Source organism: Euphorbia lathyris, chromosome 7, assembly GCF_963576675.1.
Source record: "Euphorbia lathyris chromosome 7, ddEupLath1.1, whole genome shotgun sequence".
Classification (NCBI taxonomy): domain Eukaryota; kingdom Viridiplantae; phylum Streptophyta; class Magnoliopsida; order Malpighiales; family Euphorbiaceae; genus Euphorbia; species Euphorbia lathyris.
The window spans coordinates 36,015,062-36,087,150 of NC_088916.1; the positions used below are offsets into that span (position 1 = coordinate 36,015,062).

At 37.8% G+C, this 72,089-nt stretch overlaps 2 protein-coding genes and 1 non-coding gene across 3 annotated transcripts; 2 read left to right on the forward strand and 1 right to left on the reverse strand.

The window, feature by feature from the left end:
• Positions 1-6,443: 6,443 nt before the first annotated feature.
• LOC136235346 (glucose-6-phosphate isomerase 1, chloroplastic) lies at positions 6,444-16,611 on the forward strand. Its single transcript, XM_066024976.1, has 14 exons — positions 6,444-7,098; positions 7,391-7,513; positions 8,135-8,233; positions 8,365-8,448; positions 9,027-9,170; positions 9,255-9,320; positions 14,089-14,157; positions 14,252-14,359; positions 15,020-15,072; positions 15,154-15,292; positions 15,393-15,549; positions 15,710-15,788; positions 16,104-16,170; positions 16,250-16,611. The coding sequence occupies exons 1-14, from the start codon at positions 6,568-6,570 to the stop codon at positions 16,382-16,384; spliced, it is 1,854 nt and encodes a 617-aa protein (XP_065881048.1). The 5' UTR covers positions 6,444-6,567; the 3' UTR covers positions 16,385-16,611.
• Positions 16,612-18,261: 1,650 nt separating this feature from the next.
• On the forward strand, positions 18,262-29,575 carry LOC136235232 (uncharacterized). Its single transcript, XM_066024823.1, has 22 exons — positions 18,262-18,503; positions 18,628-19,194; positions 19,512-19,741; positions 19,878-19,949; positions 20,053-20,187; positions 20,309-20,427; positions 20,506-20,817; positions 21,184-21,271; positions 21,352-21,457; positions 21,537-21,647; positions 22,067-22,230; positions 23,502-23,622; positions 23,827-24,051; positions 24,179-24,369; positions 24,850-25,017; positions 25,100-25,205; positions 25,570-25,707; positions 26,504-26,665; positions 26,753-26,953; positions 28,381-28,575; positions 28,665-28,736; positions 29,273-29,575. The coding sequence occupies exons 1-22, from the start codon at positions 18,456-18,458 to the stop codon at positions 29,426-29,428; spliced, it is 3,687 nt and encodes a 1,228-aa protein (XP_065880895.1). The 5' UTR covers positions 18,262-18,455; the 3' UTR covers positions 29,429-29,575.
• Positions 29,576-33,853: 4,278 nt separating this feature from the next.
• On the reverse strand, positions 33,854-33,960 carry LOC136201784 (small nucleolar RNA R71). Its single transcript, XR_010674123.1, has one exon. It is a non-coding gene; the product is annotated as a small nucleolar RNA R71 (small nucleolar RNA).
• Positions 33,961-72,089: the final 38,129 nt, after the last annotated feature.

A 72,089-nucleotide genomic window follows, 5' to 3' on the forward strand; every position in this document is an offset into this window, starting at 1 on the left:
CTCCCAGTTAGATATGGTTTTCTAGTGGGAGATGATGATGAGGTTCCCGTGTTAGACGACTAACCCGAAAACTACGAAGAGGCTCTCACTAGTCCAGATTCCAAAGCATGACTTGAGGCTATGGATTCTGAAATGGATTCCATGTATACCAACCAAGCGTGGACTTTGGTTGATCCACCCGAAGGGATAAAACCCATTGGGTGCAGGTGGATCTTCAAGAAGAAGACCGATATGGATGGAAAGGTTAGCACCTACAAAGCTAGGTTAGTAGCGAAAGGATACCGTCAGAAGGAATGAGTTGATTATGACGAAACTTTCTCTCCAGTAGCCATGTCCAAATCAATCAGAATTATGCTCGCTATTGTCGCTCACTACGATTACGAGATTTGGCAAATGGATGTGAAAACATCTTTCCTAAATGGAAACCTGCTTGAGGATGTATATATGATGCAACCTGAAGGTTTCATATCGAAGGATGCAACCAAGGTTTGCAAACTTCATAGATCCATTTATGGACTCAAGCAAGCATCAAGGAGTTGGAACAAGCGTTTTGATGAAACCATAAAACAATTTGGTTTCGAACAAAACTGCGAAGAAGCTTGTATTTACAAGAAAGTTAGTGGGAGCTCAGTAGCATGTCTCATACTATATATGGACGATATATTACTGATGGGAAATGACATAGCTCTGCTACAGTCAGTGAAAGTATGGTTATCAGGTAACTTCTCCATGAAAGACCTATGTGAAGCAACTTATATACTAGGGATAAAGATCTATAAAGATAGATCAAGAAGACTGCTTGGTCTTTCACAAGCTAGATACATTGAAAAGGTGCTAAAGCGGTTTACCATGCTTGAATCGAAAAGAGGTAACTTACCCATGAGACATGTGATAAAGTTAAATAATCATTAGTGTCCTAAAACGGAAGATGATAAGAAACGCATGGCTGTAGTTTCGTACGCTAGTGCGATTGGTTCGATTATGTATGCTATACTTTGCACTAGACCTGATATAACGTTCACGTTTAGCATAACGAGTCGCTATCAAGGAAATCTAGGTGATGTGCACTAGAATGCTGTCAAGAACATTCTTAAGTACTTGAGAAGGACTAAAGACATGTTCCTAGTGTACAGAGAAGGGGAACTAAAAATAGAGGGATTTTCAGATGCTAGTTATCTCACGAATGAGAACGATTTTAGATCCCAATCAGGATACCTGTTTATCTTGAATGGGGGCGCGGTCAGTTGTAAGAGTTCCAAGCAGGGAAGCGTGGCTTTCTCTACGATCGAGTCAGAGTACATCGCAGCTGCGGAGGCAGCAAAGGAAGCGGTTTGGATTAAGAAGTTCATCACTAAACTTAGTGGTGCCTCACATTGTGAATCCCATTACTTTGTACTGTGATAACAATGGAGCCATTGCACAAGAAAAGGAACCATGACCTCATAATGCATCCAAGCATTACCTTAAGCGATACCACCTTGTAAGAGAGATTGTTGCAAGAGGAGATGTGAGAATAGAAAGAGTACCTATAGAGGACAACGTAGCAGATCCGTTGACAAAGCCCTTAACCCAGAAAGTACATGATCGTCATCTGAGTTCTACTAGGATAAGTTGTAGAAACAATTGGCTTTAGTCCAAGTGGGAGTATGTTGGGGTTTAGTGTCCTATAGTCAATTGTTCTAGGATATAAACCAGCTGTAAATGAATTGTTCTTTATGTCATTTGTTTTAATAAGATATGGTTTTCAAACTGTATAAAGGCAATTACTTTTAAGAACTAAATAAGTCTAATAAAAGGAAATCCTCAAGTTTATTTAAAGTGATTATAAAGTGTTCATACAAGCATGAAGTGAGACAAAACATTATAATAAACTAATAAACTTAAAACCACCCCAAGTCAAGTAATATGTTTTGAATAGGGATTGACATAATACTGTAGAGACTTGCATGTAACAATGTTTTCTGTCGAGACAGAGAGCTGATCTCACAAGCTTCATATATGCAGATATCTAGACAGTTACATGGATCCAGTGAAGGAGTACATTAGGATCGGGGACCCGACTTGAGATAACAGAATGGATGGATTTATCCTTGTCACCTGTTCATCACATTGGTATTAATACGTATAAGTAATCCTCAAACTCAAATGAATGTTAATTAGTGATTCTGGATTATGAAATGTGATGTTTTGACTCTGTTCAAACACGATCCATAACAGAGATGACTCTGGGGTGTGTGCGGGCAGGCGTTGGGTATCACAAAAAGTAATTGCAGGATAGTTAACATTGGATTGAGCATTTATCACTCCTGATAAATGGGAGATACGTCCAAGGATCACTTGTGGAAGACTTGACTCTAAATCCTTACAAGGTGATAGCTTAAGACTTGAAATAGAGATTTCAATTAACCTATCTATTCGGAGTTAACTCGGCCTGTACAAGTAAAACGAACGTCTCGCTATATGTGACTTGATATGATCCATAGTCATAAGATTCTGTTCAAGGATGTAGTTGATAAAGGATCGAATTATACTGCAACTAATACGAAAAGGTCAACGACGGAATCAACTTGTCTTCTTATAACTCTAGGGGGATGTTTACGGTTCTGCCTATCATAGTCCTCACACTCATTCCATTGTACAAAGATTAAATGTAATTTTGGGAAATTAATTTAATGGTTGTATACGACTAGTAGTAATAAGAACCTAATGGGTCACACATAAGACTTGGAACCAAAAGGAGGAATGGATGTTAATTAATTAATGGAAGCCCAACTAAGTCCACTAAGGCCCAAATACAAAAGGGGGCGAAATTCATGTGTATTGGACACATGTGGGATTAATTTAATTTTGACAATTTTAATAAGATTATAATTGTGGATTAAATTAATTATAGGATAATTTAATTAGAAGGTTTATTGTGATTATATTACTTCTAATTATTATCCTATTAAATAAGTTAATATTATTTTATAATTAATATTTGGATATTATTATAGATAATAATAAATAAGAGTTTTTATTCCGGATACAACTCTTAATTAATAACCTAATTCTATCTAACTAGGGTTTAGATACAAGAGGTTATAAATACCCCTCCCCCTTGCATATTTCGACCAACCCAAACCATCCCGAGGAGAGAGAAATTCGACCCCCACCGTAGATGATCGATTTTCTACCGCTTGCTTCCATTCAATTGATTTTTCATCTCTTTCTCTTTATCCTTGATCTTGTGTTGATTTATTAGAGGCAATCTATTGTGGTTGTTGTTCATCGATTGTGATTCTAACGTGTTTGATCTTGTCTTTTGGTTTGTGCTCGTGAATTCGGAACTAGAGTTGAGGGCACTTCGCTAGCAACAGTAGATAGTTATTCTAAAAGGTATTTCCTTCTATCATTCTTTGTATGAAATAACGATTAACGGATCTTGGGAAAAAGAAATAGGTTAAAAAAATGATATTTCCGCTGCCAAACGTTTGCCTATTTCCCTTTAGTTGTAAACCAGATCTTTGTAGGAGCGTGTCCCATTACTCTGGCGCTAGTTAAGACTCTCATATGCTTGGAAGGTCGAAGTAATGGATTACAGACTTACTAGACGGGTTGTCCTTCACTACTGTATGTAATTAATCGTATCTGATTGGCTTTGTTATTATTTTTGCTATACATTTTGGCTAGATCGCCCTTTGCGGGTTTTCAGTCTAACAAGCTAGCTTGACTTTTGCCTAAATCGCCCTTTGTGGGTTTTCAACTTATCGAGCTTTTGTCTTTTGATCATCTTTCAGATTTTGGCTCCAAGAGAAGTTTGGTGTTATTGAGCCACCACTGATTCCCTAGAAGAGGTACAACTCGTGGAACTTTCCGTCTCGAGGCTTGGCACTAAACACCTTCAGAGAGTTGACACTTGATGATTTCCATTCCTGGTTTAGCACTGTCACTAATGAGCATATCCTATGGACATGTACCTAATGGAGGATCAATCATGTGGCGATGAAGATGCATGCTGATTGTATCCAGCTTTACAAATTGTACCTGATATGCTTCTATTCTTCGACTCGGCTATGTAGACTATTTGGACTGCCACAGGATATACCATCGTACGTGACAAGATTCAGTTGTGGACGGATACTTGTGAGATACACTGCACATCTAATTGTGAAATGGAATGCCCTAAAGCCTGTTGAGGTAAAAACCGAGGATATTGGTTGTGCTCCTATGACTGGGAGATACAAGGACTGGATCTTGATGCTAAAGACAAAGCCGAGCATAGAGATTCGCCAGAGGGCATCAAAGTTGGAAAACCAAGGTCATATGGTGAGGTAATGATCCAAGACTATCTAGGGTCCCTCATATTTGACAAAATTGTGATCCTCAATAGAATCAAATTTAACTAGGAAGTAATCATTCTCCAAGGCGAGGACGTCCATTTTAGCTTTGGGCTTCCACAGTTCCTTACTACTTTTTTTCAAGTATTTACATCTAACCTGTTTTCTAAGAAGTTTTATTATTAGGGAATTTGTCCATGGTTTTATAAGTCTAGCTTTCTCGTCTTTCTCAACATAGATTGCTGGACATTCATCATCATCATCCATATCATCATCTGAGTAAATCTTCTCGATATGTTCATTCATCTCAGACTGAGTTGCTTTAGTTCCCACCAAGGTCTCTCTGAAGGAGAGTTTTTCATCAAGATATTTCTGTGACTAATCGATGAGATCAAGAAAGGTATCTCAAAAACAGTAACCATTCAGTTATCAACTGAATTATCCTGGTTCACGATTTTCATAGGAGATTCTTCGCTACTTGGTTTTGCTTTCTTGATGTTCTGGTTGAGGATATCAGTCTTCTCAGGTGGTCTGCTTATGTTCTCTTTAGAGGAGCATAATTTTTATGGTAAAATTCTAATAATGCTAGATCTAACAACATGATGAAGTGAATTTTTTTTAGTAGCAGGACATAAATTCATCAATAAATCAATAATAATGATAATAAAAAAGTAAAAGAAGATGTAAGAGCATCTCCAACAACCTCTTAAATTGGCTCTTAAGTTAAAATTTGAGGAGGGAGAATAAAAAATCAGCTCCAACAGCCTCTTAGTGGCTCCTCAAATCACTAAGAGCTTCTTCATCCTCTCTATTAATAGAGAGTCTCTCTTCACATCTTAGTGCATCCTTACTTCTTTTTTTATTAATAATTTACTATTAATGAGTCTCTCTCCTCACACTATTGGTAATATAATAATCTTAATAATAAAATAATAAATAAGGAGTGAATATAAGGAGCATTGTTGGAGATGATATATCTTAGCCACTCTTAAATCACTAAGAGTCAATTATTTATATTATTTTTAGAGAGGTCACTAAGAGTCTCTTGGAGATGCTATAAGGAGAGTGTAATAGTGAAAATTAAGCTTTTGTTTGCGAGTTTAGAGGTTAACGGAGGTGAGAGTTAAAGGAGGTAATGGAAAGGAAAGTGAAGTGATGGAAAGGAAAGTTAAAAATTAACATTGTTTGGGAGTTTATAGGATGTAAATGAAGTTAAATGTTTAACTTCGTTTGCGAGTTTAAATATGGAGGGGAATGAAAGTAAAATTTACTCTACAGAGATAAGAAATTTTAAAAAAGTTTACGTTACTCCCATTAACCCCCAATTTGGAGGTTAGAGTTTGGAGGTTAGAGGAAGTAAACATTTAACTCCATTAACCTCCATTTACTTCAAAAAATAACTCCCAAACAAGGATAACTTAATATTTAATATTCCATTACTTCCATTAACCTCCTCCAAAACAAGGGCTAAAGATGTAATTTGATAAAAGTTGGATGAAATATGAGCGTTTGATAAAGGCCTAATACATAAATAACCCCCTGAACTTGTTCAAATGTTGAAACTACCTCCTCCAACTTTCAATTGTAACAACTTACCCCTCAAACTTGTCCAATTGTAAACCATAACCCCTCAAACTTGTCCAATTGTAAAACATAACCCCAAATTGCTGACATGGACTATAATTGAAGAAACACGTGAAATACAAAATCTGCAACGCTCGTGGAGTGTGATAATCAGATCTTTGGCGTGATATGAATCCGAGGAAACATTTTTACGGTTGCTTCAAGTATGGGTAAAAAAATTCACAGTTTAGGGCTATGTTTTACAATTGGATAAGTTTAAGGGGTAAGTTATAACAATTGAAAATTAAGGGGGTAGTTGCAACATTTAAACAAGTTCAAGGGTTATTTGTGTATCAGGCTTTTGATAAAATGATAAAACACGGAGTAAGTGATGGTTTGATGTTTCAGAAAAGCCGGCTAAAATCTGGAGGCAACGGACATTCATTATTTTCAGAGAAAGTCAAACCCCGGGAATATGCTAGGTTAGTATCGTAATTACGGTGTATTGTCAACCAATGCCAACCAGCTAATCAACAATCTCAGCCTGAAACCCCCCCCCCCCCCCCGCCCCACCCCCCCACCCACCCCACAGACAAAACAAGAAATAGATACCATCGAACCCAGTAATGGACTAATTCATTGTTTTCTTCACTCCTGTTGATCGTTGCTTTCAAGCTGATTCCTTATGGCTTCCCTTTCCGGGCTCTGCTCATCATCTCCTTCCCTCAAATCTAAAACCCCATTTCTTAAACCCACTATCACTCCCCTTCGACTAAACAACTCGCTTCCATCTACAACGCGACCTCGATTCCTTTCTATTCAGGCTGTCGCGCGTGACATCTCCACCGATTTGTCCAATACAAATGATAAGTTTCCAAGCAAGGCGAAGCTAGGATTGGAGAAAGATTCCCGCGCTCTATGGAGGCGATATGTGGACTGGCTCTATCAGCACAAGGACCTAGGGCTATATTTGGATGTTAGCCGGATTGGTTTCACTGATCAATTCCTCACAGAGATGGAGCCTCGATTTCAGAAGGCGTTTAAACATATGGAGGATCTGGAGAAGGGAGCTATTGCTAATCCTGATGAAGGGAGAATGGTTGGCCATTATTGGTTAAGGAATTCGGAACTCGCGCCTAACTCTTTTTTGAAAACGCAGATCGAACGGACTCTTGATGCCGTTTGCAATTTTGCCGATCAAGTCGTCAGTGGCAAGGTCAGTCTTGTGACCCCAATTTTTCCATTTCTCCGCTTGTTTGGTTCCTTATGTCGGATCGTATATTTTGATTGGTCGAGATGAAAGGTAAATTGAGAATCATGGTGCGATGGACTCGTTCTAATTATTGTGTAGCAAGCTGTATTAAAGCCACTATTTGTCTGATTTCTTCTACTTTTGAGATGTGAAACCTCATTAGTCATTATGATTCTGTGATCGAGCTATTCTTTTTATTGAGAACTTTATGCCACATTGTTGTAAATTGTACTTGATTGTTTGCACATTGATGCAGATTAAACCCCCATCTTCACCTGAAGGCCGTTTTACACAAATACTTTCAGTTGGGATTGGAGGTTCAGCTCTTGGACCACAATTCGTTGCAGAGGCTCTGGCGCCTGATAATCCCCCTCTCAAGGTATCTTAGAAGGTTGAAATTATTTCCTCATTGCTGAAATCTGTTATTCACTATGTCAAGCATTACTCCTGCAGACTTATATAAAAAAAAAAGATTTGTAGTTTTTTCATTATGAAAGTACATTTCATGTCATACATGTCTTCCATGATCTTGTTTCGTGCTTGAGAGATCTCTCTCGCCAGTAACATGTGTCCTAGCCTCCATCTATCTCTTTGTTAATAATGTAATATATGTATGATCGGAGGCTTCGAGAAAAGTTTAACAGTTAAGTAAGAGTGCCCAAAACAGTACATATTATCTGTTTGATGAGGGGTATGTATTATTATGGTTGGACCTTATTTGGATGTTCTTACGCATTGCAGAAGGCATAGTATCTGTTAGAGGTTGAATTTGTTTTCCAATAAGCGCTTTCTATGTTGTTACAAGAATTAGAAATTGAAATTGTTGTTTAAGTTGTTTGTTATGTTGTACATACAACCAATACGTGATAATGAGGTTTTATGTTCCCTGTTCGTTACAGTAACTAAAAAATCTGTTGTTAGTTTTTTATGCTTTAAATAAATGCTTCAATTATCTTTTATTTGAATGACATTTTAACAAATTATAGCTGCTTCTTGACAGATAAGATTCGTTGATAACACAGATCCAGCTGGAATCGATCATCAGATTGCTCAACTTGGCCCTGAGCTGGCTTCCACTCTTGTAATTGTGATTTCAAAGGTATCTGGACATCAAACTCCTTACTAGGAAAATACACTGACATGGCATGCTTAAACTGACATGTGTATGCATTAATTTTGTTGAAACTGTACTAGATGGTTGACATGATGCCAATGTTCAATTCCTTGCAGAGTGGAGGTACCCCTGAAACTAGGAATGGCTTGCTGGAGGTACAAAAGGCCTTTCGTGAAACTGGCCTGGAGTTTGCAAAACAGGTCTTATTCTCAGGTTCTTGTTTCTGCTTTTGTTTATTTTCTCATGCTTTGAACTTTAAATTTCTTACGAGACAAAGAACTGAGGTTTAAATGAACTTTGTGATGTGTAATAAACAAGTGACCTGATGCAGATTGACTTGCATGTATTATGTCGAAGCACTCAATCGGCTATCTATTTTGCACTGTGAAATTTTATGCTTGCATCTGGTATTTGCTTGTTTCCAATTTTATGATATGGACAGTACATGTTAAGTGGGCTTTTTCGTTTTTTTTTGTTTCTTCTCTGAATTATCTGTTTCATGATCAACATAGTGATTGTTTATTAGTATTTGGCAGTTATTTCTGTGCATGAACTACTTGTATTGGATTTTTTTTAAGACCTGGTTTTTAAAGTATGCAATTATTTAGTAATGGGATTGGAGAAGTACTTAATTTAATTCTATTGTAAATTTGGTATATAACCTAACTGATTGTTTTTGTGTTTTCAAGTCATATATCTAGATTCCCTGAAGTTTGGTTCCGCAGTTCACTTCCATCTTTTGGATTTGAAACTAATATGTATATATAATTTAATCCAGGGTGTTGCAATAACGCAAGAAAATTCATTACTAGACAACACTGCAAGAATTGAGGGTTGGCTAGCCAGATTCCCAATGTTCGATTGGGTGGGTGGAAGGACATCTGAAATGTCTGCAGTTGGCCTCCTTCCAGCAGCACTCCAGGTAAATGACCATTGGGATTTAAAAGATGAAGTTCATATTTGCCAATTTTCAGGTGTAATTCATGACAAATTACCTTTACTTCAGGGAATTGACATTAGAGGGATGCTTACTGGTGCGTCATTGATGGACGAGGCCAATAGGACCACAGTGGTAAATGTTGATTTCAATTTGTGTGACAAATTTTTTATTTTTTTTTATATTTTTTTGAATTCCCATTCATGTTTTCAGGATTCATTTTTCCTTCCTAGTACCGCAGAGTCTAGCTATGGAATTCAGCTGTTTAAATTCTGTTAGCTAATTGAAGGCCTTTGTATTGTATTATTGAGAGGCTTTAGCTTTTAGAATGCAAATGCATATGCATATGCATTGCTTAGTGAGTTGCATGAAAAGTTATTGATATGGAGAAAATAAAAGTATATATCTCATTTAGATACATAGAACTTACATCTATATCTATTGATACACATCCAAGGAAACCCATCTACTAATAAGGAGACCCCCTTCTAATACTCCCATATACACCTTACACAAGGTGACCCCCTTCTAACACTCCCATATACACCTTACACAAAGTGACCCCCCTTCTAACACTCCTATACAACCTTACACACACACACTAACACTCCCCCTCAAGCTGGAGTAACCAACTTGTTACAGATATATGTAACAGCTTGCAGGTCTTCTCCCATACAGTTCCTCTCCCGCAACAGCGGCCTTTTTCGTTGGAACTGAACAGTGGAGGCAGAAACTCAAAACATATCATCTATGGTGAAACATAGCTCACAAAACAATATCACTCAAAGAAACTTCAAGGTTCTTTAGGTTATTAAATTATAGTATGGGAAGCACAACCCAAAAGAACTATCAGACAGGCAGATAGGGGACGAAGACACGACAGCGGAACAACAATCCTTATAGGAAAAGGAGAAGCAAAACCCAGTTGAAGCAACACGGAAGAGGCTGCCAGCAACACCAACACACAAAGGGAGATTCACCAGAAAAGTAAGGACAGAGAGAGGAAGAAGAGGTGACACCGGCGAACCAAACCTCACCGGAAACCGACATTCCGTGGATGTTATGTGAAGGCGACACACGAAGATTCGGGCGATTGGACTGTGCAGGGCTGCCGTTCGGCGGTAGGAGAAGTCTGTGTAGTTTGCGGTGAGACAATCTAAGATGAAGAAAACACTCACCCAAGAACCAGCTTCTACAGACAGAGATAAACCCCTGGGAAACTCAACCCATGAACTAAAAACCAAAACTAGGCTCTGATACCATGTTATGGTGTTAGATCTAGAATTCTAACTAGAGAATAATCAGAAATGAGATAGAAGAATGAGATAAGAAAGAGAGAGAAGAGAGAGAAAGAATAGAATTAGAGAGTGATTTCATTAATCATTTGGATGAATAGCTAGTACATAAATATTCTCTTTGTATAGAGAATAAGACAAAAGAAATGGTTACACACCTGTACCATGAGAGTACCATAAGACAGCTGGCTAATAACAATTCCTAACAAACTATATAACTCCTAGAGCTATTTTAGGGAATTCAAAACAGAAAGCAATAGAATGCAAATAAAATATTAATTAACTAATGCAATTCAACAACTAACATAATTGGTAAATAGCTGAACTAGTCCTTCTTTCTTCGGACATATGTGACAATACCTATGAAGCACGGACTCTTCCCCGGGGTCGCCGTGGCCGAGCCGGACTCGGGGACTCGGCGGGGACACGGCCGGACACGGCGGTGACACGGCGGGGACACGGATGGGGACACGGCGGGACACGGATGGGGACACGGCGGGACACGGCTGGGGTAAAAAAAAGTTAAAAATTAGGGTTTTTTTTTAAATTTTTTTATAAAATTTAAGGATCAATTATGCAATTTATCAAAAATCCTAAATTATAATCTGATTTGTGATTTAGCATGTTTTTTATATATTTTTATATCTAATATATATATAATTAATTATATAAAATTTGCGGTGTCCCCGCCGCACCCGTGTCTCATATTTTCTAAAAATGCCGTTTTCCGTGTCCGCACCCGTGTCCGCACCCGCGTCCGCACCCGTGTCCGTGCTTCATAGGACAATACCCCCTCCATGAGCACATTCTTGTCCCCAAGAATGCGTGAATTCCGGAAATTGAGCCTTAAGCATAGTTTCAGATTCTCAGGTGGCATCAATACTGGGCATGCCAACCCATTGCACCAATGACTGAGGAACAGATTCACTATCTATATAAGCATGCCTTGAATTCAATATCTTGGCAGGTTCGATGTAGAACTCATCATCCTTGATGGGTGCTAAAGTAGTAATAGGGGAGGTGGAAGAGTTCACCTTTCGCTTAAGTAGGGAAACATGAAACACGTTATGAATCCAACAAGTCAGGGGTAATTGCAACTTATAGGCAACCTTACCAACTTTCTCTATTATCTGAAACGGCCCATAGTATTTAGCAGAGAATTTCATAGAGCTGCGAAGGGCTAGAGAAGTTTGCCTATAAGGTTGGAGTTTCAAGAATACCCGATCACCTTTGTTGAACTCCCTGTCAGTGCGTTTAAGGTATGCATTTTGCTTCATTCTGTTCTAAGCAGCAGAGAGGCAATCCTGCAGATAAGAAGTTAACTTGGCACGCTCATGGAGGAAGGAATCAACAACTGCAACAGTAGGGGAGTGCTGGGAAGAATTGGCAACTTAGGAACAGTACCATACAAGGCTTGGAAGGGACTCATCTTGATGGCACTATGATAGGAGTTGTACCAATATTCTGCAAGGCTGAGCCAATAACTCCATTTCTTAGGGTACAAAAAACGCATGGCATTGATTCCACCGTTCAGATTGACCATCTCATTGAGGGTGATAAGCACTTGTAAAATTCAGCTGAGTAGCTTCATTAACTCTTTCCAGAAAATTCCAGTAAATATCCTATCCCTATCAGAAACAATAGTTTTAGGCATTCCATGTAGGCGAAAAATGTTGTCAAGTAAAACTTTGGCAACTGTGGTAGCAGTAAAGGGGGTGTGATAAGGCAATAAAATGCCCACCCTTAGAGAATCTATCCACCACTACCAATATGGTGTCAAACCCCTTAGAAGTAGGCAACTTCTCAATGAAATCCATGGCTATATCTTGCCAAGCTCCTTCTAGAATGGGCAGAGGTTGTAGCAGACCAGGGTAAGCAGAATGGTCAACTTTGCATCTCTGACAAGTGCCACAGGAATTCACCCAAGTAGTGACAAGTGCCACTGAATAAGCTGGGGCCAATGAAAGTGAAGTTGCAGTCTGGTGAGTGTTCCCTTGATGCCCGAATGAACCTCCAATTGGGGAGTTATGACAAGCTTCACTGCCTTAGATTGGTATTAGCACCCACATAGAGTCTACCTTTATACCTCAAAAGACCATTAGAATAGGAATAAGGTAATTGTGTGTTAGGCTTGACTAAGAGCTGTTGTATGAGGCTTTGGGCTGCAGCATCGCCCACATGGGCTGCAGCATCGCCCACATAAGAGTGTTGTATGTCCTGCATCCAGGATGGAATACCATTGATAAAGCATAAATTTGACTAGAAGGCTTAAGGACCTCTTGTTGTTGTCTGGAGAGGGGAATCTGCAACCTTATTATCCACCCCCTTCTTATATTGAATGGTATAGTCTAAGCCAAACAGCTTGGAGACTCCCTTATGTTGCAAGTATGTATGCAGTTTTTGTTCCAGGAGGTGCTTAATACTTTCTTGGTCTGTCTTGATGATGAAAGTGCTGTTTTCCAAATAATGGCGCCAGGTAGTACAAGCTTGTAATTAGCCAGACAACCTTTGGTTTCTAGGACTGAGAGCCTTTGACATGTAACAAATGGGTCTGCCCTGCTGTATCAGCACTGCTTCTACTCCAACTCCACTTGCATCACACTCCAATACAAAAGGTTGATGGAAATCGGGGAGAGCCAAGACCGGAGCTGTGGTCATGATGGTTTTGAGTTGGAGAAAAGCATCTTTAGCCTTATCACTCCAACAGAATTGATCCTTCTTAAGAAGATCAGTTAAGGGTCTGCTTGTTTCACCATACCCTTTAATAAACCTTCTGTAGTACCCAGTCAAACCCAAGCTCTTAGAACTTTGAGAGAAGTTGGTGTTGGCCAATTAGACATGGCAGAGACCTTAGCAGGATCATTAGATACGCCTTAATATGACCCAAATAGGCTATGTGGGAAAAGTATATTTCTCATTTAGATATATAACTTGCATCTATTTATGCACATCTAAGGAAACCCATCTACTAATAAGGAGACCACCTTCTAACACTCCCGTACAACCTTACACACTCTTAACATTCAACCAGTACGCTTTCATTACCCCCTTTGCGATGTGATTGCATTTTTTGTTCTTTGGTAACTTGTTTCTTTATTTCTTTTCTGGATACGTTGAACACTTTGTTGGAAGTTAATGAACTTTTCATATTACAATCTGAAACACAGGAATACACTTATATACAAGATATGCTTATAATTACTCCTAAAATAAAGGAAACGTAGCAGCCACACTAGCCACCTATTACTCCTTAAATTAAGGTGACAAATGACTGGTTCCTACAATCAAGGGAGCTAATTAGGTTGACAGCTATTACATGAGAAATTTTAGAATACTCATGGAGTACATACTCCCCTAGTCGTAACAATTATATATTTTTCATTACTAGCTAAATAACCCTAGCAGAACCCTTTTACCCAGGTGTTTTTAAGGAGCACCATACTCCAGGAATATTCTAATTATGTTCCTATTAGGTTGATTTATTTTGTAACACCCTATTAGAATAGTTGCATATATAGTGTAACTGCCTTTTTCTACTATCTTTGCTTCTTACTCTAGCAATTATGTTTTCTTTTTGGGTTTCTCCTGATGGATTTCTTATTCTCCAGCTTAGGAATAACCCTGCTGCTTTGCTTGCTTTATGCTGGTACTGGGCATCTGATGGGATAGGATCCAAGGTACTTACTGTCTACACAGCCAGAAGTGTATGCTCTCTGGATTTGTAGTACTTGTGCTGTTTACTTATCTTTATTTTTTTTGGACTTCCTTCAGGATATGGTCGTCCTTCCATATAAGGACAGCTTATTACTGTTCAGTAGGTATCTGCAACAGCTAGTCATGGAATCATTGGGGAAGGAGTTTGATTTGGATGGTAATCGGGTATGTGCAATCGATTAGATGAAATATCTCCTTAATCGTGCTGCGGCTTCTGCTCCTGCAGGGACAAGTTTTTTTCTGAAGATAACCACTTGATAAGTTGCCATTATTAATTTTAAGATTAAAAAGTGCTTTAACATCACAGCTTACGTTGTTTGTTTGATGAGACGCCTACTGAATCAGAGACTTGCCTGTTCCATAAGGCCTCTGCAGCATTAATAGTTTGGCAATTTTTGCATGCTTGGTGAGGGGTCATACTGGCATCGTGATTAGGGATATCATGCCATCAGAAACTAATATGCTTCCTTGTCAGATCTAAATATTTTTGCACGGAGCTTACCACGTTACTGAATCCAGTCGCTGAATCAACTTTATTGGACAAATAATGTACTTTAATTAATATGAACTAGCAACATCATCTATTTTTAAGCAACTGGTTTTGGCACAATGAGATTAACGATTTTATCATACTTCATGTCATGTCAACATGAAATGAACTTGTGTTTTAATTTAGAGGATTATCAATGCTTTTACTAGCAGGTTAATCACGCTGAGGATTATCAACGCTTTCAAGTTATGATAAAAGCATTTACTCCGCAAAGTCTTTCAGGCTGAGTATGTTCTTCGTTTTTGTGAATAATGTGAATTTTTCTTATTTTACAGGTTAACCAAGGACTCGCTGTTTATGGAAATAAAGGGAGCACGGATCAGCATGCGTAAGTGCTATTTATTGTTTGAATCTATGGTTGATGCTGTTGATGTGGATACCTGAAGTACCAGCCTATCCATTTTTTCAGGTACATTCAACAGCTGAGGGATGGCGTGCATAATTTCTTTGTGACCTTCATTGAAGTTCTACGTGATAGACCCCCTGGTCATGATTGGGAGCTTGAACCAGGTGTGACATGTGGTGACTACTTGTTTGGAATGCTACAGGTACCGTATGGCATTGGCTTTTTAATACAAAAAAGAACATTTACCTTAATTAATTTATTTCTGACATATGATGCTACCCTGACGAAACTGATTATTTCAGGGAACTAGATCAGCTCTTTATGCTAATAACAGGGAGTCCATAACAGTTACAGTGCAAGAAGTGACACCTAGGACAGTGGGGGCTCTTGTTGCACTTTATGAACGAGCAGTTGGGATATATGCCTCACTTGTGAACATAAATGCTTATCATCAACCTGGTATTTACCTATTGTAGTAATTGCCTCTGAATTACATTTTGATTGAATTAAATTCTACCATTGCAACAGCTGAAGTTATGTGCTGTTTGGTACAAGTAATACATATGAAATGAATGCATAGTGTAATTGGCATTAATATCGGTGAATAATTTCATTTCAGGTGTGGAAGCTGGGAAAAAGGCAGCAGGAGAAGTATTGGCTCTTCAGAAACGGATTTTGGCAGTTTTAAATGAGGCAAGGTAAATGTCACATCTTTGCAATCTCGGTTTTATTTCCTCGCTGCTCATGCAGTGTTTTCATAAGCTGTGGAAGTAGCCCAATCTCTTCATAAACATTAGTTCTTATGAAGATGGTTAGAATGTTTAAATATTAAGTAATTCAATGAGTTTATGAAGATGGAAGAATGTTTAAACTGTCTTGAAATTGACTCTCAGAGTAGGGAAAATGGTTTTTGAAATGGATATATCCCAAAGCTGTAAAATTCTTAAGTCTGAAAATATGATGAATAATGAAGCTGGTGGTTAGAAACACTGATATTGTGGGTTGTCTCTTAGTTGTAAAGATCCTGTTGAAGCATTGACGATTGAGGAAGTAGCTGAACGTTGCCATGCAGACGAAGATGTATGTACAAATAATATACGTGAAGTTAATTGTGAGATTAATTTAGTTTTCTAACCTTGTAATTTGGTTATTGTTTCAGATTGAAATGATATACAAGATAGTTACACACATGGCTGCCAATGATAGGGCAGTTTTAGCTGAAGGTAGTTGTGGTTCCCCACGCAGCATCAAAGTTTTCCTTGGGGAGTGTAATGTTGACGAGTTATATGGTTGAGTCGAAGATGTGTTTTTGTAACAGAAGCAGCTCCAATAAGATTATTGATTTTGACCCTACCTGAAGTGGGATTTTCCCCTTGGGGCACTGGAAATAATCCCCAATTTCCTTGTTTGTCATTTGAATGTTCTTCAAGTAAACTAGCTGCTAATCAAAATTCACAACTGATGTATAAATTTATTTGGAATGAGGAGATAATGGAATAGCTAATTGGTATTGGTTTGTTATTGCCTTGCTATTCAAGTGTTGAATGTTGTTGAGCAGATCTTGCTACAGCTATTGGTTGGTCATTAGTGGGGGCTGTGGCTGTGGCAAATCCACCGATGTTTAATAATCATTTTCATTTTTTGCTTACGAAATGCTTATGTGGCCCCGGTTCCGGTTGCTAATGCCAATACGATTTGAATTTTCAAATTAAAGCTTAGATCTATCACGTGGAACTATGCCCTCAACTACCCTAAAATTTGAAAATTTGTTTGCTCACATTGACCCACCACTTCTATTTTTTTTGTACCCAATTTCTCCAACACTATTTTTTCTTTTAACCAAAAATATATATCTATTCCACCTACCATTTCTATTAATATTATAATAATTAATTTTATCTCAAATTTGTTTTTATACAAAAAAAAAAAAAACTAAATCTCAATCAAATTTGTTTTTTCTTTTCAATTTTATTTCTCAGTCTGTATACATCAATTTAATTTCAATCCAACCACATCATTTCCTTTCAATTTTATTTTGTTTGTTCTTAATCATTTCTGTAAGGTCGGTATTATTTTGATAATCAAATCCTTTGAAATTTTAGGTCTCTTTATTCCTTACAGTCGTTTGATATCTAGAAGTTAGAAAACACTCAATTCAATTTCATAGTTCGAGAATACTATAATTCTTTAGCACGTCCGCATTTCTCACGAAAGAGACAAACAACATGTTTTAAAGAGAAGGGTTACTATATCATTTGCTCCATCTACAAGTTTAAAAAGTTTGATTGACACCCTAAACTTTTAAATGGTTGAAATAGCTACACCAACTTGCTTAAATTGTAGCCAATCAATTACTCGGTTGTAAAAGAGTAAGTTGAATGTGTAAGATATGTGCACGCGCTTTGAAATATTATTACATAATTCATATAATAGATTAAAACATATTAAAAAGGAAGTTTTTACTTGCTCAATTTGAAAATATTTCTTTTGTGATATTAGAATCTCATACATCAACCTTTGTCGTTTTACTTTTTCAAAGTGTGTGTAACCCACCTTTCAAGTGCAATTTACTTTTTTTTTTTTTTTTTTTTTGCCAACGGGTGATAATTGACTATATTTTAAACAAGTTGAAAGGTTATTAAGACACTTTAAAAGTTCAGAGAACAAATCAAACATTTTAATCGAATATTAAGCCTTAAAAAATTAGGCTTAATACAACATTTGCTTCCTGAACTTATTGAAAAAACTTGATTGTCTCTCTAAATTTATATAATCTCACATTAATCCCTAAACTTTCTTAAAGTATTATGATTAAATCCCAAAAGATCTAAACGGTAGAAAGTTAATTAGAATCGTTTTAGTTTTTTTTTTAAAATAAATTTAGGGAGGCACTTTATTTGAGGGTCTCTTGATGATGTATTAAGACAAATTGAGGGTCTCTTGATGTATTACGGGAAAAAAGAAAAAAAGAAAAAGGGAATAATAGTATGTGATGATGTGCTTCAGCGGGAAATAAAATTGTGAATTAGAGCAAAAAGTGTCCCCACTTGCAACGTTCGACTGTTTAATGTTTTTAAATAAAAAACGGTGTTACTTTTTCTACGTTGCAGAATTGATCCATACCTTTGAAACGGTGTCGTTACCACCAGTGTTAAAATGAAAAAATAAGATCCGACAAAACCTAAGATATAATAAGAATCTTGCACAGCGGTGGAGGAGCTAAACCAGCAAAAAAGCTTTTCAAGTTGCATGCTTTATCAATTTCAGAAATTCAACTTCTTTTAATTGATTTTCTCTCTCTCTACTACTCTTGTTCGGCTCCTGTACATGTGGATGAAATCCTTAACTTCGATTCTTATGTGAAAATGTTCACTGAAGGACTCGACTCCAATGCACTTCGCTGGGTTCGAGAGGTACGTTGCTTGGTTTCACTCTATTTTTATGAGCTCATTTTCTAATTTCAGTCGCTCATCAGATTCAAGATTCAATTCTATCTTTAATTTCGCCTTACATTGCTTTCTCGGCTGCTATTTTTAGAATCAGAAGGGGCCTCCTCTCTCCCAATCCACTTTAAGCCCCAGAATTGATTCCATAGCCAATGCTCGAAACGCCCGCGGATTTTGTTTGCCTCCACCTTCCAAATTTCGAAGCGGACACCTCCCGCCCACCGCAATCCCTGTTTCCCGAACCATACCGGCCGACACTGACAATGACAGCAGGACCGTTTCTGACAATGATGTAACCACCGAGTCCGATCAAGATGATGTTTATGGGAGTCGGTATTCTCTCGATTCCTCCCCTCAGGATGAAAGGATCCCTAATCTTGCTGCTAGGCGGGCTACGCGTTATGCCAGCGATGTGTTTTCTGATGTTAGTTCGTCAATGGAGACGGTGCCCGGGAGAGGGGGAAGCTTCGTAAGAGGGATTCCAAGGAGTTACACGGAGGATGATGAGGAGGAATCAGATTCTTTTGTTAGCTCTGAGTTTTCTACTACTCAGGCTGGGAGTGTCAGCAGCGTTTTGCCTCGGAGTAGACTCAGAGTTTCCGAGGGATATGCTTCTAGTGTGCCTTCTCAGGCCCATGTTGAAAGTATTCCTCTAAAGGTGTGTTTAACTAACTTCAACTTTGAATTTTTTCTGACCTGACTATGAATTCCTCTGGTTCTAAACTCCTTGTTCTCTATTGTGTGGCGAGCTGTTTGAGCTACATAAGAAGTTGGGCATAATTTTTTATAGTATCATTTCATCCACAATCAATATATGGTCCTCTATCTTTTTACTTTTGAAATGTTCGAGCGGTGCATTGTTCCTTGTAATCTTGATGTCTTACTTCATAAAGCAAAAATTGCATGGCTTTCTCATTCTTGAGTTCGAAGTTAGAGAAACTTGATAGGATTTGAATTTAAACGATCATTTTACAGGATCTGAATTCCAGAAACTTGCAGAATGAGAACCATGATGATGATGTTCCTAGTGCACCTCCATTTTGTGGTTCTGCTCATGAAATCAGAGAAAGAGCTGAACTACCATCTGGAGAGCACAATGGTACAGGCTCTGCATCAATCAATACTGACCCAAATAAAATCAAACTTACCTCAGGAGTTCAGTCACATGATAATACTGGAAACAAGAACCCTGATCAGTTTCTCAGGTTTGCATAACTCCTCTACTGGCTCTTATCCCCTCAATGAGAGAAAAAAAAAGAGCTATTTGTATGTGTGGATACTCTAGTGTTTCTATTAATTAGTATCTCCTCATATTTTTCCTTTTTATTTTTCTTTTCTTAGAACGACTACTGGTGCAGAAGCTGCTCTGCCTTCTGGGTCAAATCCAGCCCGACTACCAACATTTCATGCAAGGTATGCCTTGACTGTAGATTGAGTTTAATACAATAACGTCAGTCTTCTTATCACTGTTGTTCAATACTGACATCTTTTCTTCTATTTTATTGCCCTTAAATAGCACATTCGGACCATGGCATGCTGTGATTGCATATGATGGATGTGTACGGCTCTGTCTTCATGCTTGGGCCAAAGGATGCATGGAAGCTCCTGTGTTCTTGGAAAATGAATGTGCTTTGTTACGGGAAGCATTTGGGTGCGATTGTTTTCTCTATCCCTGGCATTAGTCATATTCTGGACAAACATTATTAGGAGTGTAAAATAGAATCCTGTTGATTTGTGACCAACTCTGGTTTCCATTTTTTTTTAAACCGCAGGGTGCAGAATGTCCTATTGCAATCAGAGGAGGAACTACTAGCAAAGCGCTCTTCTGAGCTTGTTGGTGATGGCGCGGCTCCGAAACCTAAGAAAATAGTCGGGAAGATGAAGGTGCAAGGTGATGTTTATCTCAGATTTAACACTGCTTATTCACGTGCTTGCAAGGGGATATCCTAATTTTTCATTCACTTTGCAGTACGTAAAGTCAAAACAGTTCTTGACCCTCCTACTGGCTGTAGTATGTCATCTCTGACTCTCAGGGCACCAAAGCTAAAAATTGATTCGGTCCAGTATCATTTATCCAAGATGCAGTCAAAACTTTGCACTGCTTGGCAAGCTTTTCAGAAAATTCGCGTTGCACCTCGTATACCTGCAAATGGTTCTTTTTCCCGACAAAGCTTGGCATATGTGCATGCCAGCACTCGGTATATAAAACAAGTGTCTGGACTTCTCAAAACTGGTGTAACAAGTCTACGTAACAGCTCAGCTTCTTATGAAGTTGTGCAAGGTATGAAAATTTGCTACTCCATTCTTTATGATGAAAACTTTACATATCGTTCTTATCTATCTACTAAAGTTAAGCCATCCAATTTAACTTGCTAGTTTAACTTTGGCTGGCTATTTATGGGCAGAGTAGGTATAATAGCAAGAATGCTATTTATTGTAATTGCAAAGAAGTGTTTGGATTTCCATGATCGTCTATTATGATATTCGAGTATGACAAATAATCTCCATGTCTTCTTACTTAAGTCTTGATGAGCATTTCTTGTAGCTTCAGTCATTTGTTGGCATAAATGTCTGAGCCTGTTGATAGCTTATCCTCATCTTGCAAATTATCTTTTTTAATCACTTCTCATCTCCCAAATGTCAACAGAAACATACTCTTGTTTGTTAAGATTAAAAAGTTCGGCAGAAGAAGATGCCATCAGAATGCAGCCTGGATCTGGTGAAAGCCACATGTTGTAAGCACTATTATTTAATGATGTGGATTTACTAAGTTATTTTCAACATCTGATTCACAAAAGTATTAATGACTGTACAGCTTTCCAGATAGCCTTGGAGATGATCTCATTGTTGAAGTCCAAGACTCCAAGGGGAAGAATTATGGCCGTCTCCTTGCTCAAGTTGCAACAATTGCTGAAGATCCAGTAATATTTGTAGAGCCTTGACAAAATCATTTGATCGCTAGTGTTTTGGCTTTGACTCTGTATGAAAAATTGGATGCAGGTTGATAAGCTGCGTTGGTGGTCAATATATCGAGAGCCAGAACATGAGCTTGTGGGCAAACTACAACTGTACATAAATTATTCTACAAGTTCAGATGATAGTAATTTGAAGGTTAGCTGCTCTAGAAGTTTGTTTTCCAACTAAAGATAAAGAGTCATCATTGAAAAATGTTAGCCTTTGTGATGTTAGGTACTAGCAAAACTGGGAATTCTTTTTTATTTGCGAAACATGTCTTAATAATTTTTTATAAATGTGCTGTTTAAAACAAGGGACTAATCTGTAAGTTGAAAGTCACTTTACTTTACATATGCTTTACATCCAGAATAGCAAATGCAAGTTGACTAGTATTTGCGCATCAGAGTCGGAATCTTTTTTATTTGCAAAACATGTCTTGATAATTTTTTATAAATGTGCTGTTTAAAACAAGGGACTAATCTGTAAGTTGAAAGTCACTTTACTTTACATATGCTTTACTTTGATGGCTTTGCTTGTGAAAAAGTCTTATGAAGTTAATTATTGTTTTTATCCAGTGTGGTTCTGTGGCTGAAACAGTTGCATATGACCTTGTGCTAGAAGTTGGTATGAAGAGTCAACGTTTTCAGCAGAGGAATTTATTACTTTATGGGTCGTGGAAATGGCTTCTTACTGAATTTGCCTCATATTATGGGGTTTCTGATGTCTATACCAAGCTGAGGTTATGGGGCTTATTCTGCATCAGCCATTTATGTTTATCTTTATTAATTTCAGTTCAAATCAACATGGGGAAATCTTCATTCCATTGCACACACACACAAAAAAAAAAAAGGACAAAAGTAGGATTAAATAAGGAAATATTTAGTTGTCATCCTTTTTTTTTTTTTTTTTTTCTTTCTTTCGCTAAATGTGTAAATAAACCCTTGAACTTTCTGTTTAAGGATTGAACCCTTAATCATTTATTTTTCCCTTTTAAGCCCCTGAACTTTCATTACTTTAAACCGTGATCTTAATTTTCACACACATTGAGCCTCTGATCAACGGCTCCGTTAGCTAAGCTGTTAGTGAAGGACTCAATGTCCGTAAAAGTTAAAGGTCAGGGCTTAAATATGATTTTTGTCTGTAGTAATAAAACTTGAGCATGAATTGGCGAGACTCAATTTATTATATGTTAGCTAATGTAAAATGCTTGTATATGACGCCAGTTAATATAATCAATTTACTGATATATATTTTTTTATCGGTCCTTTTTATGCATTAATTTGGAAGTGAAATTCTAAATTCCATTAATTCAAATGGTATTGTTTAAAGTTAGGAATACAAAGTCATCTTCATGCATATTTTATTTTCATTTCAATTTCATCAGTTATTGGACATATATGTATTCAAAATTTAGAGAAACACTGAGAAAATTAATTATTATCATTTAAAAGTAATAAGTAAACAAATGTCAAAACACATGATTAAGTCCCTTAACTTTTAAGGTTGTAAGGATTAAGTCCGTGATCTTTAATTTTCGAACACATTGAACCGTTCACTAAGGGCTTAGCTGATGGAGCTGTTAGTGAGGGGCTTAATGTGTTGAAAAATTAAATATTTGGGCTTAATCCTTACAAATGTGAAAGTTCAGAGGCTTACATATTGTTTGATAAAACTGAAAATTAAGTGACGAAAAAATAAGTACTGAACCTTAAGTGTTGAATATTAAGTGCTGAAATTATTTAATGATGTAACTGTTTGATAAATATTAAAACTAAGTACTGAATATAAAAATATTAGTTGTTAATGTTTAACGTAAAAATATTTTGACTTATCAAAATAGTAAGTGATTTTTAACTTAGTTGAATAATTTAAGTGGTTGAAAAATAACAGTTATAAATCACACTTAAATTAAATAAGTGTTTAATACTTAAGTGATTGAATAAGTTATCATACAGGGCCTTGTTTTTTCATATTCTTGTTGCAGTGGTTATAATTGCGATATGTTGACAGGTATCTTTCCTATATAATGGATGTGGCGACACCCACAGCGGATTGCCTGACTTTGGTGTATGATTTGTTAATGCCTGTAATTATGAAGAGCCATAGCAAGAGCATGTTGAGTCATCAAGAGGTAAACAATAGAATTTTCAGATTTATGCATGCTATGATTGACATTTGCATTGTCAATCTTCATTACTTCTCTACTGCTCCTATGATAGTTCAGTTGCTTATTAGACAGGCAGGCTTTAATCACTTTTTAGTCATTTGAATGTCTTTTTCCTTCATTCTATTTTCCTTTAATGCAAATATGCATGATTTCTTTCTTTTTCACCAGAACCGGCTCTTGGGAGAAATCAAGGATCAAATTGAGCAGATCCTTGCTCTAGCATTTGAGAACTACAAGTCTCTTGATGAGTCGATGTTATCTGGTATTATGGATGTCTTCAAACCAGCAACTGGTGTTGCAGCCCTGGCACTGGAACCTGCTGTGAAGCTATATACTATTCTTCACGACATATTGTCTCCCGAGGCACAAACTAACCTAACCCATTATTTCCAGGTAGAACATGTTCAGTTTTTCATGTTATATAGACTTGTTTTATCTTTCGGGACTAAGGCTTTGTTGTTGTTGTTGTTATAGATTTGTTTTAAATTTCCTTATCAATTTGAAAGATCGTCTCCTCCAGGCTGCTGCCAGGAAAAGATCAAGAAGGCACTTGGCTGAGACTGATGAATTTGTTACCAACAGCAATGAAGCTACTTTGACGGATTCTTTCGCAACGTCAACAGCTTACCAGAAGATGGCTTCCATTTGTTTTAACATCAAAAACGAAATTTATACTGACATTGAAATCCACAATCAAAACATTCTTCCCAGGCAATGACTACTTTCCTTCAACGTCAAAATAACATATTGAGAACATGCCTAGATGCTGGATCTCTTAATGTTTCATGCTTGGTATTCTTTTGGGAGACATTGCCATATCTTTAACATTAGGTGCTTTATTTTGAAGCTATATTGATGCTGTATTTTCAAGTGATACATTGCATATGACCTATAGTTTGCGTTGACACACCTGTTCTGTAATTGCATATTTGTTTTATATGATCAGTAAAAACCCTTGTTTCAATTGTGTCTCTAATAGATTTTTGGTACCATAAATCAATTGAATGATGTTTTTTGCTTTAAACTAGATTAAGTGCTGATACTCTGACTATTTTATGCCTGTTCGCAGCTGATGTGTTTCTTACCATTTATAATGGAAATAATGTTATTTGCTTGATTTTTTTGCCTTGTGGATTCTCTAATCTGGTGCTAAACCTAAGGATGCTGATATTCAATTATCTTGAGGTGCAGTTTCATAGACCTTCCAAATTTATCTTCATCGATATACAGTACAGAGCTTTGCAATAGATTGCGGGCTTTCCTGCTTGCATGCCCTCCATCCGGTCCTTCACCTCCTGTAGCAGAACTTGTTGTTGCAACAGCTGATTTTCAGAGAGATCTTGTCGGCTGGAACATTAGGTAGCAGTGAGTTGTTTGAGATCTGTTTCTTTACATTATTTCACCAGCTTTTGTGAATTATCTATTTCTTTCATTTTCTCAGTCCTGTGAAGGGAGGAGTTGATGCAAAAGAGTTATTCCATTTGTATATCATGCTGTGGATTCAAGATAAGCGACTTTCATTGCTGGAATCATGTAAACTGGACAAGGTACAATAGCTTAGCAATGAAATACCTTCTTTTTATTCTTTAGTCCTCACTTGTCTATTGTTAGCTTTTATGAAAGTTTGGAGTTTCATATTGGTGTATTTTATCACCTCAAACTGATTTCCATGTTTTTGTCTTCCTTTCTTTCTTTTTTTCCCTTTTAGTTTTCTTAAAACTGGCCGTTTATGCTTTAAGAATTCCATAGTTGGATTCAGTTGCTTTCTTTTCTTTGGTCCTCATTGGACGACATTCCACTGCTACCACAATTCTTCACAAGTATCTTTCAGTAATATTTGAAGCACCATTTTGGAATGGGATATTATATTTGTGGTTTTATTCGAGGAATATTTACCATTGGAAACTGCAGGTAAAATGGTCAGGAGTTCGAACTCAACATTCTACAACTCCATTTGTTGACGAGATGTATGAACGTCTTAGAGAGACTCTGGACAGCTATGAAGTTGTCATTTGCCGCTGGCCAGAGTACATTTTTGTGCTAGAAAATGTATGCCAGATGAGTTCTTTTTCTCTTGAATTTATATTCTGATTTGAGGGTCTCTTATATATATTTAGTGATATCAATTATTTGAGCTCAGTAAATTAGAAATATATAGGTGTCCAAATTTATCAGGATTAATGAGTTATATATTTATTAACTTATTGTCTATCCACTTCTCTTTTCTTTTTCTGAATTGGGTTTGTTCAACTGCTAATCTTCTTGCAACCCCTCACCCTTCCTTTTTTTTTTTTTTTTTTTTTTCGTCTTTCTTTCTTATGTGTGTGTGTGTATTTTGTGACATGTGAATAATTGACCTTGGGTTTTTCAAACACAATCCCAAATATTGCGTTGCTGTCATTCTTTGTTTATTAAATACTCATTTGCAGATTATGTTATTTGTTTTCTTCAAGTTCAATAGGTTTTCTTTTATTCCAGTATCTAGTCTTGTATGACATCAAAATTTATAGTCTAGAGTGGGGTTGCTCTATACTTTTTAATGGATAAGCTACGTAGAATTTGTTTACATAATAACTGCAATAGTAGATACCAAACTTGAAGTTTTCCCTAGTGATTAAAATTACACGAGTGCTTCCCTATTATTTGAAGAAGATTTAAAGGCTTTTTGTGAAAGAAAGTAAATAATGTTGGTCAGGGCATATATCAGACGTCAGTCCACTATGACGGCTTGATTTTTGCTAACCACAACTTTATACTGCATCTCTTCTGTTATCTTTTCCTCTTTAAAGAGAAATTAAATGATAGAAATTGTACTTGTATTTGCTGGCTGTGTTTCATCAAAAAGGCTATTGCTGATGTTGAGAAGGCCATAGTGGAAGCTTTGGACAAACAATATGCCGATGTCCTAGTACCACTGAAGGAGAATTTGGCACCAAAGAAATTTGGCTTCAAGTATGTTAAGAAACTTACCCAGCGATCTGTATGTTCATACACAGTACCTGATGATGTGAGTTGTAATTTCTTGCTGATAAGTGTTAAGTTCTTTTATTAAAAAGGCCATATTCTTATGGTCTCACATTTTGATGCTGTGCAGCTTGGGATTCTGTTGAATTCAATGAAGAGGATGCTTGATGTGCTGCGCCCCAAGATAGAGACTCAGTTCAAGTCATGGGGGTCCTGCATGCCGGCTGGTGGAAACACAGTTCCTGGGGAGCGTCTTAGTGAGGTGACTGTGATGCTGAGAACCAAGTTTAGAGGTTATGTGCAAGCTGTTGTTGAAAAACTAGCAGAGAATGTGAGTATCATTTAAAAAAAAAAAGAGATAGTGCCTCTTTGATTTTTGTTACAGTTTAGTTGCTGAATACATCTTTAATCAACACTCAATAAATCAAGAAAAAATATGCTAAAACCAGAACATTTACGAACTTGCTGTGGATGGCACTGAAAATGATAATTCTCAATAGATTTCATACAGGTAAAACATAAAGATTGATGCCAGTGGAAAGAGTCGAGCTGCGATCATTTTTTAAAGGGATAAGGTACCAAAATAGGCCTATGATTTTTGGGGAAGTATCGATTTAGGCTCCACATACGAAATAACACTAATATAGGCTTAACGTATAAAAAAGGTACCAATATAGGCCTCGATAACGGAACGAGACACATCATTGATATAACTCCGTTGAATCAGAATTTAACGGAGTTATATCAATTACGTGTCTCGTTCCGTTATTGAGGCCTAAATTGGTACCTTCTTTATACGTTAAGCCTATATTAATGCTATTTCGTACGTGGAGCCTAAATTGATACTTCCCAAAAAACCATAGGCCTATTTTGGTACCTTATCTCTTTTTTAAATGTATGTGTTCTAGGATTAAAAAAGATTTTGCAAGCAAAGATCATTAATCTAGCTATTTTCTTTCCTGTTGAAGCTCAATTAAATGTGAGAATGGATACATGCATCATCTTTTTATGTATAAGATTGCGCGTGTGCATTCTTACATTTGGGAGTGGAAATATACTGTTTGGACTACTAGAGTGCCAGGGAGATAGAATTACCACTGGTTTTAAAAGTGGAGCACACTGGCTGGTCGAACTGGTTAATCAAGAACCATCCAACAGTCTGCTGCAGTTTGATTTTAAATGTTGACTTCTTAAAAGCTGGTCAAACCTGAAAAAATTGAGTGACTTGATTGACTCGCAGAGAACAGGCCAGCAAGGGCTCTACTATATGGATATAGGCTATAAACATTCTAAAGAGATCATCATATATTAGTTCAATTATTAATTTATTATGGTGAAAAAAGCGGTTTGTTAGTAAATTATAAGTTTTTATCCTTTGATAATTATCTGGTGTATGATATTCAGAAGTTGCTGTTTGTGATTATGACCATGAAAAATGCCTCAGAGGAACTTCGTATACTTTCAGTTTGTTATGTCTTTTAGAATTTCATATGATCTGATTTTTTTGAACATAGCATGGACATGATGTTACAAACTGGTTGGATTGGACTGTTTAAACATGATTTGGTCATTTAACAGTTCAACCTCTTGGATACTATTACAAGTGTAGTGTCATTTTTGAAATTGATTTCCCCCTTTGAGCTCATGTATGTCTACTTCTTCTAGTAAAAAAATTTGACAGACCGAAATGAATACAGTTCAAAAAGTTCGCATTTTTTTTGATGTACTCATCGGTTTGCTTCTTCTCAAATCATGTAGACCAAGTTACAGAATGCCACAAAATTAAAAAGGATTCTCCAAGAAGCTAAAGAAGCTTTAGTAGAGTCGGATATAAGAGCTAGAATGCAGCCACTGAAAGACCAGCTGACTAATACAATCAATCACCTTCAATCAGTATTTGGAAATCATGTCTTTGTTGCAATCTGTCGAGGCTACTGGGATCGAATGGGGCAGGTATGAGTGATGAGATTGACAGTTAACAATTTGTATTCAATCTTGGCTTTACTTGTGAAACTAAAACACCTCTTTTCCTATATTAAAAGGATGTTCTGAGTTTCTTGGAAAACAGAAAGGAGAACAGGTCTTGGTACAAAGGATCACGAATTGCTGTTTCTGTAAGTATTTTATTTTTTGGCAACTTTACTAGTTCAAGTTATCTAGTCCTAATATTTATCCATCTGAAGAAACAAACAAGCATTGAGGGCCATCATACTCAACTTTTATGCCATAAAAGTTATGTTTCTTGATTATATTATTCAAATATCTAAGTTAGTTAACCTTAAATGGCGGATATTGACTCAAGGTGGGGCAATAGTTCAATCATGACACACAATCTTGTGGTTGGATCCAAGTTTTATCAATGATTCTTTGTAGATTAAACATCGATTAGCCTTGTGAACATATATGCAAAATCCAATTTAGAATATTAATTAGGATAAACGTCAAATTGATCCCAAATATATTTTCCTTGTTCAATTTAGAAGGCTGTGTGGAACATGTTTATTTGGGCAAGTGGCATATTGATTTCAGCAAATAGAAGTTAATTTTAAGAGCATATGATAGCTGGTCTAAGCTAAGCTCTAGGACATAATTAAGCATCTCTGTTTGTTCTAGGATGAAATGTTTTGTTTTCTGAAATTATTTTATGCAGGTCCTGGACGATGCATTTGCCTCACAGATGCAGCAGCTGCTGGGCAATGCAGTTCAAGAGAAAGATCTGGAGGCACCTAGATCGGTAATGGAAGTCCGTTCAATGCTCTGTAAGGATGCTCCTAATCACAAGGACAGCAGCAGCTACTATTATTGAAAATGGTTCTGTTCTGCTTGTAGATACCAGTGGCTCATTCAAAACAAATTATACAAACTGCAGCCAATTTTGTGAACTCAGTTGCTCTTCTTGGGCCATCACTTTTCCATTTATAGATATATATAAATATATAGCTTCACTTTCACACTTGAACTTCCTTTTCACCTTTCTATGCTTATATTATCACAGTGCCACCTAAATAATTCGGTGAGTTGTGTATAATTCATGATTTGTACACCCTCGAACCTTAAAACCCACTGAGAATTTGAATGCCTATTTCACCCAAATACTACACTATGAAATAATGCAAAATAACTTTTAAAATGTTTTCCATCATATTGGACACTATATAAATGCAACAATCTCATATTCAACTTTTCATTAAAAAAAAAAAAATCACTTTATAATCCGACAATCAAAACCAAGTTAAAAAAAAAACAAACCCTTTTAACGTCTAAAAATTGTGCATTTTAGAGTTTGCAGCCAAAAGTAAGTTTATCCTTAACGTTAGTAAATTGGGTCAATTTCAGAAAGTATTATAAAACATATGTAGTTTGTTTCTTATTCTAAATTGATTAAAAAAAAATTTCATATTTTTTGTGATTTAATAATAGAATTGGAGATTAATATTTTTTAATAATATGTTTGTGATCTGTTATTAATGAGTAATAAAATGACGCACATGTGAAGTGTAGATGAGAAGATTCATGGTCGAGAAGACAATTCGATGAATAATTTAAGGGTAAAATTGCTCTTGGTTGTCAACGTTAAGAGTAAAATTTCACTGTTTTAGACGTTAGAGGTAAAATTGCTCATAAGTGTAAACTTTAGGGGTATTATTACACCTTATCCTTAAAATAAGATTAATCCAATTTACCAATAAAATCTCAAACAACTTCAAAATGTTCATAAATTCAAGGGACAATTACTAAACTAGCCACTTTTAAGAGATTAGTTTACATTTCTAGCCTCTTTCAAATTTTTTTACAAAACTAATATATTTCAATAGACAACTTCCAATTTTGCCCTCATCTTCGTCCTAAACAGAACTTCGTGTCTTTCACTCTCTTTCTCTCGCGCGCTCTCTCTCTCTAAAGAATAGAACAATCTACAGAATGACTACGAACCCAATGCATATTGTTTCTCTTCATTTTTCATGTTTTTTCTGGTCGTGCGAACCCCAAAAATAGTGGCATTGTTATCTGAAAATGCATTTTGGTTGGAATATCAGTTTCAGATTTTTCCCCGAAAGTGTCGATATTTGTCGAAAGCTTTGAAAGCTGTTTCCAAGAAAATATAGCCTTCAGCCATGATCCATAGTTCTCCCCCTTCCTCTCTAGAGAAAGTCGTAAAAATTCGTAAAGTGAATCTAAGGGTTCCTACTCAACCTTCTGCCCTAACTCCCGAGCATCTTAGACTAATTGAGAACAACATGCTTGGCTTCGGAGAAAGACAATCACCCTTCCTCAGCAGAATGAAAGAGCCAACCTACCCCCTCTCCAGAATTGGGTATGTTTTCCTAGTATTTGAATTGGGAAATGAGGTTTCCTCTTCCAGACGGTGTAGTGGAAGTATTGAATGAATTTTCCTTGTGTCCTTGTCAAATTTCTCTAAATGCTTGGCTAGAGCTTCTTAGTTTTAACAAGGTTTGTGAGGACTTGAGCGTTTATCTGATGGGACTAGCCATTCTCACCGACGATCTTTCTTGAAAAAGAAAGTACAAAGCTTAAAGAACTTCAAGCCAAAATGGTTCTGGATAGAACCAAATGGAGCTGACCTGAACAATCTATATGTTCGGGGCTTTCCCTTTGCCATCAAGTGGAATGAAAGTCCCACTCTTTTATAATCTTGGAAGCCACTTCGACCCTTAGAACCCGCAGAAGAGGAAGGGGCTGAAAGAATCGAATATCACAAATTGCAATGGGAATATCAAGATATGATAGAGCTTATCCGAACTGACGGATATTCATGCTCCTTCATCAAGAAAAGAGGAATTGCATATCCCAGACCTAAGAGACTCACCTCGGTAGAAAGTGATTTTTCTTTCTCAATTTTGATTTGTGTTTTCTTTGTTTGATGCAGGTAATTCTGACTTAATGTCTCTTCATGACCAAATCATATCCCGTCTGAAGAAATTAAATGCTGAACAGGCATCAGCAAATTCTTCTGCTGCTCAGGTTGTTACCAAAGGAACGAAGACTGTGCCTCAAGTTAACCCAAAGGACACAAATCTTGAAGCTAGAACTTCCTCCCATGTTGCCAATGAAAACGATTACCATGAAATGCTTATTTCACCACCCTTCCTTCAGACACTATGGAAGCTGCTAAAAACCTTCCTTCCACTCCACCAACTCATATGAATGATGCAGTTAACTTGAATGTAGAAACCCTGCCTTCATTTGGTGAGTTTGGTGACACTCCTATTTTGCAAGAGGAAGAAGTTGTGAAAAGTCCACATATAATCTCATTAATCTCTTCTCCCGAAGCTGCTCAAACTGTTCAAACTTCACTCGAAGGTCGAGGTGAAAGCTTAAAAGAAGCTTTGCAAATCGAGAATCAAGCTACGTGCTCCAAAGGGCCTTAAAAGAAGGATTAATTAGTGTTTTATGAAGATTTGAATTGTTAAAGTCAAAAAGGCTGTTATACAGCCTGTTTTGCAACAACCAAGAGGAGAAGAGCACACTTTGATCCAGCGGATAACGCTGTGTACTGATGAAGGACAGCGACGTTACAAGCGGGCAGGAATGAGCAGAAATGGGCGGCGAAGAGCAACATGATGACAAGACAAATCGACTCTTGAGTGTTCAAGAGTCAAAACATATTACCACCACTTTTAGCAATCTCATATCTTTTGAACAATCTTTCTGTTTTTGTAATATTTTAGTCTATTTTGTGTACTCTCTATCTTTTTCCCTCCTATTTATATCGGTAGTGGAGGGAAAGAAAGATATACTTTTGGAGGGAGATAATTTTGGGACTGAACAATTTTAGAGAGAGAAGCTCTCTATGAAAGATATTATGGAGTTCTGTAGATACAACTTATGCTGTTCACTCTTTAGCATGAGTGAGTAGTCGTTTTGAACTGGTTAGGCCAGCAAGGTCTGGTTATGTAAGTCTTCTATTTTCCTTTTTTTATGAATGCATGATGATATATTATGTTATGTTTGATAAAGCTTTTATTCCCATGTTATATGCATGTATCTTAGTGTATGATGAATGATAGGGAACTGCTTTCTTCTGCATGGAACTTTTTTATCAAACATCCAAGACCCGAAATAGGAATGTTGGGGGATTGTATCAAGGGTTTTCTAAACTGAAATGCCGTTTCGCTCGTAATGCAAGAAAGAATCAACTTTAAGGACGCTTAAGGTTGTAGTACATCTTAGAATCTTAAGAACACACGGAAGTTGACTTAAGTGAGCCTTAAAGTAGATACCTTGACTTCACTTTACGTCATTCATGAATAAATAGGATGTTTAGAGGCTAAATGTAACTTATTCCGCTATGGCTTAACCTGTTCTCTCTTTTTATTGTAACAAAACACATTTTCTGACTGAATCTTTGTCATTAGTATTTCTATTCACTATATCAAATCATTTCTCAACTAAAGAAAATCACACACCATGAACACCCTATTCTGCAAGGTTTTTCTAGTAAAATTTGGTCATCAATCCCTGAGGAGACGATACTCTACTTATCATTTTATTACTTGTATCTAGTGCACTTGCTAGAGTCTATTTTGAGGACAACAAGTTTTTGGCGCCGTTGCCGGGGATTGAAAGCAACAAAGTTTATCTGAAAATTTCTGTGAAACAAGGTGTTTTTAATCTGTTTATTAAATAGTGCAGCCAGAAGCAGTTTTTCTCACTGTCTATGCGTAGAGCTGGACCACCAGTTTTTCCTATCGATCTTGAGTTAGAAAGAACGTGTAGATGAAACCAAGCGGGAGCTCGATGAGCAAGATAAAGAGAAAGACATAGAGAAAGAAGGATGGCTAGAAGAGTACCAGAACAACCTAATCAAGAAGGAGAAGGTGAAAACAACAATCCACCAGTCATGAGAATCAGGGATTACTCCAGACCTACCACGGAAGGACACTCGTCGTGCATTGTGATGCCGAACGAAGGAAATAACATGTTCGAAGTAAAAGCATCAATGATACAAATGTTACAAGCAGCCGTGCAATTCAATGGGTATCCCGCTGAAGATCCCAACGCACGTATCCAGGAATTCGTTACACTGTGTAACACATTCCGGTCGAACAGAGGAGTATCCGATGACGTGATAAGGCTGAAGATGTTTCCTTTTTCTCTCAAGGATAAAGCAAAGAACTAGCTAAAGAACTTACAGCCAGGGTCCATTGCAACCTGGCAGGACATGGCCAGTGCTTTTCTGATGAAATACTTTCCACCAAGACAGGCTATCAAACTCAGAAATGAGGTGTCCCGTTTCGTACAGGAAGAGGATGAATCTTTGGGCGAAGCATGGGAAAGGTACAAGGAGCTGTTAAGGAGGGTACCAAATCATGGCATCCCCATGTGGATGCAAGTGCAGAATTTCTACAATGGAGTCACTAACACGTACAAAATCCAGATTGAATCTATTGCGAATGGTAACCCCGAGGATCTTGAACCGTAAGCCCTGTATGACCTCATTGAAAAGGTTGTAAGCACAAGTTATAATTGACACTCAGCTAGGAGTGAAGGGAAGAGGACGACAGATGGTGATGTAGTTTCCAAGCTAACCACCCAGGTGGAACAGCTTGCCAGGCAGCTCAGCAAAATTAATGTATCATCCATCCATAGTGAACCACCATTTCATGATGTATGTGATTTTTGTGGAGGGCCTCACTTCAACATCAACTGCCCTGGAGTGAAACAAGGAAAAGGTGAGCATGAACAATGTGATTATGTTGGATACAATCAGAGGAACCCACCAAATCCTTACTCCAATACATACAATCCAGCCACAAGAAATCATCCGAATTTCGGATGGACTGGACAACAGAACCAGCAGGAATAACCAAGATACCAGCAGCAACAAGGAGGACATTATCAAAGGCAACCTCAACAACCTTACAAACAGCTTGTTCCACCTAAGGAAGACATCGAACATGACATGAAGACCATGATGATGCAATTTATAAAGCAAACACAAGCTTCCATCAAAAATTTGGAAACACAGGTTCATCAACTGGCGGCTTCATCATCATCAAAAGGAAAAAGGGTTATGCCTAGCAACACCGAACCAAACCCCAAGGGAGATGTCATGGCTATGACACTACGGTTTGGTAAGGAAACCACTTCTCCTTTGATAGCTAATAAAAGTGCTGAGTGTGCAGGTACATCCAAATCTGCTGAGAATGAAAAGGAACAGACTGTTCCTGACCAGGAAAGGCCAACCGAGACAGATCTCACATCTGACCTCAATCAAGAGGAACAAGGGAAGAAGTACTATCCACCTCCTCCCTATGTACCACCTGTACCCTATCCGGCTAGGCTCGTGAACAAGAAGCTTGAAGAGCAAAACTCCAAAGTGCTAGACACATATGCAAAATTCCTTTGTGGAAGCACTTACCCAGATGCCCACATATGCAAAATTCCTGAAGGATACCCTGTCCAATAAGAAGAAATTGGAAAACATCTCGATGATCCAGCTGAACAGAGACTGTTCGTCCATACTCTAGAACAAGCAGCAGCTTCCTAAAAAGCTAAAGGATTCAGGGAGTTTTTCAATCCCATGTTCTATTGGCAAATTAAACATTGAAAATGCATTATGTGTCCTAGGAGCTAGTATAAATCTGATGCCATACTCTGTTTACGTTAAGCTAGGGTTAGGTGAACCACAACCAACTAGGATGTCAATCCAATTGGCTGATAGATCTGTATGCTACCCTAGGGGAGCTGTAGAAGATGTGCTAGTCAAGGTAGGGAAGTTTATACTACCTGTTGATTTCATAATAATGGATATTGATGAGGATTTGCATGTTCCCATAATTCTGGGTAGATCGTTCCTAGCAACGGGTAAAGCATTAATAGATGTGGGAGAAGGGCAATTATTTTTTAGAATTAATGGGGAAGAAATCATTTTCAAAATGAATGAAGCTATGAGATGTGCTAACACCAATGATGACACCTGCTATTTCTTAGATGATTTCCGTAGTTTGTCTGATTCGCAGGAATAGGGACAGGACACATTGGAGGCGCTTTTAGGAGAAGAAGTGAACTTTTGTGAAGGAACATGTTGTTCCATTGAAACAGAAGCCTCACCACTTCCCCCAGATACAAATGAGCCCACTCATAAAGAACCACCAGAAATACCCACTGTGCCCTTGTCTAAACCTGAACTCAAGCCGTTACCATCACACCTCGAGTACGCTTTCCTCGAACCACCAAACGGAAGCCCTGTAATTATATCTTCCAAGCTAACTCCCGATCAGAAAGTTCAGCTCATGGAGGTTCTGAGACGTAACAAGGATGCAATTGCTTGGAAGATGGATGATATCAAGGGAATTAGCCCGGTGGTGTGTGCATCGGATTCTCATGGAAAAGGACCACAAACCGTGTGTCCAGCCACAGCGCAGGCTGAACCCGCACATGAAGGAGGTTGTATGGAAATAAGTAATCAAGCTATTGGATGTAGGCATCATTTATCCTATATGTGACAGTATCTGGACAAGCCATGTGCATGTTGTGCCAAAGAAGGGGGGGGTACCACTGTTGTTTTGAATGAAAAGAACGAATTGGTTCCTACACGAACCATAACCGGACGGAGAGTGTGCGTGGACTACCGAAAGCTCAACGAGGCAACAAGGAAAGACCACTTTCCTTTTCCATTCATAGATCAGATGCTGGAACGCTTGACAGGATATGCGTTTTACTGTTTTCTTGATGGGTATTCAGGGTACAATCAAATTGCCATTCACTCCGAAGATCAGGAGAAAACAACCTTCACCTTCCCCTATAGGACTTATGCTTACAAACGCATGCCGTTTGGGTTATGCAATGCACCTGCAACATTTCAAAGGTGCATGATGTCAATCTTTCATGATATGGTGGAACGAACTGTGGAGATATTCATGGATGACTTCTCCGTGTATGGAAATTCACGGCTAATCAAAATAGACAAAAAGAACAATTAAACGAGTTAGATTCCATTCAACAGAGAATCAAAATGAACCAGTAGCTGAAAATAGAAATACCTGGTGAAAACGGGCAGCAGAGTGAGGAGCGGAGCCGACGGCAGGAGAATCAACAGACGTATTCTCAGACCAGACAAGCAGATCTACAGTAGAAGTGTGTGGTTTCCTCACCGGAGTGGTCCTCTCCATTATTTTCTCTAATCGATTCCTCATCCTTAGTAAAAGCAATACAAAATTAAAGATGAATGAGAACAAAAGCAATTCCCTCCCCCTACTAGAAAAGCACAGTGAGTGAGTAAGCTAGTTAGGTTTTTTTTTTTCAGCCGGAGAAAGAAAGGACCGATCTAGAGAAAACGACGAAGATAGGTTTTAGGTTAGGCCAAGGAGTAGAGTATACTGATCTGGAAGTTTCTGCGTATTAATGGTGGTGATTTGATTTTTGATTTTCGGGATGATTTTGAGAGAAGAAGAAGAAGAAGAAGAAGAAAGAAAAATAAAAAAATAAAAAAGTAATTTTTCTCGGTTTTACCCTTTGCCACGTCAGCCAATTTAACGATGTTAAGCCATTTTCCGTTTTTCGGATAACGACGTATAACACGGTCCTTTTTTTTTGGGTAAAAACAAACCACAAGGTTTTTTTTTTTGTGAAATACATGAAACCACAGGGGTTGTTTTTAGAATTTACCCAATATTCTACTACCAAATGGTAGGTTTACAGCAAAAAGAATCATTTACTACCGAATGGTAGGTTTACAATAATTTTATTGGTAGAATTTTCTTAATGAAGCTGCATTCCATGTTCGTGGAATAGCTCTGCTGGAAAGCTCCCAAAGTCGATAAGTATGTGAGCTAACACATTCATCGATCTGAAATGGGCCTTCCCAGTTGCAGCCATGTTTTCCTTTATCTTCCCTAGATTGAGAAACTTCAACATTTCTTAACACCAAATCTCCCTGAAAAAATTAGCGAGGCCTTACTCGTTTATCATGAGTTGCCTTTATCTTTTGCTTGTAAGCGGCCATTTTAATTAAAGCATGCTCCCTTCTTTCTTCCAAGACACCTTCTTCATTTCCATCGACTGAATAGTAAGTTCCTATAGGACTAGGCACCCCAATTTCAACTAGAACGAAGGCCTCCGATCCATAAGTTAGAGAAAATGGTATCTCTCTAGTAGCTTCATGTTGGGTAGTTCTACATGCCCATAAGACATGTTGAAGTTGATCTACCCATGAGCCCTTTGCTTTACCCAACCTTTTCTTCAATCCATGCACAATTGTTCGGTTTGTTATTTCGGTCATCCCATTGGTTTGTGGATGAGCAACTAAAGTAAAGCGACGCTTGATGTGCAGTTGTCAGAATACGACCGAAATGCCTTACAGTCAAACTAGTTGGCGTTATTAGTAATAATTGTGTGTGGGATACCAAACCTGTTGTAGGTGCCAAGCCTCGCCCGGTGAATCCATGGGGATGACACTGTTGACGACAACGATGTGATTGATGCCGAAAGCAACCAATCTGGGAATCAAGCTACTCGGTAGGACCGGAGCTCGGAGTATGGAAGAGTCGCCACCCACGAATGGAAAATGAACACTGATTCCTTGCGGGAGACAGGTCGGGTTCGAAAAATTGGGTACGAACCGAGAAGGCTAGCTCCTTTCCGGAGAAAGGCTACTAGGCACCTCGACGTCGCCCGGTCTTGAACCATCGGCCTCCTACTTAACACCTCTAGGCGTTATGGTCTAATCGCATATTTCTTTAAGTTTTAAATTCATTTGAAACCTTTTCTTTCTCGTTTTGAAAACCGTTTTGAGCATATTAATGAAAGCTACTTTGTTTAAAGAATCACCCATTTTAGATGAATTAATTATCGTATGTGAGAGGGGGAAGAGAAAAGAAATAAAACAATAAATTACATCGTAATATTCACTTAAGCTATACATTATGTCTAAGCTAAACTCTCTCCAAAAAAATCATTTATTTACATGGTTCGTGCCTTTATCGTCGTTGGAACGATTTAGGCATGTTTCAAAAAACCCCGTTAATTTACATGCTTTTGCTTAAGATGGCCACTTCTTCATCGTCTGATGAGTCACCATCAGTAGAGTCAGCTTTCATGACAAGAGACTTTTGCTTCTTGTCCTCAGCCTTTTCCTTCACCTCGAAGTTCTTCATAATCTCATGGGTCAGCAGAGATCCAATGAGCTCATCGTACTTGTAGGTGGTTAAGTCATGAGCTTCCTCAATGGCAGTCTTCTTTGCTTGCCAGCTTTGGGGAAGACTCCTCAGTATCTTCTTCACTTGTTCTTCCTCAGTGAAGTTCTTGTCGAGTCTCTTGAGCTCGTTGATTATGTTGGTGAACCTTGAGTTCATTTCAGAAATTCCTTCACCATCATTCATCTCGAACAGCTCGTACATCCTCATGTGCTGAGAACACCTTGGATTCCTTGACCTTGCTGGTTCCTTCATAGGTGACCTCCAGCTTCTTCCAAATCTCATGTGCTGACTCGCATCCTGAGATTTTATTGTATTCTGCAGCATCTAGCGCACAGTGAAGCATGTTTATAGCCGAGGCATGGTTTTCCAGTTTCTTGAGGTCATCCTCTGACCATTTAGCCTCTTCCTTGACAAGCTTTTGCCTGTCAACAGTTTCATAGGGAATAAATGGGCCTTGGACTATAGAAAGCCATGCACTCATATTTGTTGCCCGAATGAAATTTTTCATCCTGTTCTTCCAAAAGGTATAGTTAGACCCAAAGAACAAGGGAGACCTAGAGGTAGATAGTCCCTCAGGGAGTCTCTGAGTTGTTTGATTTCCAGGGAGGAAACGAGTGCTGTTCTCAGCCATTACAGGGATCAGCTCAAGATAGTTTTATCTTGTTTAGTGAGCTGTTAAGCTCTGATACCACTTATTGGTCTCGTGTAACGTGACAATATTAGTTCCAAGAGGGGGTTAGGAACTATTTAAAAAAATTCACGTTAAGGCTGACTTAATTTTCTTTTAAGACTTTAACTTAGTCTTTTTGCACAGTGATACTGAGTAAGTTTTTAGATACAAGCTTAGTCAATTGGTGACTAAGACTGTTTCTAATCTTGAGTCAGGAGACATCACTTAAGTCTGTTCCTGAACTCAGCTTCTCAGTTCACTCAACTCAACTTATGCTCTTTTTAGTGTTTTACTAGGCAGTATTTTAGCAAGCAATATATAAAGGAGTTAAGGGTTAGAAAGATATTACTCAGTAGACGTATCCTGGTTTGGCCTCTCCGCCTACGTCCAGTCCCTGGAATTCCTTCCGAGCTTTTCAGAATCCTTTACTGAGCTCTTTAAAGGTAGAGCACAAACCTTTTACAATAGCATCTGAGTATACAAGAGTACCTTCCTCTATTCCTCTACTCAATCCTATTTCTACCGCTGAGTACTATAACCGAGTACTCAGCTTCTCCTTTTTATACTTCTAGAAATGATAAGTGTTTTGTTCTAAACAAAAGCTAAGAATACTTTAGATGAAATAAATCACTCTAGAATTTTACACAAGAATATGAATTGGTGTAAGATTTGCTTTGCTTTTCTAACACAGAACTTCGAATGACAATTTGGTCAGCGTTTCGACTTGATGAAGATCTGCATCGAATGAAGCGTTTGAGAGGCCTATTTATAGTGACACTTGAGCCACCGGTCATTTCGAATTTCGAAATAACCATTGGAGGGAAATGGCTTCCTTTCGCTTTCACTCAGTCAGTGCTCAACGTCTTCGGCCAATGAGATTCTTGTATCTTCTATCTTCGGCAGTGCTCAGATGCTTTTCGTCAGACTGGTCAGAGTCTCTACATTTTTGGCAAAGTCTTCCAGACAGCTTCCTGCGTCTTCTGAACTTTACCCAAAGTAGAAATACTTTGTCTCCAAGTTTGTTCAGGTCAGCCGCTGACCTGAATTCCTTGTCGCACAACTCAGCAGCTTTGTCTTGAAGCTTTTAGAGAAAGGCTTCTCGATCCTTCTCTTTGCTGGGCTTGCGTTTTATTCAGCTTGAGTTGCATTTTGGTCTGCTTGGGTCGTGTGGCTTTCATCCGTTGACTTGGGCTTGACTTTCTTTTGTGGGCTTTTGGGCCTTACACTTTTAATGTCTTTAATCTTATAAATCAATTTACTCAACATTGAACAAACACATTAGTACAAATAAATCAAAGCATTTAAATTTAATGTGTTAGAATATTTTTTATCATGGAGATTTAATTCTTCTTAAATAATTTTGTCAAATCAAAATCATGTAGAAAGGTGTTTCAACACAAGTCAACGGTTGAAAGCCACACGGCCCAAGAAGATCAAAACGCGGCTCAAGCTGAATGAAATGCAAGCCCAGTGAAAGGAAAGATCGAGAAGCCTTTCCCAAAAGCTTCAAGACGAAGCTGCTGAGTTGTGCGACAAGGAAGTCAGGTCAGCAGCTGACCTGAACAAACTTGGAGACAAAGTATTTCTACTTTTGGAAAAGTTCAGAAGACACAGAAAGCTGTCTGGAAGACTTTGCCATAAATGTAGAGACACTCTGACCAGCTGGACGAAAAGCATATAAGCACTGCCAAAGACAGAAGATACAAGATTCTTATTGGCCGAAGACGCTGAGCACTGACTGAGTCAAAGTGACAGGAAGCCGTTTCCCTCCAACGGTTATTTCGAAATTCGAAATGACCGGTGCCTCAAGTGTCACTATAAATAGGCCTCTCAAATGCTTCATTCGATGCAAATCTTCAATAAGTCGAAACGCTGACCAAATCATTACTCGAAGTTCTGTATTAGAAAAGCAAAGCAAATCTTACACCAATTCATATTCTTGTGTAAAAGTCTAGAGTGATTTATTTCATCTAAAGTGTTCTTAGCTTTTGTTTAGAACAAAACACTTATCATTTCTAGAAGAATAGAAAGGAGACGCTGAGTTGCTCGATTATAGCACTCAGCGGTAGAAATAGGATTGAGTAGAGGAAAAGAGGAAGGTACTCTTGTATACTCAGTTGCTATTGTAAAAGGTTTGTGCTCTACCTTTAAAGAGCTCAGTAGAGGATTCTGAAAAGCTCGGAAGGAATTCCAGGGACTGGACGTAGGCGGAGAGGCCAAACTAGGATACGTCTGCTGAGTAATATCTTTCTAACCCTTAACTCCTTTATATATTGCTTGCTAAAATACTGCCTAGAAAAACACTAAAAAGAGCATAAGTTGAGTTGAGTGAACTGAGAAGCTGAGTTCAGGCAAAGACTTAAGTGATGTCTCCTGACTCAAGATGAGAAACAGTTTTAGTCACCAGTTGACTAAGCTTCGTATCTAAAAACTTACTCAGTATCACTGTGCAAAAAGACTAAGTTAAAGTCTTAAAAGAAAATTAAGTTAGCCTTAACGTGATTTTTTTTAAATAGTTCCTAACCCCCTCTTGGAACTAATATTGTCACGTTACACGGGACCAACATGTGTCAATGATGTTATTCAAAGAGAAGAAATAATAGAACCCATAGTGGGAGAAGAATTAGAAGATAAGGCTCCAGAGCCTTTGATTCGAGAAGATGGACCAGTTCCGCCTTCAATTGTAGAACCCCCTAAATTAGAACTTAAAGAGTTACCAAACCATTTGAGGTACGCTTTCCTAGGCGAAGGCGATACTCTACCTATAATTATCTCTAACAAATTAACTGAAGAACAAGAAGAGAAATTGAAAGAGATTGTTAGAAATAGGATAGGGAGTATGGGATGGCAAATTTCAGATTTAAAAGGAATTAATCCTAGTATTGTAATGCACAGAATTCACTTAGAAGAAGGTAAGCCACCTAAAGCGGATAGACAAAGACGCCTAAATCTGAACATGAAGGAAGTAGTCAAAAATGAGATTACTAAACTTTTAGACAATGAAATCATTTATCCGATTTCGGATAGTGAATAGGTTAGTCCAATCCATTGTGTACCTAAAAAGGGAGGCATAACTGTAGTAAGGAATGACGAAGGTGAATTAATACCTACGCGAACCACCATAGGTTGGAGGGTTTGTATAGATTATATGAATCTTAATTTGGCAACTAGGAAAGATCATTTTCCTCTACCTTTCATTGATCAAATGATCGAAAGGATAGCTGGTCATGCATTCTATTGTTTCCTAGACGATTATTTCGGATTCTTTCAAATTTATATTTACCCGGATGACCAAGATAAAACAACCTTCACATGTCCTTATGAAACCTTTGCATATAGGAGAATGCCCTTTAGTATATGTAATGCGCCCGCAACGTTTCAACGTTGTATGACTGCAATATTTAATGATTTCATTGAAGATATCATGGAAGTTTTTATGGATGATTTTTCAGTTTATGGAGATTCTTTTGATGCATGTTTACAAAACTTAGATAAAGTCTTGTCTAGATGTGAAGAAACGAATCTAGTATTAAATTGGGAAAAATGTCATTTCATGGTAGACGAAGGAATAGTTTTAGGTCATAAAATATCTGAAAAAGGATTAGAAGCGGATAGAGCAAAGACTTCAGTGATAGAGAAATTACCCCCACCAACTACTGTTAAGGGAGTAAGGTCATTTTTAGGACATGTAGGTTTTTACAGAAGGTTTATAAAGAAATTTTCTGTAGTTTCCAAACCACTTACTAATTTGCTTATGAAGGATTCAACCTTTGATTTTAATGAGAATTGTTTACAAGCTTTTAATATATTGAAAACCGCCTTAGTCAGTGCACCCATAATTGTTAAACCCGATTGGGATTTACCTTTCGAAATTATGTGCGATGCAAGCGACTTAGCCGTAGGATGTGTATTAGGTCAAAGGAAGGACAAGAAACTTCATGTTATATATTATGCGAGTCACACATTGTCCGGTGCACAGTTAAATTACACCACAACCGAAAAAGAAATGCTAGCAGTAGTTTTTGCATGTGATAAGTTTAGGTCGTACCTGTTAGGATCTAAAGTCATCATTTATACCGATCATGCAGCTTTAAGGTATTTATTTGCTAAGAAAGATGCAAAACCGCGTCTTATTAGATGGGTCTTGTTATGACAAGAATTTGACATAGAAATTAAAGATAAAAAGGGAGTCGAAAACCTTGTCGTCGATCATTGGTGCTCGTAAAGTATATAGCAATAAATAGGACAAGTGTATCCTATTGCAGCAAGTAGTATAGTGCTTAAGCACGAGATCGAACCACAAAGACTATTTGTCACAACTAATCGGTCTTAGGAAAAGAACGTAATTGTTCGGAAGGTTGAATATATTGTGGAGTGATTAAAGAGATAAATTTCTAAAACAAAAGATAAAAGCTATTGAAGGGGTAGGATTCAAATTAATTGATGAAACAATCTAAGATGAGGATGCTCTTAATTGGATTCCATGTATAATTTACTGGGATTCAGTTGTATATCCTAAGGATAATTGACGGTAATCACCTAATTAACCACATGAATATGGCCAATTGCATGTAGTCTATTCACATGCCGTCGGTTGACGGCTTGATTAGGCATATAACCTAGGGCATGCAAAGCATTAGGTTCTGTGCTGATTAAGGCTAAAGCCGTAGCCCAGCCACTAAACCGCACTCCTAGTGGTCTCTAGCGAGGTTAGATTATGCTAATTCGGACTAGATAGTTCCTTGGTCAGGTAACTACCCATCTGCAATCCTGTATTTGTCAGATTCAAGGCATTAGGTTTAGTAATTTCACGCTAGTTGATCATCATCGAATCTCATTCTAGCAACGATCCTATTTCTGATAAATCTAGGACATTAAGCATGCATAATCTATCAATTGGAAATAACTCCATACACTAAATTCCTAATCATCGAATCTCATTAGTTTATAATTAAACTAACCAAATAATCAAAACACAATTCATCAATAAGAATCACCATTAATTGAAACAAGCAAAGAGTAAAAGACAGTTTAAGGAATTAGAAATCTAAAACCCGGATTTGTCTGATTCTGATTACAAAATGGGGAGAGAATTCTCTCCTCTACCAATCTTCAATGAGTTCCAAAAAAAATAATTCAAGCTCAAACAATGGTAAAATCTGCCAAAAGAAAAAGGGAGAAGGAGAAGGAAGAAAAGGAATACTTAGAAAAAGAAGCCAAGCCTAACACAGGAGGCATATTGTTCTATTTACAGTGCTAGGTAAGTGAGGGGGCATTTTGGGCATTTTCCATGCTCAGATTCGCGCCCTGGAGGTGAGAAGACGTTGGGAAATTACTTCCCAACGTCTCATCTCGTCAAGATAGGAACTGTCTCGACGAGACGAAAGTGTGTCTCAACGAGACACTAGGCGTCTCGTCGAGACACCATACGATGGTTCCTTTTGGGAACCATCTGCCCGCCTCGTCTCGCCGAGACAGGCCATGTCTCGACGAGACGAGGGCCTATCTCGGCGAGACAGGCGCTGAAAGTTGCAGTTCTCTCTGAAAGGTATCCGTTTCGGACCTTGGGCTTCCGGAATTTGCTCTAATGGACCCCGAATTGTCCGGACATGCTCCAAAAGGCACGGGCCTTGTTCGGAAATGCTCAACAACCCCTAGAAACACCTGAAAATATAGAAAAAGCCATAAATAATGGAAATTACTAGTTTAAATTAAAAGATAGCAAAATGATACTGAAATTGAAAGGAAATAAGGCAAAAACGAACTAAAAGAATCCTAAAAACCCTATACAAATGGGAGCTATCAATCATCTATCGGTGAAACCATCGGTATACGAGATGATTTCCTCGATGAATATCTCAAACAAGTGAACAGTGTCACATCACCATGGTATGCGGATATGGCTATTATCTCGTAGCTCACGTTGTTCCAGAAGGATTAAACTTCCACCAAAGGAAAAAATTCTTTTCAGAAATTAAAAGATATTTTTGGGAAGATCCTTTTTTGTTCAAAACATGTGGTGATGGTATAATTAGGAGATGCATTAGTGAGAATGAATATGAGTCTATAATGTCAGAATGCCATTCAAGCTCCTATGGAGGGCATAACGACATAAGTAAAACAATAGCTAGGATATTAGAATGTGGATTCTTTTGGCCTACATTGTTTAAAGACGTTCGTTCGTTTGTTATTCGGTGTGACAAATGTCAAAGAACCGGGAATTTAGGAAGAAAAGATGAGATGCCTCTCACGAACATGTTGGAAGTTGAAGTCTTCGATGTGTGGGGAATCGATTTCATGGGTCCTTTTCCCCTTCTTTTGGTAAAACTTTTATTTTAATAGCCGTAGATTATGTTTCAAAGTGGGTTGAAACAATTGCAACCCCGACAAATGATTCTAAGGTAGTTATCAAGTTTCTCGATGCGATATTTTGTCGATTTGGAGTCCCTAGAGTTATGATAAGTGATGGAGGTACCCATTTCATAAACCGAAGTTTTGAAACGCTTATGAAAAATTACGGAGTACACCACCGCGTATCTACGCCATACCATCCTCAATCGAATGGTCAAGCGGAGATATCGAATAGAGAACTCAAATGGATATTAGAGAAAACAGTTTTGTCTTCTAGAAGAGACTAGGAATAGCTAGAAAGTTTATGCTCGTACCGAGATTTTAAAATCTCTACCGAGACGAGCGGAAGACGGTTTTGACGTGTCTTTACCCAGATGGGTAAAGCGTGTCGCGACCGAGATTACAGAATCTCAGTTGCGACACGGTCGTTATTTCGACTTGTCACCTTCGTTTTCTCCATTATTCTTAAATCCTTTGCTGAAATTCGAAAATTCTGTCAGTTTTTCACCCAAGAGGCATCAATTGACACCATTTCATTCCTAACAGGCATATTAATTCATTCTGTTCCACTATATATATTTCAGAAAAGATCAGAATTATTTTACTTACATTTTCATCTCTATCAGAATTCTGATATTCTTCTCAATCTTTTAAAAAGTTATAGAACTTCTCTTCCAAACATGACTACTTCTCTCAAATCTTCAAATAAAAATGCTTCTGCACGCACCAAGCATATTGATATGTCAGAACGCTACGGAGCACCATCCCCAATTTATAACCATGATGAAGGCAGACGTTATTATCGATTCCGATACGCAATGTTCGTCGGAATGATGTATATGGACGAGTTCTTAAATGATGAACTCGGAATAAGAGAGGACATGGATCGCTATTTAAGGAATTTAGGATGGTCTAAATTCGCCTTCATGAAGTTTCTAATTATAGGAGACTGGGTTTTAGAGTTCCTCTGTACTGTTCCCTTTGTGAATAAGCGACGTGTTCGTCTCAGTTATCGTAGAGAAGGCGAGGCATACACATTTCGATACCCAGAACTTCATGCCTGGTTTGGTTTCCCACTAAGGGATACTGCACAATACCATCCTGGCAGAGATATGACGTCTCAGGATATTTGGAGAATGTTAACTGGTTTTTGGCGATTCAATCCGAGTCTCGCCTACAACAAGTCTATCAACTCCAATTTCATGATGTACTTGCACAAATTCCTTTGCCACACTTTGTTCGGACGTACTGGTAGCAGTGTCGTCCAAGACACAGACTTGTATGTGTTGGGAGACATCTTCCAAGGCAACACCGTAAATTCCTCGAAGATATTGATGGAGGGATTAGTTGCCGCATCACGATCAAAGGAACGAAAGGTTGGGTTCGGGAATATTATTTATGGAATTATCCTTGGAACAAAAGGATCAGTTTCAGTTCCCTGGACTGATAAGGAACCATTCCCCGTACTTGACTATGAATTCCTTGAAAGTGAGGGACTTGTCAAGTGAGTGTTTAGAGTCGGCCCCAGATTTCTTTCTCCTGAAGAAAGACAAATCTTTGTGCAAGCCAAGATCGATCGGGCTAGAGCAAGGTGTATCCCAATTCACCGGGATATCCTTTGATTTTATGTTGTTTTGTTTTGTTTAAATTGTAAATATAAATAGGTTTGTTTCAATTTCATGTATATATGTTTTCATTATTATTGTTCATGTACATATGTTTTTCCTTTAATAAAATTTCATGTTTAAATCTATGTTATTAAAATAATATATGATTGAATTCATAAGTTTCTAAAATGTTTCTGTATATATCTGATTATGAATATTAATCCGAGTAACAATATTAAACATTTATGATGCATTTAATTCAATTAGGTCATTAATTGGTTCATTAATCAGTATTTATTAAGGTTAAACCTTTGGTTTTCCCTTCATTCAATATTTTAATTGTGTTTTTAAGTTACATGTATTAATACATACATTAATGGTACATAATTGCAAGAAGAATAAGTTAATGCAGAGTTAAAATTATGCGTTTTTCAGCCACCAGGTCACGAATATCGGTAGGGATTTCAGAATCCCTACACGACCAACGAAAACACAGGATTTCAAGGAAATTTCCTCCCCTGAAAAGCTCCTGTCACGACCGAGATTCGTGAATCTCGGTCGCGACACGTGACCTGTAGGGCGGAATTCAGCACGAAATTTGCACAATTTTCAACCTTTTCGTATTCCTACACTAATTCCTAACCCCTATTTTCATACCTATATATACCTATCTCTTACACAACCTTACCTCACCTCAAATTTTCACCAATTACACACTCCAACCTCTTCTCAATACAAAGATTTTTTATCTTCCCAATATATTCACACCTATTCATCATCTTCCTCCTTCATTCAACCCTAACTCTCATTCCAAAACCTCTCAACTTTCTTTCACCTTTTCATATTCTCTCTAATTTCACATAACTTTTCAAGATCACACACCATGCATAGAACAAAGGTATCCGCCAACAAAACCAAGGCCACCGAAGCAAACCGTCTTCGAGTGCAATATGGGGCCGTTTTCAACATCGAGTCCGAAGCGGAAGGTAAACGTTACCTTCACTTCAACGGAAGCAAGATGGAGTTCATAGACATGCCGTTTCTCCATTTTGACACGGTAAATGACTTATCTTTCTCCGACCGGATTAATGAATTTCTCAATATTCTCGGATGGACTACTTTTGCTAGCATGAAGTTTCCACACAATGATAAGTATATTCTAGAGTTTTTAGTCACCTTGAAGTATGATAAGAGGAAGAAATTTATTTCTTTTAGAAATAATGGGATTACATATAAAATTGATTATGAAGCAATGGGGGAGATGTTTGGTTTTCCTACAAGTAATTTTGTTCAAAAGCCTAAGGAAGTTGATACCCATACCCATTTGGCATGCTTTATCCGGTCAAGATACTTTTTATCCTAAGAATACCTCAAGCAAGTTGATTAGGGATAATTGTGTTTTCTACTTTCACAAGTTTTTATCTTTTTCCTTGTTTGGAGGGTTGAGAGTTCTAAGGTTCAAATTAGGGATTTGTTCGTGCTAGATTGTATTTTTAAGGGTCTTCAAATTGATAGCATTGGCATGCTATTCGACAATTTGCAACGTACCGCCACATCCCACACAAAGCAAGTGCCTATGGGTAATTTAATTACCGGGATTGTTTTGGGCGCACATGGTGAATTGGCGGATTTTCAAAACCTCTCTTACCATGGAAATTTACCTCTTTTGGATATTTCAGCTCTTCTTCGGGCCAATTTCTTGCTTAGAGAAGGTCCCCCCTTATTTGTGTCCTATGAAGAACGTATTAAGCACCTTAATGTTCGCACGGGTGGAGGAGCTTCTAGCTCTCACGGGTTAGGTACCGAAGAGGGTGATGATGATGAAGAAGAAGAGGGTGAGGAGGAGGAGCATGTTGAACCCCAAGCACAAGCACAAGGGCATGTCGAGGAAGAACACAATATTGATGATCAAGTTGATTTGAGGAGAAATTTGAACCAAATGAATGCACACAACCGGCAAATGAATTTGCGGTTAGATGATATTGTGGAGAACAATCAAGAGATGAGTTCAAGAATTAACACGGTGGATGCCAATATCCATACTTTGCGGAGAGAGCACACGTCAACCCGGCGCCAGATGTTATCATTTTTCTGTCGTCAAAACGTTGTGACCACACCGTCTCCACCGGGTTCACCTTCACAAGAATAGGTTTTATCTACTATTTTCCTTCACAATTTCAATTTCTATTATGTTGGATAATTACGTTTCATATTTATCTATTTTCTTTTCGTATGCTTTATTTCGTATAATTTTTCGTGTTTTATCAATTTTTGCACCAATGAGGACATGGTCCAAATTAAGTGTGGGAGGAGATATTACATATATCGTTTTATTTTTAATACGAATGAATACAACGAATAAGAATGAATGACATTTATTTAAATATAAATGCATGTTAATAATTGTAAGTAATATACAAAATGCAACATTTGTTTTATGCAAATGCAACACATTTTGTAACATTTTTCAAAAATGACATTTTTTAATGCAAACATTATTTTTATAAACCATATATTTTCATATGCTTAAAAATATTTTTAACTTATGATTATTTTTAGGTTATCATTATCGATAGAAATAAAATTTCTATACGGGCAATATTTTTTCAAATTTTTTTTATAAATCTCCGAAACGATTTTATCAAAAACGTCTCGAGTGAATGTATTTAAGTCAATAAATTCTTTATTTCAATCTCTATTTTATATCATGCAAATTCATGATACAATAGATCTTATTTTAAATTTTCAATTAGGTTTATAGGCATTAAATTGAACTAACAATTTTTAGCTCAATTTGATTTTCGTCTTACATTAACATCGATTGAAGTTTTTAAGGAAACTTTAGCCATAATACATGTTGAATTTTAAGTCAATATAGGATGAATGTGCTATTTTCTTTTTTCCAATTTATAATTTTAATTTTATAACTCGTGTTAATTAAATCAAGTAGTCATATTCTTAACTTTCGGCCACGATTGAGACCAACCTTATCACAATCGAGGTATGAAAGGGAAGAAATAATAGGTAAACGGTACATTTGGCCACGATTGCGACCACCCTCATCACAATCGAGGTATGGAAGGAACGTTAAAATTAAAGCAAAAATTATATGTGTTTAAAGTTTAAAGTAACGATTGCGTCCACCCATGGCATGGTCGGTACCTCTTAAGTGAACACAAATAAAATGCATATAAAGTTACGATCGAGACCACCCTTATCACGGGCATAACTAAGCAAATAAAGTAAACCTAAGTACTTATTCATTTAATATATTTCATATAATAGTTTAGGTTTGGGAAAGGAAATTTTGTGCTTTGAAATGCCTTGAGACGAAAGACTCAATAACATGCGTGCTTATATCATCCCGAATACTGCAATTTAAAAATTAAAATACAAGACGAATGATATATCGCCTTTACACTAGTTAGTTTGATATTTTGCGTATAAATTTTCCATGCAAAGTTTATCTTTTCGGTTTAACTAATTCAAAAAGGAATACAAAGATATATGTTTTATTTTTATAAAGAGATTAGTTAAAAGATAAATTCAGTGAAATTTTGCTCGGGACTAGCAAAAGATTAAGTGTAGAGATTTGTTAAGCCCAAAATATACCTAAAATATCATTATTCACGTCAGTTTTGTCATGAATTCGTGCTATTTATATCTATTTAGAGTACTTTTACGTCCGAATATGTTTCTTTGATGCAAGGTACCTAAATATTTGGTAAAATCCAAATAGGAGCGAAAACAGATCAAAAACGAAGGAAAGATCCTAAGTTACGAGCCAAAAAGACGAGAAATTCAGTGCACCGATACGAGGAGGCGGGAACGAAGTCAGAACCGGGAGGAAAAACCCGTGTCGCGATCGAGATTCCCAAATCTCGGTCGCGACACGCCTTTTTCAGGCACTTGGCCTGTTCGTTCTGAAGAATAAAAACTGCTCCCCACATCTCGGCAGAGATTCTGAAATCTCGGTAGGATCAGCAGGTTTTTCAGCACCAAATTCACATGTTTTAATTCCAAGAAGCACGTCTGCTCGGGTGGATAGAAACGTCTCTTCGCAGCGGACACGACCCTTCAAACACGAGTCTTCAACATCTATAAATAGAGAGTTGATTTCAGAGGTGAAAAGAGTTAGATTAATTAAGATTAGAGAGCTGAATTTATGTAGAAATTCTGAGTCAGAAACGATTCAGAGTTAGATTTCAATTTTGTAAAAGCAATCTGATGTACACAAATTGTTCTTAGATTTCTTACAAACACAGTAGCAATTTAGTTTAGATTAAGAATTGATTCGAAGATGAGTTTACATTTTGGTAGAAGACAAACAATCTCTATTCCGAAGATTCAACGAGAAGATCAAGCAGCGGAGGCGACACTAGAGTCCGACAAACTCCAACGAGGTTTGATGAAAGGATTGACAACCCGGAACTCAAAATTAGTTAGAATGCTTTCATGTTTTCTTTTCTGTGTTAACTTGTATTGATTCACAAATTCTATAATAAAAGTTTACGCAATTCAATATATCTTTCTGTAGTTACTTTGATAATTTCTTCAAAGTAAGATTTTGGTGTTTTCATTAAAACGTATTTAATTCACATAGTTATAAGGAAACTTTGTTGAACACTTGAGAGAGTTTATATTTACGGATGATATGATCGTTAGGTCGGCTTATCGGAAATAGCCTCGTTCACTACTGAGTGGGGGACATACTGCTATAGAGTTATGCCGTTTGGTTTGAAAAACGCTGGGACAACTTATCAGCGAATGGCTACGGCACTGTTCCACGACATGATACACAAAGAGGTGGGGGTCTATGTGGATGACATGATGGTCAAGTCGGATATGAGAGAGGGGCACTTCACGGCACTTGAGAAGTTTTTGGCCCGAATTGAGGAATTTAAGCTAAGGTTGAACCCGAAGAAGTGCTTCTTTGGCGTTTCATCAGGGAAAATCTTAGGCCATGTGATCAGCAACAAGGGGATTGAGGTGGATCCCGATAAAGTGAAGGCTATACAGGAAATGCCGACACCTAAGAATGAGAAAGAAGTGAGAGGATTCCTGGGGCAGGTTCAGTATATTAGTCGGTTCATAGCACGACTCACCACGATCTGCGAGCCTATCTTTAAATTGTTGCGGAAAGATCAACCGACTGTCTGGAACGACAAATGCCAGCAAGCATTAGAGAGTATCCGAACTTATCTGACTAATCCACCGGTTTTGAGACCCCCCAAACTCGAAAAACCGCTTCTCCTGTATGTAGCGATCGAGGAGCGATCAATTGGGGCAATGTTGGCCCAAGAAGGGGACATAGGGGTAGAGCATGTAGTGTATTATCTGAGTAAAAAGTTCATGGAATACGAGCTCAAGTATAATATGATATAAAAGATATACGTAGCAGTAGTATGGCTGACGAAGAAGCTGCGACATTATTTTCAATCTTACAAAATAATCATGATTTCCCGAATGGACCCCGTGAAATATCTATACCAGACTCCATCTTTGACTGGTAAACTCGCTCGATGGTTGTTACTACTGTCAAAATTCGACATCGATTACGTAACGAAGAAGGTTATCAAGGGGAGAGCGGTAGCAGAATTTCTGGCCAATCAACCCATCGATACGGAAGAAGAGGAGATATACTATGACTTCCCCGATGAACATCTGAATACAATAGAAGTTATACCGTGGAAAATGTTCTTTGACGGAGCGGTTAACTCGAATGGAGTAGGGGTAGGAGTGTTACTTGTCTCACCGGAAGGAGAGAGGATCCCTCTGGCAAATAAGTTGTCGTTCCCTCTCACCAACAATATGGCCGAGTATGAAGCATGCATCTATGGGTTGGAATCGTTAGCAGCACTCGGGGCGTCGTATGTTGAGATATGGGGCGACTCGAAGTTGATCATCGAACAAGCTCAGGGAAATTGTGAAGTAAGAGAAGAAAGGTTGCGCACGTACTTAGACCAACTGGGAGGTTTGGCACAAAGATTCAGTGAATGTCGTTTTTATCATATTCCTCGAGCGCAAAACCAAGCGGCAAATGCGTTGGCCACTTTAGTGTCAGTATGGGATAATCCTCGGAACCTTGCTTCAAAGCCTCTTGTGCTGAGGAGGTCTCACAAACCATGCTACGAAGATGTGATGTGGTTAGGGGTGGATGAAAAGCCTTGGTATTTCGATATCGTGAACTTCATGAAAAACAGGACCTATCCGGCAGAATCAGAACTTAGGAATCAGGCCGTGATCAGAAGGTTAGCCCAACAATTCGTCATCCACAATGACTTGCTCTACAAAAGGCATACCGATGGGTTACAATTGAGATGTTTGGACGAAGGAGAAGCCCGTGAAGCGATGGAGTTAGTGCACTCGGGAATTTGTGGAGCCCACATGGGAGGAGCAGTGTTAGCAAAGAAAATCTTAAGGCAAGGATTCTATTGGATCACCATGGAAAGAGATTACAACGAATATGCGAAGAAATGTCATGATTGTCAAATCCACGGGGATTATAATCACCTGCCAGCTATGGAACTGCACGTGTTGGCACCCATTTGGCCATTTACAGCCTGGGGCATTGATATCATTGGCGAAGTGAGGCCTAATGCGTCAAATGGACACAAATTAATCGTGGTGGCCATTGATTACTTCACCAAGTGGGTAGAAGCGGAATCGTTTGGGAGGCTGGGATCAAAGCAGATGAGGAAGTTTATTGAGAGGCATCTCATGAAGGAAAATAGGCAAACGTTTGGCAGAGGAAATATAAATTTTTTAACCTATTTCCTTTAACCAAGATCCGTTAATCGTTATTTCATATAAAGAGGGATAGAAGGAAATACCTTTTGATGTTCTATCTACTATTGCAATCGAAGTGCCCTCAACTCTTACTCCGAGTTCACGAGCACAAAACAAAAACACAATTCAATCGAAGTTAGAACTCAACCGTATAATAGCAACCAAAGTAGATTGCCTCTTATTAATCAACACAAGATCAATGAGTAAAAGAAAGAGATGAAAATCAATTGATCAGAAGCAAGTGGTGAACGATGATCCACTACAGTAGGGGGTCGAAATTCACTCTCTCTGGGATAGCTAGGGCTGGCCGAAATTTACAATAAGGGGGTATATATAGCCTATTCCATCTAAACCCTAGTCAGATAGAATTAGGTTACTGAATAAGAATTTAATTCGGAATAAAACTCTTATTGTTATTATCTGTAATTATATTTAAATATAAAGATAATAATAACTTATTGATATGATAATAATAGAAGCAATTTAATCTCATTAAACCTCCTAACTTATTTATCCTATAATTAATTTAATTCACAATCATAATCTGATTATAATTGTTTAAAAAATAAATTAATTCCTTTATAACATAAATTCGCCCCCCCTCATGTTACCAGGCCTTAGTGGACTCAGTTGGGCTTCCGTCAATTAATTAACATCTGTTTCTCTTTTGGGTTCCAAGTCTTATGTGTGACCCATTAGGTTCTTATTGCTTCTAGCCGTATACAACTATTAAATTAATTTTCTCAAAATTATATTTAATCTTTGTATAACGGAATGAGTACGCGAACTGTGATTGGCAGATCTGAAACATTCCCCCAGAGCTATAAGAAGACAGGTTGATTCTGTCGTTGACCTTTCCGTATTAGTTACAGTATAATTCGATCCTTCATCAACTACATCCTTGAACAGAATCTTATGACTATGGATAATGTCAAGTCACATATAGCGAGACGTTCATTTTACTTGTACAGGCCGAGTTAACTCCAATTAGATAGGTTAAGTGAAATCTGCATTTCAAGTCTTAAGCTATCACCTTGCAAGGATTTAGAGTTAAGTCTTCCACAAGCGATCCTTGGACGTATCTCCCATTTATCAGGAGTGACAAATGCTCAATCCAATGTATAACTATCCTGCAATTACTTCCTGTGATGCCCAACGTCTATCACACACCCCAGAGTCATCCCTGTTATGGATCGTGTTACAACAGGATGAAAGCATCACATTCCATAATCCAGAATCACTAATTAACATTCCTTTGAGTCTTAGGATTACTTATACCTATTAATACCAATGAGATGAACAGATGACAAGGATAAATCTACCCATCCTGTTATCTCAAGTCGGGTCCCCAATCCTAATGAACTCCTTTCATTGGATCCATGTAACTGTCCAGATATCTGCATATCTGAAGCTTGTGAGATCAGCTCTCTGTCTCGACAGAAAACATTGTTACATGCAAGTCTCAACAGTGTTATGTCAATCCCTATTCAAAACATATCACTTGACTTGGGGTGACTTTAAGTTTATTAGTTTATTATAATATTTCGTCTCACTTCATGCTTGTATGAACACTTTATAATCATTTTAAATAAACTCAGGGATTTCCTTTTATTAGACTTATTTAGTTCTTTAAAAGAGGTTGCCTTTATACAGTTATGAAACCATATCTTATTAAAACAAATGACATAAAGAACAATTGTCTATAGGACACTAAACCCCAACATACTCCCACTTGGACTAAAGCCAATTGTTTCTACAACTTATCCCAGTAGAACTTAAATGACGATCATGTACTTTCTGGGTTAAGGGCTTTGTCAACGGATCTGCAACGTTGTCCTCTGTAGGTACTCTTTCTATTCTCACATCTCCTCTTGCAACAATCTCTCTTACAAGGTGGTATCGCTTAAGGTAATGCTTGGATGCATTATGAGACCGTGGTTCCTTTGCTTGTGCAATGGCTCCATTGTTATCACAGTACAGAGTAATGGGATTCACAATGTCAGACACAACACCAAGTTATGTAATGAACTTCTTAATCCAAACTGCTTCCTTTGCTGCCTCCGTAGCAACGATGTACTCTGACTCGGTCGTAGAGAAACCACGCTTCCCTGCTTGGAACTCTTCCAACTGACCGTGCCCCCATTCAAGATAAACAGGTATCCTGATTGGGATCTAAAATCGTCCTCATCCGTGAGATGACTGGCATCTGAAAATCCTTCTATTTTCAGATCCCCTTCTCCGTACACTAGGAACATATCTTTAGTCCTTTGTTGATCGATTTCCGCAAGTGCACGGTTTCGCTTGTAGTAATAAAAAGATATCGATCCCACATGGAACGTTTTTTTAACGAAAACTTATTTTAATTCAGTTTGATTCACGTTTTAGGTTTATAATATGGAAAATCATTTAATGGAATTGGGTTTTGAGATTGATAGAATAAGAATTAGGCTAGAATATGTAGAATGTTAGAAATCAATTCTGTTTTGAATATGAATTACAAAACAGAAACGTTTAGTGTTTAAAATAAGAGATTTATTGTGTTCGTTTGCATTAAGCAAAGAAAACAACTTTAAACTTTGTATAAACTATAAAAGTGTAATAACGTAAACTCCTTCAATTAAAAGGCTTTGAACTGCAGACAATCTTCCTACGGTCGGGATAGATTGCTAGCTTAACCAAATTAATTCTCGAAGAATGAATTTGCCTAAGTGTTCAACAAAGTTTCCTTGTAAAGATATTGAATTTAACTACGTTTTAATGAAAACACCATAACTCACTTCGGATCCTTCACAGAAGTGCTACATAAAAATATATTGAATTGCATGAACTTTATTAGATGAACTATGAATTGGTACAAGTTTACAGAGAACAAAAAGCATGGAAGCATTCAAAACGACATTGGAGTTCCGCGTCGTAAATCCTTTCCTCCAACCTCGTTAGAGTTTGTCAGGCTCCGGGGTCGAATCTGCTACTTAATCTTCTCGCTGAATCTTCGGAATAGAGATGGTTCTTCTACTACCAAAATGTAAAGTAATTTGAACAGATCTTGATCTAAATCTAATCGCTACTGTGTTTGTAATTAATTAATAAACAATGTGTGTACATCAAATTGCTTTTACAAAATCGAAATCTAATCTCTGACTTATTTCTGAGTCAGAGTTTCTGCATAGATTCTGCACTCTTCTTAATAAATCTAACTCTCAACTATATATTTCAACACTGAATCAACTCTTTATTTATAGATGTTGAAGAGTCGTGTCTAGGGGACGTGTCTGCTACGAAGAGACGTTTCTATCCACTCGAACGAACGCGTTTCTTTGAAATCGAATATGTGTAAGATGTGCTGCCTGAAAATCTGAAGTTACCGAGAATGGAAAATCTCTGCCGAGAATAGGGAAGTGAAATTTCAGCCTTCGGACGAAAGGGAGGAGGTGACTGGCGACGCGTGTCGCGACCGAGAATAAGGAATCTCGGTCGCGACACATGGGGTTTTTTCCGTCTTCGACTCCTTTCCTCATCTTTGTTTCGATGCGTTTGATTTTCGTCGTCTTTGACTCCTTTCGTAGGGTTTTTCCTTCGATTCTGACCTCTTTTCGTTCCTATTTGGATTTTATCAAATATTTAGGTACCTTGCATAAAAGAAACATATTCGGATGTAAAAGTACGCTAAATAGATATAAACAGCACAAATTCGTAGTAAAACTGATGTAAATAATGATGATATTTAAGGTATATTTTGGGCTTAACAAATCTCCACACTTAATCTTTTGCTAGTCCCGAGCAAAATTTCACTGAATTTATTCTTTAACCCACCTCTTTATGAAAATAAAATATATATCTTTGTATTTCGTTTCAAATTAGTTAAGCCAAAAAGATTAACTTCGCATGACAAATTTATACGCAAAATATCAAACTAACTAGTATAAAGGCGATATATCATTCGTCTTGTATTTTCAATTTTAAATTGAAGTATTCGGGACAATATAAGCACGCATGTTATTGAGTCTTTCATCTCAAGGCATTTCAAAGCACAAAATTTCCTTTCCCAAACCTAAACTATTATATGATACATTAAATGAATAAGTACTTGAATTAATTTATTTGCTTAGTTACGCCCAAGATAAGGGTGGTCTTGATCGTAACTTTATATGCTGTTTATTTGTGTTTTCTTAAGAGGTATCGACCATGCCATGGGTGGACGCAATCGTTACTTTAAACTTTAAACACGTTCAATTTTTGCTTTAATTTTAACGTTCCTTCCATACCTCGATTGTGATAAGTGTGGTCACAATCGTGGCCAAAAGTACCGTTTGCTTAATTTTCTTCCATTTCATACCTCGATTGTGATAAGGTTGGTCTCAATCGTGGCCAAAAGTTAAGAATATGACTACTTGATTTAATTAACACGAGTTATAAAATTAAAATTGTAATTTGGGAAAAAGCAAAGTTAGCACATTCATCCTATATTGACTTAAAATTCAACATGTATTATGGCTAAAGTTTCCTTAAAAACTTCAATTGGTGTTAATGTAAGACAAAATCAAACCGAGCTAAAAATTGTTAGTTCAATTTAATATCTATAAACCTAATTGAAAATTTAAAATAAGATTTATTGTATCATGAATTGCATGGTATAAAATAGAGATTAAAAATAAAGAATTTATTTACTTAAATACATTCACTCGAGACGTTTTTACTTAAAATCGTTTCGGAGATTTGTGAATAATTTGAAAAATATTACCCGTATAGAAATTTTATTTCTATCAATAATGATAACCTAAAAATAATCATAAGTTAAATATTTTTTAAACATATGAAAAATGTAAAGTTTATGAAAATAATATCATTTTTGGAAAATAATGTTGCAAAATGCGTTGCATTTGCATAAAACAATTGTTGCATTTTGTATATTACTAAAAATTATTAACATGCATTTATATTTGAATAAATGTCATTCATTCTTATTCGTTGCATTTATTCGTACTAAAAATAAAACGATTTATGTAATATCTCCTCCCACACTTAATTTGGGCCATGTCCTCATTGGTGCAAAAATTGATAAAACACGAAAAATGGTACGAAAATAAATCATACGAATTAAGAAAGAAAAATTATGAATTTAAAGCATCCAACATAAGATATTAAAATTGGAATAGTACCAAACGTAATAATAAAAGCAGTGTACCAAACTTAAGTAAAAACAACACAAAAAGATAAATGAGTTTGAGAAAAGATAAGATAAAACCTATTCTTGTGAAGGTGAACTCGGTAGAGATGGTGTGGTCACGACGCCTTGACGACGTAAAAATGATAACAACCGGCGTCGGGTTGACGTGTGCTCGCTCCTCAAGTATGTATATTTGCATCCACCGCGTTTAATCGTGTACTCATCTATTGATTATTCTCCATAATATCATCTAACCGCAAATTCATTTGCCGGTTGTGTTCATTTATTCGGTGCAAAAATTTGTTGCAAATTCACTTGTTCATCATCATTTTGTTCTTCTCCAACATGCTCTTGTGCTTGTGTTTGTGGCTCAACATGCTCCTCCTCCTCACCTTCTTAATCCTCTGCATCGTCATGCATATCGGCATCCCCATCAAAATTCGCCTGCTCATTACCATCCTCTTCATTACCATGTGAACTTGAAGTACCAACATTAAACTTGCAAAACTAGCCAACATTGGCTAACCACTAAATGAATGTGTAAAATTGCGGCATAATCCAACATCGGAAAAGAATTAGGAGTAAGTGATTGAAAACTACTCCATGATACTCATAGCATCCAAAACAAAACCCGTAATCAAAGTACGCATAGTAACTTGCTTATTGGTTGAAACGGAAGCACGGTTAAAATTGTCAAAAAGTAGTACAATGCGATCTACCACTAAAACCCTTGAAGATGTAATCCAAAATGAACAAAGAAAGTCTGACTTTGAACCCTTTACCTTTTAACATGCCCAAAGAGAAAATAGGATAAAAATTTAGTGAAATAGAAATTACTATAGTGTCCCCCGCCGATCCTAACGGCGCCTCACAGGGAAGTGCTCCGATTAAGAATTCATCACCAGTCATCAGATACAATATGTAGTTATTGTAGTTGTCGTTTAGAGTTCAAGTTTGGTTCGAAGATGAGTTTGCATTCTGGTAGTAGATCATACAATCTCTATTCCGAGATTCAGCGAGAAGAATTAGCGGTTGAAGCGCAAAAGGGTCTGACAAACCTACGGAGTTTGAGGAAAAGATTGACAACCCGGAACTCAAAGTTTTCGTCAAAATGCTATCCATGTTTCTTCTTCTCTGTTAACTTGATTCGATTCATAATCAATTAATAAGATATCTTTTCAATTCAATATATTCTTTTGTTGTTACTTTGATGTTACCTTCGAAGTAAGGTTCTGGTGTTTTCATTAAATCGTATATATTTCATATAATTACAAGGAAACTTAGTTGAACACTTGAAAGAATTAGCTTTTATGGAAGATATGATAGTTGAGTCGGCTTATCGGATATAAATACCAATTTGATTAAGGTAGAAATCTACTCCGATCCAGAGAGATTTCTACGGTTCAAAGCCCATTAATTGTGTTAATCGATAAATTGTTACATCTTAATAATCTTATCAAAGTTATAAGTTGTTTTCTTGCTTTGTGTAAACAAATCTCGAATTTTACTTTAACCTAAACTTAATTTCTATATGATGTAATCTTAACTATAACCAAAATTAGGATTAGAAACCAATTTAAACCATTAACGTTTTCCTATAAACCTTGAGAAGACAAATGCAATCAAGACAATAATTTCTAATCAAATTATCATACGTTCCCTGTGGGATCGATATTTTATTACTACAAGCGAAACCGTGCACTTGCGGAATTCGCCTAACAATGCAGATCTTCACCAAGTCGAAACGCTGACCAAATAGCAAATCGAAGTTTCTGTCTTGAAAAGCAAAGCAAATCTCACACCAATTCTTACTCTTTGTGTAAAAGCCTAGATTGTTAATTCATCTAAAGTGTTCTTCAATCTGTTAGAATAAACACTTTATCAGTTCTAGAGTTTAGAAAGGAGATACTGAGTTACTCGGTTATAGCACTCAGTAGTAGAGATATTATTGAGTAGAAGAATAGAGTAAGGTACTCTCGTATACTCAGTGACTATTGTAAAAGGTTTATGCTCTACCTGAAAGAGCTCAGTAGTGGATTCGAAAAGCTCGGAAGTATTTCGGGGACTAGACGTAGGCAATGAGGCCGAACCAGGATAAGTCTGCTGAGTAGTATCTTTCTAACCCTTTACTCCTTTATATTGCTTGCTGTGTATTGCCTAGTAAAACGCTAAAAAGAACATAAGCTGAGTTGAGTGATCTGAGAGCTGAGTTCAGGAATTGTTGTTAAATGCTATCTCTTGACTCACGATAGAAGTAGTTTTTAGTCACCAGTTGACTAAGCTTGCCTCTGATCTTACTCAACATCACTGTGCTAAAGAACTTAGTAAAAGTCTTAGCTAGAAATAGAAGTCAGCCGTAACGCGAAAATTTTAAATAGTTCCTAACCCCCCCCTTGGAACTAACTTTGTCACGTTACACGGGACCAACAAGTGGTATCAGAGCTTAACAAGCTCAGTTCACAAGATAAAGCTATCTTGAGCTGATCCCTATAATGGTTGAAAACAACACTCGTTTCCTCCCTGGAAATCAAACAACTCAGATATTCCCTGAGGGATTATCTATCACTAGGCCTCCACTGTTCTTCGGGTCTAACTGTACCTTTTGGAAGAACATGATGAAAAATTTCATTCAGGCAACAAATATGAGTGCATGGCTATCTATAGTCCAATGCCCATTTGTTCCCTATGAAACTGTTGACGGCATAAAAGTTGTCAAGGAAGAGGCTAAGTGGTCAGAGGATGACCTCAAGAAACTACAAAATCATGCCTCGGCTATAAATATGCTTCATTGTGCTTTAGATGCTGCAGAATACAATAAGATTTCAGGTTGTGAGTCAGCACAAGAAATCTGGAAGAAGCTAGAGATCACCTATGAAGGAACCAGCAAGGTCAAGGAATCCAAGGTGAACCAACACATGCGGTTGTACGAGCTGTTCGAAATGAACGATGGTGAGGCATCTCTGAGATGAACTCAAGATTCACCAACATAATCATCGAGCTCAAGAGACTCGGCAAGAACTTCACTGAGGAAGAACAAGTGAAAAAAATACTGAGGAGTCTTCCCAAGAGCTGTCATGCAAAGAAAACTGCCGTTGAAGAAGCTCAGGACTTGACCACCTACAAGTATGATGAGCTCATTAGATCTCTGCTGACCCACGAGATCTCAATGAAGAACTTTGAGGTGAAAGAAAAGTCTGAAGACAAGAAGCAAAAGTCTCTTGTCATGAACGCTGACTCTACCGATGGGAGCTCATTGGATGATGAAGAAATGGCCATATTCACCAGAAAAATGAAAAGGTTGTTCCGCAAAAATGACAAATACAGATTAGAATTGAATTGGATTGGATTGTGATGATAGGCTTGTTGAAATGGCCAGGACAATGCTGAGTGAGAATAAGCTTCCAAAGTACTTCTGGGGAGAAGCTGTTAACACAGCTTGCTACATACTCAATAGGGCTTTAGTCAGACCTATACTGAGGAAAACCCCCTATGAACTTTGGAAAGGACTAAAACCTAACATATGATATTGTTGTGCCTTCGGTTGTAAATGTTTTATTCTAAATACTAAAGACAACCTTGCTAAGTTTGATTCAAAAGCTGATGAAGCTATCTTTTTAGGCTACTCAACAAACAACAAAGCATATAGAATTTTCATATTGAGTTCGATGAAACTAACCATGCAGAGAAGGTCAGTCAGTCAACTGAAGATGATTCCAGCTCAACACATGCTGACCTGAGTACAACCACTGAGTCACTTCCTCAAGGACTGACTAAAGGTAAAAACGAAACTCAAATTATTTTCACTGACCAATCTAAACCTGCAGAGATTGTTGAAACACAACCCGTTGAAGACATACCTCTACCGAAAGAAATCAGAATCCCAAGAGGACACTCTGAAAGCAACATTCTCGATGCTGCTGAGAATACCCTGATGACAAGGAATCAACTCAGGAGATACCTCAATAATGTGGCATTCATCTCAGTTCTGGAACCGAAGAACTTTTCAGAAGCTAAGAACGATGAGTTCTGGATGGGTGCAATGCAAAAGGAACTTGACCAGTTCAGAAGGAATGAAGTGTGGGACTTAGTGCCAAATCCAAAAGGCCAGAAGACCATAGGAACGAGATGGGTCTTTCGCAACAAGCTAGACGAACAAGGGAACATAGTCAGAAACAAAGCCAGACTCGTAGCTTAAGGCTACAGTCAGTAGGAAGGTATTAACTATGGTGAGACTTTTGCCCCAGTGGCAAGGCTTGAAGCAATTAGAATATTGTGTGCTTACGCGAGCTTTATGAATTTTAAATTGTTTCAAATGGATGTCAAGAGTGCATTTCTAAATGGAGTTATAAACGAGGAGGTCTATGTTAATCAGCCTCCAGGTTTTGAGGATCCTAAGTTCCCAACCCGCGTTTATAAGCTCAAAAAGGCTTTGTATGGTCTGAAGCAAGCACCACGTGCTTGGTATGAAAACTAACAAGATTTCTGCTGACTAGAAATTATGTCCGGGGAAAAGCTGATACAACCTTATTCATTAAGAAAAAGGGTAAAGATACCCTGCTGGCACAAATTTATATTGATGACATCATATTTGGTGCTACTAATGAATCTATGTGCAAGGAATTTAGCAAGCAGATGCAAACTGAGTTTGAAATGTCAATGATGGGAGAACTCAACTTCTTCCTTGGACTTCAAATTAAACAAGGCAAGAATCGCATATTCATTAGTCAGACTAAGTATGCAAAGGAGATATTGAGGAAATATGAAATGGACAACTGTAAGTCAATATCTACACCAATAGGCACTGACACTGTCCTCTGTGCTGTCGAAAATGGTAAGTCAGTAGACAGCAAATTGTACCGAGGTATGATTGGCTCTCTACTCTATCTAACGACAAGTAGGCCAGATATTCAGTTCTCAGTATGTTACTGTGCAAGATATCAATCTAACCCTAAGGAATCTCATTACATAGCTGTAAAAAGAATCCTTAGATATTTGCAAAGCTCAGTGAATGCAGGTTTATGGTATCCCAACACTGATGATTTCACACTTCTTGGATACACTGACGCTGACTATGGACGAGACAAGCTTGAGCAGAAAAGCACTTTAGGAGGATGTCATTTCCTCGGAAGCTGTCTTGTGTCTTGGTTCGTAGGAAGCAGTCGTCAGTAGCCCCGTCAACCACTAAAACTGAGTACATTGCTGCTGGAAGCTATGTTGCCCAAGTCCTCTGGATCAAGCAGCAGCTGGATGATTATGGAGTTCAAACTAAAATGATTGAAGTCAAATGTGACAACAAAAGTGTCATTGACTTATCAAAGAATCCAATCCAGCACAACAAGATGAAGCATGTCAGCATAAGACATCACTTCATCAGAGATCATGTACTCAAGGGTGAGATCAAGCTGACTTACATCCCAACGGATGAGCAGCTTGCTGATATCTTCATGAAGCTGCTGGCTCGTGAGCAGTTCAGTATACTGAGAGAAGCAATATGTATGTTCAATCCTCTTCAATAAATTCTAAGTATAATATGTGTTAAATGATTGTTGCATGCTGAGTGAACTTATATGTTAAGTTGTAGAACTGTCTCGCATACTCAGTACCTTAACTACTGAGTATCTCAATTACTGACTAAATTAACTTGCACAATTAGGGTTTGCACGCGTATTTAAGTAGCCACTAGGATGACGTAATCGTCATCATTAGTGAACCATGTGCCGTAATCTGTCATTAATGTTAGACTTAAATGACGCTGAGTGGTTCGAATTCCCACCGTTTCATTGACCTATCGAATCACTTCCCTTCGGCTATAAATAGTGAAAGTTTTTCACTGTTTTATCTTTTACGCTTGATATTCGCACGAAATCTCTCTCTCTCTCTCAAAACCTAAATCTTTCTGCATTTCCTCAAGAACTCTCAAGAACACCATGTCTCAAGATGAACAACAAACTTCTTCTAGCCAAAATGACCATTACGAGGATAGAGACTCAGAAATTGACCCTTCTTCTCCCGAAGGAAGTCAAGAACAGGAATACGATGATACTTCCTCTACTGAATCCGAACAACCAGCTCATGGTTAGCATGACCAGGCTATGGCTGAGCTCAGCATCCTAGGTCAGGATCCCCATGCTGAGACCTCTACTCCTTCTAAGAAAAAGAAGAAGAAGAACAATGAACCCAGAGAAAGGACTTTCTCTGCTGCCTACAAGAACCTTAAAAATCCTAAAATCAACACCTCACGCTGGTTCTCAAAAGACTTCGTCGAAGCAGAGGAACCGTTTTGCAACTGGATCGCTGACAACGGATGGACATCGCTGTTTTCCTTACCTGGAATAACTTATCCGACGCTTGTCAAAGAGTTCTATCTGAACTTGATGATAGTGGATGACGATGTTGACTACATGGTGACCTCGGTAAAAGGCACCAAGATCATCATCAACCCAACATACCTTGAAACTCTCCTGAAGCTGAAGGCAAAAGGAACCAAAATGAGGAGAACAAAAGATGTGAACCATATGAAGTATGAGACCGAGTATTGCAAGCCCAAAGGCTTTGTAGGGGAGGTCTCAAGTACTTCTTTTGCGCAGACTCATCGTCAGGCTCACTACATAGTAACCAACTTCCTCTTCCCGAAAGTCAACTCAACGCCATCTGCTTCCAACTTTGAGAAATGCTTCATTTGGCATATACTTGAGACCAAGCCACTGAACATGCCCGTCTTCTTAATTGGGGCATTTCAGAGAAGTACCGGGACACTCAGGATGGGATCCCTCATCACTGCCATCCTCAAGGATCACAAGGTCAGCTTGGCCAAGGAAGAGAGGGTAATCGGGACTGAAATCACTTCGGTGATTCTGAACAGTCTAACACACAGCTTGCCCTTCAAGCCTAAGACCAAGAAGGGTAAGGAAGTCTAAGAAACGGAAGCTGAAACTGACCTGCCCAGCAAGGGCAAGAAGAGAAAGACTGCTGAGTCGACAACGTCAACACCTAAGACTGTTGCAAAGAAGGTCAGGATCTTCTACTCAGCCCAAGACTAAATCTGTTGAGTTACCTCAGAAGAGATCGACCCCTAACGCTGATGAAGTTGAAGAAGTGGATGAAGAGCCACTGAGAAAGAGGCCAACTCTTAAACTCAAAGTGAAGGATGCAACTCCTTTGAGTTTTACTGTTCCAGAAAATGCCTTCTTTCTACAGGCAAGAGGTGTTTCTACCTTTGTTGATCAGCAACAAGGATCATCAGCTGCCTCCTCTATTCCCTCCACCACTGTTCAACAAGAAAAATCAATCTCTTTTGATGAGCAGATTGATGACGAGGGGATTAGAGCTCTTGAGCAGGAAGACTTAGCTGCTAGAGTGCAGGCTGATGAGCAAGGAGCTGAGTCTCTTGAGAAAGAAGCTGAAGTGGTTGCTGAGGAGCCCACTGAGAACATCCAGCTTGATGATTCTCTTCCTTCCACTGAACCTATTCCTGCTGGACCTTCTAAGAAATCCAAGCACCAAAAGGGAAGTGGGGAAAAAAGATTCAAACGGAAGTCATACAAACCACAAGTGTTTGATATTCTGGATGACTCACCGCTTTGAGACCCCATTGTTGAATTGACGAATTTGGACTTCAATTTTTTCACAAGTCCAATTGAATCTACTCAACAACAGGGGACAGAAAAATAAGCCTCTGTTTTTGGCTCTCAGGAACATGCCGCAACTGAACCCAACTTGGGCCCAACATATGCCGACACCGCTGCTCCTAAGAATTCCTCTATTAAGCAAGTGTTCGAAGCTTCTGCTGCTCAACTCAATGAGCAAGCACATGAAGATACACCTGCTCAAGATAACCTCGAGCTGATTCAACCCCAAGTATCAACTCAGCTTCAGGTTGACACTGAGTATGTGGATACTACTGCTGATCAAACACCTCCCCCATCTGAGCAGTTAGTAAACCAGTCAGCTCTTATTGATGGAACCACCACTGAGAATGCCGCTCCCATTGCTCAACCTTCCAACCTGGATCAACCGCGTAACTCAACTCCTATCCAGCAACCCCAAATTCCAATAACTGCTGTTGACGAGAATACGGCCCCTGAGACTCCACTACCTAATGCTGAAGTAGATCCCTTAAGATTCTTAGATGCCTCTGAATCAGGTCGAAAAATCATCTATTAGCCACTGCGCTCATAAATGAAATCAACAAGTCTGAAGCCAGTGCTGCTGAATCCGCTTCTGCCGAGTCTTCTCAACTATCAAACGTCACGCAACTTCTAACCGAAATTAAAGGTCTTAAGGAGCTGATGAATGTTTTGACCTCCATAGTCTCTCAGCAGCCTAAGTAGGAATTTCTTGTCAAGTTGGCTGACCTTCACATGCTGATGATTCATCATATGGATTCCATCGAAGGCAAAATAAACGCCATTTCGGTTGTGAACTCAACGGTCGCCACTTCTGCTGAAGTCACTCAGCAATATCAGCAGCTGAATACTGAGCTTATCAAAGCTCAAGAGTTAGTTTCCTCTTCCTCTCAGTGCACTATCGAGCAAGTCGCTAAGGCTGTGCGACTATTGAGCTTAACTCGAGAAGAGATGGAAACTGGTCAGGCTAAGGCAAATGACATCTTCAACTATGCCAAAGCTACATATGACCATGTCAAGCACCAAACCACACAGCGCCACATCTACGACTCTTCCATGCTGAAAATGCATCATCAATCATATGCCAAACTGACTGACACTATCACGTGGCTTGGTAAGTCACTTGAGTTCATGCTCAGCGTGATCAGTGCCACTATGCAAATTCCATCGGCAAACATGGAAGGCAGTCTGAAACTGTTTAAAGGTCTTAAGGAAAGTACGAGTCAACTTCAACAGTACTCAACCCTTCTGACTTGTGCTGGTCAAAAGGGGCAATTTTATGCTTCTGCCCCCCAGCCCAGTGATGCTGGCAAAACGGGGGAGAAAAATAAAGATAAGCAACCGGTAGAAGGAACTCAACAGAGAGAACCAATATCCACTTCTGCTGCCCCTAACTCTGAAACTCAGCAACAAGGAGCACCGCAGTCAAGTCAGCAAACTAGAACATCCAAATCCAAACAAGTCCAAGTCAATATTAATAGATAGATCTTTTGTTTAACTTGCTTGTTTTGATGATTGTTGCTGATGTGTCTCCAGTTGATCTGAATTAGTATAAGAACGTATCTTTTCATAACAACTGAGTACATTATTATACTGTCTTATACTATTTGCTCTATCTGCTGTGTTGATCTACTGCTGACTTTTCTCAAATGTCTACTTGCTTAAAAATCATTGAACAAAATAAATTAAAGCTTGAACATAAAAATTATACAAGTAATTGGCCACTGAGTAAAACTACTCAGCATCCATGAACTTACTCAGTCTATTTCTACTCTGATAAGTGAGCTTCATTTTCCATTCAACAAGTATCAAAACTGAGTAAGGATAAAATGTTCTAAGTACTGACCTACTTCTGACTCTGACCTTAGACTTACTTAATTAAACCTTAAAATGTTTAAAGTAAAACTAAGTCAGTGGTTCAACCCTTACGGGGGAGAATTCTCAGAAGTTTAGAAAAGGTCAACTATCATGGGGGAGCTCAACACTGAGTTCCAATTGAATATTTTTGCCAACATCAAAATGGGGGAGTTTGTTGAAACACCTTTCCACATGATTTTGATTTGACAAAATTATTTAAGTATTAGTTAATTCACCATGATAAAAATATTCTAACACATTAAACTTAAGTGCTTTGATATATTAATACTAATGTGTTTGTTCAATGTTGAGTTAATTGGATTTATGAGAATCAAGACATTAAAAGTGTAAGGCCCAAAAGCCCTGATGCGAGTAAAATGAGCAAGTTTTAGAGGCTGAGCATTCATGGAAAAGAGCTTCAAAGTCTTAGTTTTCAACCAGAATTGGAAGAAACATGCAGAAATAACAGTTCGAAGTAGGAATCCTCACGAACAGGCTCTCAGTAGAACAGAACAGCTTAAACAATAGCATTAACGGGTCAATTGGAAGGAAATGGATAAACGCGTGGGTCGAGCAAGCTACATGAGAGAGAAAGAGAGATAAACATGGAAAGCAAGACATCTATATCTTGCGCCAAGTGTAGGAGGATTGTTCACTTGTCCTTATATTTACTTTTTGTTACTCTTTACCCTTGTAGTTAGGGTTGATGTTAGAAAGGGGGTATAAATAGGACAGTAGTCTTATTGTAAAGGTGCCTCGTTTTCCATCACCATCAGTTTTTATTATCAGTTTTTATGTTTATTGTCGGAGGAATGATTTTGGGAAGAACAAGTTATTCGCTCATGTCAATGAGTGAGTAATTTCTTCTGTAGGCCGAGCCAGCCATTAAACGGCGACTGTAAGTAACTTTTGTTGATTAATGAAGTATTTCCATCCATGAATGAGTGTTATTAGTATGATTAAAGAATAGATTAGGATCAAATCTATATTCTAGTTACCGAAGATGGCACGACGGTGCTCCGACATAACGGAAATAGCTAATCGGCATATGTTTGTTGGTGTGCCCTAGTTCATAGGCATTGGTTCTTATAAAATGTATTTGTGTCACATTAATAAAGGCATTAATCTAGTTCATTTATATCTTGTGCTATAATATGAATAGAGAATCCATTGATTGATAATCGTAAAACCATATCCCAAGTCTATTCTACCATGGGAATGATTAGGACCACAGGCTTGTATATTCGACGACTGTATGGTAGTAGTTGATACTAGCCATAGCACTTGATAAGTCATTTGTGAATATGGGTACATGTTATATACATGTGACTGGATCGATCCGCCCGAGAAAACTACATGGTGGTTGTGTCATTAGTTTTCTTAAGTAGGTCTCTAACTGTCTTCAGACCAGATTTCATTATAATATCAATGTGGGATCCGGTTCACTTTGACATACGCCTAACAGGTCTGTAACATGATGCCAAATACGGGTATGATTGGGTGAACAGGTGAACACGTTGGTATTGATATTGAAGTGATGGAATTACCACTCATGTAATAGTGAGATGATATCACAGGCCACTTGATAAGTGAGATTGATAAGTGTGTGGCCACACCCTGATAAGTAGTTTACTTATCTGTTTCATCAATCTACTTAAGATTAAGAAATATCATAAACATCAGAGAGGATGACAGCCGTCGTGCCTCTAGTTTATAATATCGATATCAAATGGTAAAAGAAGTTAAGAGATAACTACAGGGTCTCTGCATCTTTAGACTGCTGAAACTCTGTCTTGGTTAGGGGCAGTAATGGTTTGCTAGAACCCACTTACTGTCTGTGGGCCGTGAGCCCACTGCTAGCTAAGGACAGTCCCATAGGATCGTGCACATCGAACATCTGAGTTAGAACTTATAGAACGGTACATTGGAGAGATGAAATTAATTAATTGATTGATAGTAAAATATCAAGGTAATTAATTGGTGGTTAATTAATTGATTAATTGATACTTTGTATCAAGGTAATTGGTTAATGGTCTTAAGTGTTGAGTATTTAATTGATTAATTAGTTTACGGGATGTAATTAATTGATTTGTAAATTAATGAAATTGCATTCGGTGAATAATTAATTAAACTAATACGTTAATTTATTAATTAGTGTTGTTTGTTTAATTAGGGTAATTAAATTTAATCTAATCATAATTAATTGCATAGAATAAATATTATTGGTATTTATTCATGTAATTAGATTAGGATTGGATTAGTTTTGTAATTAACCAATTAACCCTAAACCAATTAGGTTTAGGAATACACTATATATAAAAATTAAAACACTAAACCCTAATAAACACATACACCTATTCGGCCACCAACCTAATGGAAATTAGGATTTTCGACCTAAACAAAGATGGTGGGTTGAGATAGTTTGGAAAATTGCAAAATCTCTCCAGTTCTTCTTCGTTCTTCGGCTAGCACCGGTTCTAGCTCAATAGCTGTTCGTGCACCTGACTACGGAGATCTTACTACCTTGTGGATTCTTCAGCCGTCTCTAGAAGAGACAGTCCGGGTATGTTTATATCCCTAAACGGATCAAAAGTTTAATTCAATCAATGGTTAACGGACAAAGATCAAATTAAAGGGATTAGAAATAAATTTAAACCGCAATTCCGCTGCGCTACAGTTGATTAACTGGCTATAATCCCTAACAGTGGTATCAGAGCCATGGTTTAGTCCGTTTTGATTGATTGAAAATTAATAAGATTTGGTTTTTATTATTTTTCCAAATCAGTTTTGAGAATTCCTATTAATTCCTCGTGTAGAAAGTGTTCTAGGAAGTTTTCTATTTATTATTTCTGTCTGTATTTTGTGTTATTTGGTTCTGAAATTATTTTTAAAATAATTGAAGATTAAAAAAAAAAATACAACAGCCAATTTTAAACAATAAAAAGAAAAAAAAGTTTCGAACACGGAACAGCAGTCACGGGACTGCTGTCTGCGAACAGCAGCCCCGCGGCTGCTGTTGGGCGGACAGCAGCACTACTGCTGTCCGCTAGACAGCAGCCCCGTCACTGTCCCGGGTCCGTTAAATATTCCGAATTAGTCTAATTTTGGATTTAACGGGGCTGATTTTAATCTTTAAATTTTTCACGGGTAATTTTAATAAAATCAGGGCCCTAATACCGTTTAATTTATTAAACGTGTTTTGAATGAAAATTAATTGGTATTAAAACGTTTTTGATTGGC

Bases quoted from the DNA above. Each gene is read 5' to 3' on its own strand.
- LOC136235346 (XM_066024976.1), top strand. From the start codon at position 6,568: ATGGCTTCCCTTTCCGGGCTCTGCTCATCATCTCCTTCCCTCAAATCT. The intron at 9,171-9,254 runs GTAAATGACCAT...CCTTTACTTCAG, and splicing joins TCCTTCCAGCAGCACTCCAG to GGAATTGACATTAGAGGGAT. The intron at 15,550-15,709 runs GTATTTACCTAT...ATTTCATTTCAG, and splicing joins AAATGCTTATCATCAACCTG to GTGTGGAAGCTGGGAAAAAG.
- LOC136235232 (XM_066024823.1), top strand. From the start codon at position 18,456: ATGTTCACTGAAGGACTCGACTCCAATGCACTTCGCTGGGTTCGAGAG. The intron at 21,272-21,351 runs GTAAGCACTATT...ATGACTGTACAG, and splicing joins TCTGGTGAAAGCCACATGTT to CTTTCCAGATAGCCTTGGAG. The intron at 28,737-29,272 runs GTAAGTATTTTA...TATTTTATGCAG, and splicing joins GATCACGAATTGCTGTTTCT to GTCCTGGACGATGCATTTGC.